Source organism: Sturnira hondurensis, unplaced genomic scaffold (genome assembly GCF_014824575.4).
Source record: "Sturnira hondurensis isolate 20B ecotype Veracruz unplaced genomic scaffold, ASM1482457v3 Scaffold0003874, whole genome shotgun sequence".
Taxonomy (NCBI): Eukaryota; Metazoa; Chordata; class Mammalia; order Chiroptera; family Phyllostomidae; genus Sturnira; species Sturnira hondurensis.
In genome coordinates, this window is record NW_028076505.1 from 3652378 (window position 1) to 3711124 (window position 58747).

The window sequence follows — 58747 nt, forward strand, 5'->3', positions numbered from 1 at the left end:
ACCGGGAGTCACTGGGGAGCTACTGCTCAAAGAGCTGGCTCCCTGGTGACTTCCAGGGGACGGGTGACACAGGGGAAAATCATGCAAGGTGTGGCTAAGGCTGTGGTTAGGACTGTGGTCCGTACCCATTGGCTGGTGCCAGGGTGGGTAGGGACGACGGTTAGTGCGTTGGGCCCTGATCAGCCAGCCGTTGCTACCAGCTGTTTCACTGCTTTTCTGGGCCTGCAGCTGATACGTTACCTCCAGTTTCACTGAAAGTCCCGTCAACCTCAAGGCCTTGCTCCTAAGACGATTTGATACTGATCAGAACCTCATTTTCCTGAGGGCTTCACGGTTAAGGGAGGAATCAGCATGTTGGAGGAGGCCAGTTTGAATCAAAAGGAAAGAAAGAAAAATCATATTAAAGAAACAAAGTTTCTATGTAACTACTAGACTAAATGTGTTAATGTGAGACATGTGTTTAGCACATAGTAAGTGCTCAATAAATATCAGCTACTATTAACCAACGATTATTAACTTTCTCTTCAAAACCTGAACACCTAGGGCAGCGCCCTGTTTCCTCACCGTCCCATCACTTCCGGTCCCTGCAGTCGCCTCCTTAGCAGGCTAGAGAGGTCTGAACCGCTGCCTTCAGTCACCATAAGGGACTTAAATCACTGTGTCTGGAGGGCTTTAGGTGGGTGGAGGGGCAAGGGAAGCCAGCGAGAGAGCCTCAGCTGTGGCAATAGTAGGAAGAAGGGGTCCTGAAGGTGGGGCTGGGCGCCCACCCCATGGAAGGCCGGTTTTGAAACTGGAGCCAGGGCATGGGTGGTGGAGTGGGCACAGGCCACATGGTCCAGCCTGGGCACCCCGAGGCAGAGATCCCCCTTGCTACCTGGCCAGGGGTGGGGGCTGGGTGCCTCAGTGTCCCCAGGTGTCTCATGGCGCTGTGGAGATGTCAGTCCCCACCAGGCCTGTTGAGAGAGGTTCGGTGCCCGCTGGCCTCACTTCGGTCAGCTCTGCAACCCATAGGCGAGTGTGCCCAGGAGAGTGAGGAGGTTGGGCCTGGGTCCTCGGTTCTCAGGAAGTACATGGGGTCCCTGAGTCCTCGTGCGGGTTCGCCCAGTGGTCCCAGGGACTGCTGTGAACCGACCGTCTCGGTTCTGGGCCCTGCGGGGGGTCTTGGCGGCCCTGTCATCCCTGGAGTGAGGACCAGCGTCGTGAGAAGGGCAGTCTAGTCACTTCCAGCCCCGCCCGCCTCCGCGGTCACCCTGTCCGCGTTCATTTTCGCGTCCCCGCGCCCTTGCATTTCCTTCCTGGCTGTTCCTAACAGACCGGCTGGTGGTCCCGCGACCCCGCGGGTATGGGGCCGGAGGTCGGAGGCGGGGCACAGCGCTGGCGGTCCTGATGCAGGAGTCAATGAATGAATCCATGACTCTAATGAATGAGCGCCGCTACAGTGCCTTTTCTTGGTAAAATTGAAAGTGCAAACCCAGCACTCAAGGGGAAGGGGTGGCTGGCGCCACCCACGTGGTAGGAGATCAAAATGCCGTGGGTAGCCGAAGCATGGAGGAAGGGTGGCGGTAGGGGACGGCGTGGGGACAGGGTGGGATGCCTATTCGACTTCTTTACTCCCGGAAGAGGGGCGGGTGGGCGTGACCTATCCGGAAGCCCCGCCCCTCCCCGCGCTCCGGCGCTGCGCGGGACTCGCGGGTTACCAGCCGCGCTGAGGTCACAGGGAGACGGCCTGGCGTCCGAGCCCAGCGCCTGCGCCAAGCGAGCGGAGCCCATGCAGTAACGGAGCCCGAGCCCAGCGAGCAGGGAGTCGCTGCGGTGCACGGCTCCACGTCGCCCTGGCAGGCCGGCATGGAGGAGTGCCGGGTGCTCTCCATCCAGAGCCACGTCGTCCGCGGCTACGTGGGGAACCGGGCGGCCACGTTCCCGCTGCAGGTACGCTTACGTAACGCGCGGTGTCCCCGCGCACCCCCGCGCCGACCCGCGGTGGAGTGGCCACAGCCGGCCCGCGTGACCTTGGCCGGGCCACCGAGGTAGCCGCAGGTGGAGCGTGGAGAGCCGGACGCGGGTTGGGAGCATCTAATGGGCTCCTGCGGGCGTCCCCGGGCGGGAGCACTGAGTTTGGATGAAGCTTGGGTGCAAGCCTTTCGCACCTGGCATTTCCCACCCCTTCCCGCTTACAGGCTCCAGCAGGCGGGGTTCTCTGGGGGCGAGAGGATGCTTTGGCCGGGACCCTGCCCGGACCGAAGGAGACAGAATGGACAGGTGTTTACAGTGCTCACCTGCTGGGCGTCGAATTCTGTCCTTGCCCGCTGTGGGTCAGGATGCTGGGAGGGAGGAGAAGGAAGCTCACGGACAGTGAGGCCCCTCCGGATAGAGTGGGCTCCTACCCTCCTTCTGACTGCTCCGGTAGGTGGTCGCCATAGGGAGATGGGGCAGAGAAGGTGTACTTGCAGATGCCGGTTCTGAAGAAGCCCACAGACCAGTACAGGCCCTTTCAGGGTTTCGCTTTAGAAGCTGCTCTTAAATGTGTTAATCTTTCCATCCTGGCCCCCTCTCGGGCTTCCCTCCCGCCTTCCCCAGCCTGTCCTTGGTGAGGGGCTCGCCATGTCCTCCTGGCTCGATGGCTGAGCATTTACCACTTCCTGTTGCAGCCATGAAGTGGGTGGCCTTTGGAGGGGCAGGAGGAGGCCTGAGTGCAATGGGGTGCAGTGGGATGTCGTGCTGGGCAAGAGGCAGTACCACAGTGCTGGGCACTTCCTTGCTTTGTGGCCCAGCAGGAGTACTGAGTGGTTCTGGCAAACAGTGGACTGCCACCTTTCGCTCTATATTTGAGCCAGGAGCAGGTGTGGCAGGCTCCAGGTCTGGGTCCCACAGGACAAAAGGGTCACCTGCAGGGTGCAGGCTGGGCAGAAAAACCATGGGAAGGACCAGGGCTTTGGTGTAGAATTTGAGGGCTGACCTGACACTGCCAAGGCCAAAGCCTAAAGAGGAAATATGAAACAGAGACTTGAAGGTGGAGAGGTACAAACGTTCAAGCTCAAAGTGACCAGCCACCCCTGACAGTGTGAGCAGCTCCACAGGTCTGGGCCTTGCCCCTCCTATTCTGGCCAGCAGAGGGCAGACCCATGGGAATAGTCAGGGTGCAAACCTGGGGCTGTCCCATGGTGCCCATTCTTGGCCTCTGCTCTGGAATACCTGCTGCCACAATGGTGGGAGCAGGCTCGGCCCAGCCTTGGCCAGGGGGCCATGGGAAGTGCCCTTGGCAGAAGGTGTGCAATTCCCTGCTGGCTTCCCCCTGCCCTCTGCTCTGTCCCTCCTCCGTGCCACCTGTGGTCATGCTCTTCCTTCTCTTTCCACTGGGAAAACTGTCCCCTTCCTCTGCTCACCAGGGTGCTGCAGCGATGCCCGTTGTTCCTGAACTCCCAGGCACGTACCCTCAGCTTCCATCCTTTTCCAATTATTCAGGGGAGGCACCTCTTCTAGACCACTTACCTGGGGAAGTGACTTTGAAGGACACGGCTGCAGTTTTTACCAGGGTTTCCCTAGGGTCCAGTGTCTTTACTTGTGGGCACATGTGCTGGCGTTTATGGGACACAGGCTGGGGGGTAGTGGGCAAGGGTCATGTCATATCATATCCTTCCTCCTGTCATGGGGGAGGATGATGCCTCTCTCTGTCATTTAACTCAGCCCTGCACTTCCTCCCATCAAAGTTTGTGAGGCCCAAGAGGAGCATGGCAGGGCAGGAGTCATGGAAAGCAGGAGCCATTCATCTGTTAGTGGCCTTGAAGAGGCCACCATCAACACTTAGCCCTCTGGTGCTCAGTTGCCTTATCTGTAGAATGGGTGTAATGCTGTTTCATAGGCGGTTTGAGGACCAGCAGAGATGGGGAGTGTGCACATGTCTCTGAGGTGTCCACTGTGGAACGAGGTGGGCCAGCAGCACCTGGAGGTGCTTTGCTCACCTCCCCATGCAGAAGGACTGGAAGCCAGGGGCACCTTCGGAGGCCGGAACCGGTCAGGAGTGGATGTCAGTTGGGTCCAATCTTGCTTCCCTGTGCTCTTTGCCCTGATTACTTCCTCCTCCTAATCTCAGAAATAAGATGTAGTATAGTTTTGAGGTGGAAGGTGGAGGGAGCTGAGCAGAGGGAGAAAGCCAGGAATGTTGGTCCTCAAAGCATGTTCCCCTAACAGCTGGATAGCTGGACCTCAAACAGAGCTGCGTTAGGTCGGGCGGGTGACCGGGTGACCTAGACAAATGCCCCAGCCTGGAGGGCTCAGACAATGATGTCTGTTCACTCCCAGCCCCGGAGGCAGGAAGCGAGGTGTGGGCAGGGCTGCTTTCTCTCGCGGCCTGTTTCCTTGGTGTGGAGGTCTGGCCTTCTTCCTATGTCCTCGCATGGTTGTCCCTCCGTGTGCCTGTGTCCTGGTCTCTTCCTTTTATGATGACAACAGTCATGTTGGATCAGGGCCCACCTGAGGGACTTTGTTGAACCTCAGTCATGTCTGTAAAGGCGCCCTCTCTGAATAATGTCCCATTCTGAGGTGCTGGGAGTCAGGGCTTCAACATACAGATCGCGGGGGGAGACACAGTTCAGCCCATGACAAGGACACTTTCCAGAAATTTCTTAGTTCACTGGAGTCTTTCTCCACTTGCCTTCTTATGTTTCTTTGGCCAGAGCCTGTGCAGGCCCCCTCGGCCTGGGTCCAGCTCCTGTGGCACGGTCTGTTAGCACTACAGGGTGCTCCCCTGGGGCCCGTGTGGGCAGTTTGCTCCCCAGCCCCACATCTGAGCACCGCTGGAGTAACGGAGATGGGTGGGGTCGGCCCTGATGGGACTCACACTGGCCTCTGCCACCACAGGGTGGAGGCATCCGCTAATACTGATGCCCTACAGCTAGAGGTTCCAGAGTCCAGCTCTTCTCCATGGCGGAGGGGTGGAAAGAGAATCTGGAAACGACTGGAGAAGGGGGGCCCTGGCTGGGCCACACAGGCCACACAGACTTGCCCTCATGTCCCTCAGAGAGAGACTGGAAACTGCATGTGGAGGGGGCTGGAGAGGCTGCCTGTGGGAACTGATTCCATGTTCCCTGGTCTTGGACTTGGAGTTTCAGTTCAGGGACTTGGTCCCGCCTTCCGAGCCTTCCTAAGCCTCCCTGCAAAGCAATGTCAATGAGAAGAAGGCTCAAACCTTTGTACCTCTAAGCAACAAGTTTTTTATTTGGGCCCTACTGAAGGCACGCCCATGAAAGGAGCTCTGAGAAGCTTGAAACAGTGTCCGACTTGAGGAAGGTGAGGGGACGCTTGCGTAGGCAGGGGGACAGAGAGGTTCAGCTGGATGCCGCAGGCTCAGTGAGTCACATGCATTCGAAGAAGTGTGACGTCAGGTGGGGAGAATGATCAGGTAAGGTAGGGGTCCCCAGCACCGGGAGCCTGCAGTCAGGGGAAGGGGTCTGGGAGCAATTATTTCTACATATTTGTCCGGATGTAGAAAGAATAGCCACTGCCTTCCACAATCTTCTTAATTGGAACTGTTGGACATATGCGTGGCCAGTTCCACAAAGACCTTGGTTAGGAATAGACTATGTCCCCTTGGTTACTGATCAAGCGGGAGCAGTCTGGACACCCTTCCCTTTCCCAGTGAGGACAGCCCTCCTGGAGGTCAGATGGTGCCTGGCCCCCAGGGCGCCGCTGCCTGGACAGAGCCCAGCTCGAGGCGCTCTGCGGTCAGCGTGGTGCAGGGTCTGGGAGTCAGTGCCCGGGTTCTCAAGCTGCTTCCGCCAGGTCCTGAAGCACACCGCACTCGGTCTCAGGCAGGTGGTAGCCCTTGGACTGCCGCCTTCCACAGGCAGAGAAAAACATTGTACCAGAGAGAAGGGAACAGAACCTTGACCTTGCTTTTAGAGTTGTTTCTGGGCTCACAGTCCATAGTACAGTTTAGTGGTTGAGAGGAATCTGTTAATGTGAGCAGGAGCAGAGGAGGTAGGCTTAGCTCTAAACCCATTGAAATACAGTGCCTTGGAAACAGGAGAGTGCTTTGGAGGGACGGCTCGGTTTAGGGCTGCAGAGATCAGCCTCATCGTCTGACTCTCCCGACCATCTGTCCATCCGTGCGGGAAGAGGTTGGCTGGTGGGCAGTGGTCGTTGAGAGGGCCCTGGCTGGGAGACCTGGATTCACAGTTCCTCAGCTACAGTGGCTTGGGCCCACGTGGAGGGTCCCGGGTGACAGCTGGAGCAGAACAGGAACTACAGAGCTGCAGGGGCCTGGGCGAGTGGGCGGCTCACTGGAGGTTTCCTGGAGACCCCACTGGGTCCCCAAGGGTCACTTTAGGGCTATAAGGAGCTATTCCCAACCTCTCACCTTTGAGAACCCCTGAGCCGCAAGGCAGCCTTCTTCAGAGGGTCTCTTGATCAGTCCCTTGGAAGATTTTTAGATCTGTTCCTTAGAATTCCCAGGATAGAAAGGGCCTTCTCCAGCAGAACTGCATTCAGTAGGTGCCAGAAGAATGGTACCCTGCCCTTTAAAAGCCTCAGTTTCTGTCCTAGCGGTTTTCATGGTGACGTGTCATTAACCGGCAGCACAAGAGCGACCACCAAAAAGCATGCCTCCCTCCTGCCCCCTGTGGCAGTCATGTATGTCCTTGGAGTGACCCAACAGTTTTGGGACACCCCTGAGTGTGCTCTGGAATGTGCCCTTGTGCGCTCCAGGCCACGCTGACCTGCTGCTTTCCTCCCAGCCCTATGTGACTCTCTGGTTTCCATCTGGAATTCTCCACTCTGACTCAGACTTGCTCCAGGCCTGGGACATTGGCATTGTTTTTGCTGTTTCTTCCAGCAAGTCTAGAATTGCTTAAAATCTTGATTTCTTAGTTTGGGACTTAAGTTTCTGTCTCTCTTTGCCTGTCATGGGGAAAAGCAAGAATTTAATTGGTCCTAATCTTTTCTTTCCGCCACATGCATGTGTGGGGTGTGTGTGTACATGGATGTGCTGTGGACATGGATGTGCATGTGTACATGTATGTGCATGTGTGTGTGGGCATGTGGGCATGCATGCACATGTGTGCCCGCGGGGGTGGATGTGTGCACAGGCATGTGGGTGCGCAGTTTTGTTGTGCAGCATTGCTCCGCTGTGTCTTCTGTTGAAGTGCCCACCCCCACAGGGCAGCACTGCTGGAAGGAGAGGGAGCATCTGCCAGCCTGCAGCTTCCACAGTGTGGGGGCTGATCGGCTCTGTGCTTCGTGCGCTTGGTGGTCCCCTGGTGCACACCCACACGGAGCTTTTGAACTCGAATCAGCCAGTTTCATTCACAAAGTGACACTGTGGAGCAGAATCAGGGGAGTTTCTCAAGGAGGAAGGAAGGAGGTGTGGGGACATGGGCCACCCAGAGCAGCCGCCTGGTTCCCCATTTTTACCCGGCTGCCACCGGGAGCTTGGGATGACACCCCCTCTCTTAGGGCTTTGCATGCAGCCCAGCACCCAGGAGAACCTGCCCAGGGCCTGGCAGGAGCCTAGTCCCGGCATTGGGTGCCGTGAAACTGGCAACTAGGGAGCAGGGTGCACTGCTCTGGTGTGTGTGCCAGGAGCAGCTCTGGGGCTGAGGTGATGGGGTCTATGGCTGTGACAGCTGAGGCAGGGACACACACATGGGACAAAAGTGGCCATGGGACCTGTAGCAGACCAGGGAGGCAGCTTCAGGGGAGAGAGGGCTGTTCCCAGTAGGAGTTCCCGCCCCAGGTCAGAGGATGCAGGGAGGGGTGAGCTGAATTGCAGGGGTGGTGGAAGGGATGGAAAGCACTCAGCCCTGAGGCTGATCAGGATGACAGCAGGCCAAGGACACGCTCACGTCCCCTCTTTCTAAATTCTGGTTTCCTATAAAAGTGGCTAAAAGTCTTGCAAAACAAGCCACAGTGAGCCCTCTGGAAGACTTGGGCCGCCTCTACTGCGCCCAGCGTGAGGAACCCTGTGGTCTGGGCAAGGGGGGGCGGGGGCGGGTAGCTGCACTGGAACATTCCAGCACTTCCCCACCGCTGCTGTGAAGAGGGTGGATTGCAGAGCTGGGTGTGCCTGGCTGTCAGCACAGTGGGTCGATGATTCAGCCTGGAGGTGGGCGTTCGGCCACTGGGGCCCGTCACCTGCTGGGGCTGACATTGGAGCACTCCCTGAGGTCTCCACCCAGCGTGTGCAGCCATTCAGGAGGGGCATCATGCCCAGAAAGGCTGGCCAAGGTCTGTGTCGGGCCAGAAGATGGGCGCCTGCTTGGACTGGAGACCCTGGTTACTCCCTTGTGTTCCTGTCATTGATCTTTGTGGCTCGGCGACTGTGGAGCATTGGGGAGCTGTCCCAGGTGCACGTGTGCTGGCAGGCGTAAGAAGCTGGAGCCACTGCTGGGCCATCGCAGCAACCTGGGCTTTGCAGTGAGGCAGTCTGGGGTGCACACCTCTCCACTCCCTTCCTCTGCCACGCACCGCGCGTGGATTAGCATTGCCAGGCAGCATGTCCCACCCAGGGACTTCCCCAGCAGTGCCTTGACTTTGCCTGGCTGTGAATCTCAGTGGCTCCACTCAGGTCTGAGTCCCCTGACGCCTCAGCTGAGTAGTGCTGACATGGTCATCGTGGAGCCAGCCTTTCTCAGCAGCCGGAGTGAAGCTGTCACCTGCCCAGGGTGGGCAGACTTCTCTGCTGAGGCTCCTAGTTCTTCTGAAGTGCGGTACGTTTGCTACTGGAGCCCGACGCTGGGCTTTCATTACCACCGGCCTTTATTCAGAGGCACATGGGATGGGGGGCTCATCATTGGCAGGGAGCCCCAGAGCCATAAAAACCCTACCAGGTGCAGAGGTTCTGGACGGGGGCCTGGAGGCTGAGAGAGTGATGTCCTAGATGGAGGAGAGGAGCTCACCCAGGTTTCGGGGGCATTCAGGGGTCAGAAAGTGACCAGCGACTCTGCAGCCACAGCATGGATTTCACGGAATGGGGTGTGGCGGCAGGACACGCAGCCCTGAGGCCTGGTTTCCTGCTGTGGGCAGTGGCAAGCCCTCAGAGGTCGGGGTTTAGGGGATACATCTGGGGTCAGGAGGGGATGAGGAGAATGGTGGTGTGGAGACTCACAGGGACGGGAGCGAGGTGCCGCTGAACAGGCCTGCACTGGGCCACCGCAGCAGGGAGAGGACGCTGGCTGGGGTGGAGTTCGGGAGCACCCAGCCCCTGCCTGGTTGCAGCCTGGTTGCACGGGGAAGGAGGGTGGTGCTGGGGGGTTCCTGCTGCAATGGGGTGCTCTCTCTCCTCCTGAAAGGCCTCCTTCTCCTGCCTGCTGACCTGGCTGAACTAGTCAGCTCTTCCTCTTTATTGTCTTAAAGTGACAGTCTATGTTTTTAATAGCGGTGTGTATGACACAGGCATGCACAGGTGGGTGGGTCCTTGTGGGGCCTTCCTTCGCCCTCAAAGCCCGGGACATGTGTTGGGTCCTCCCATCTAGCTGCTCTTGCCCATCAGCCGAGTGTGGTTAGACCAGAGTCACGGGAATACGCCACTTCTTGCCACAGCACATCATGCCCTTCACAGGTCCCACCCAAGTTCAGGTCATGCACCATGAGTCCTTACAGAGCTGCTTCCCCCAGGAGCCGTATAGGCTGTTTGAGCTTCAGGTCTGTTCTCACCCACGAGAACACAGGGACCGGTAATCTGTCCCATCAGCTGGTCTAATACGGGGCAGTCTTGTCAGTCAGTAGGATCCATGCGGCATCCCGGTCTGCTCCCCATGCCCTGTGATTTCTGTCAGGCTGTCAAGGGGTGGTAGCTGCAGTCCACCCCACATGCTGAAGCTGGATGCCAGCGGGGAGCCAGCTGCTCACTGTGTGTGTGTCATGTCTGTCTGTCTGCACTGACCCCTGGGCCAGGAGTCAGCTGTCTCTGGCTCACCTGGGGCTGGGGGAAGACAAGATGCAGCAGGCTGGGGCCAGACCAGAAACAGAGACTGTTGTTACTGGGAGAACAGAAAAGGGAGGCACAGAGTGAGTGTGGGGGCCCTTCCAGCGGCCCAGTGTTGCCTGAAGCATCTGGCACAGGATAGAAGAGAAGGGGCTGAAGTTAAAGCTGGGAGAAGGGGCATAGCAGGCGTGGGTGACGGGCGCACTGAGAGTGATGGGAAATCCACAGTGGGGATGTCACTGCCAGGGGAGGAGTGATAGCTGCTGGTACAGCCCTTCCCTCCCACCAGTCTCTCCCCCAGTTGGCAGTGCCCAGTAGGAGCCGCTGGCCAAGTAGGGCATGAGTTCCAGAGTCGCAGCCCCCACATACAGGGCCCAGTACAAAGGGCGGGCCAGAGCTGAAGCCTGGATGCGAACAACAGGAGGCCCTTTCTCTAGGGTCCCAGGGCTTCATCTTGCAGGTCAGCCCTCTGCTCTTTCTCCTGGGGTTGCTCAGCTCTGCACATGTGCTTTTTAAAAAATATTTATTTATTTATTTTAGAGGGAGGGGAGGGAAGGAGAAAGGGAGAGAAACATCCATTGGCTGCCTCTTCCACTCCCCTAACTGGGGACGTGTCCCACAACCCAGGCATGTGTCTTGACTGGGAATCGAACCAGCGACCCTTCAGTTGACAGGCCGAGGCTTAATCCCGAGCCACACCAGCCACCTGTGCTTTGGTGGGTGCCCTCAGAGAGCATGTGGTCCTGACTAACTCGCCACGTCACTGGTGGCATTTGAAGTGGAAATGGCAGCTGGGGGGCTTAGTGCTCACTGTCATTTCAAAGCAGAAAATGGCGACTTCAAGATTGCCAGCTCCTACGGATTAATTATCCAAATCCAGAAGCAAGGGAGAGAATATTTTTGGTAGGAAGTTCAGGCTTGGTGTCGTCGTCGCGCCAAATCTGTGTCTTTAGAGTTGACTAGAGCTTTGAAGGGTTTGAAATGCTGCAAACTGTGTCCAGGAGGCCGGAAAATCAGGCAAGGAAATTTGCAAAGGGCCAATTTTAACTTTTTACTTTAATGACTCCTGATTTTTTATTGCTTTAAGTTCTGACAGTGCCAGCTTAAAATGTTTAAAAAAGCAAATTCTAAGTGTGTAGCTCGATGATTCAGAGTGAACGCGCCCATGTAACCGCCACCCCCATGAAGAGATGGACAGTGAGCAGCGCGCCAGCGTCCTCTCCCCCTCCCGCTACCACCTTCCCAGAGGCAGCTGCTCTCCCAATAGCTGGCGCCAGCGATCGTTTTGCCTGTTTTGAACGTTAAGATGAGACTTGGAGGTTGGTTAGGTGGTGGTGTGCAGGTGAGGAGGGAGAAGAGGGTGTGGAAGTTGTTGGCAGAAAGCAAGGCGGCTGGGCCCCTGGGGCCAGCCACAGCCCTGCCTTCCTGTCCTCTGTTGCTGTCCTTCTTCCATACCCACTCTGTCCTTCCGTGTCTCACTGTCCCTCCGTCTCTTACGCTGTCTCTCTCATACTCACTCTCTCTTGCCCTGTCTCTCCGGGAGGGTATACAGGGGCTCGGCCCGCTTCTTACCTGTGCCCCCTGGAGTCTCTGGTGTTTTAATCAGTGGCGTGTGAAGTGTCGGTTGCAGCTGCTCCACAGTTTGCTGAACTCCCGCCTCCTCCGCCGCCTGCCCTCTGCTCCCTTTCTTTGTCTAGCGATTGGTGCTAGAAAAGATAAAAGCATCCTTTGTCCTCCTGTGGGGCACTTGTGGGAGGCAGAGGTGGACAGGGCAGTGGGCCAGATCAACCAGAAGTCCTGCAGTCGACTTCGAGGGCTCTGCCGCTCCTTGGGCTCTTCGCCCTTATGCACGGCCCTGGTCAGTTCTGTGATCAGAGCCCCGCTCTTTCCTGCATCAGAGCCCAGCCCACAGGTGTGTCCCCGACCGCTCACCCTGCACAGGATCACTGTTCTCACAGTTCCCTAGGGGGCTTTGGGCTTCCCACTGCTTGTAGGTGGCTCAGCGGGATGAGCCTCGGGCAGTGGCTCTCAGTGGCCTTAGCTGTGAGCTGCCCCTGGGGCAGGCTGGGGGCCAGGTCTGGGGGCCAGGTCTGGGGTCTAGAGCAGGGCAGGAGGGAGCCGGGCGTGAGGAAGTGCACTCGGTGTGTGGGTCAGATCAGCACATCCTCTTCTAGCCCTGCACTGAGTCACGCTTTGCAGAAGGAAAGATTAACTCCAGGGCTCCCCCTGTCACCAGCGAGCAAGCAGTTGAGGTTGGCTTGTGTGGACTTCCGGGCCACTTAGAGATACCTTTCTCTTCCCTTTCATTGAAAAAGGGCTCCTACCTTTTGTGAACTTAGCTTTGAATGTGGTGGTAGCTTAACTTTTCTGCAGTCACCTGCCTCATGTGCTATATAAATAAACCAACTTGCAAAAGTTGTGTTGCGGTTCCCGTGGCATCAGAGCCCTTTCTCCTTCACCCTGCCCCTTCAGAAACGCTCCTCTTGGCCCCTGAAGCAGCCCAGCCAAGGGGGCCAGAGGACCCCATGCCAGGATCAGGGTCAGGGTCAGAGCCCGTGTCAGGTCCCTCCATTGTCAGTGAGCAGGTGTGTGGCTGGGACTGTTCCCAGGGGACCCTCAGCCCCAGTCTGGAGCCTTCTTCCTCCCCAGCTAACACGGGCTGATGCACAGCTGCACACCAGGCTCTTGGGAGGGAGTGGGAGCTTTGGCCTAGCTTTGGGGGCTTTAGCCTCTCATGCAGGGGACCTGGACAGACCGGTGCCTCCAGGTTTCTTTGTGAGCTCCGTCAGGTGGGGTTTCCAGAAGCGATCTGAAAGCACCGAGTTCCACTGGTGGCGAATGGACTCTGAGTGTCAGCCCCTCGGGCTGGCTGCTTCCCAACACGTTTCCTACACAGAGGGGTGAACAGAGCGGTCACTGACACAGACACCACCTAGAGTGGGGACGTGGAGCCCAACTCGGGAAGAGCCTCCTGGTCCCTGCACCCAGAGCCTGGCACGTATTGGCCCTCCTCCTCCAGGCTGGCCTCAGGCTGAGGCCTGACACCGGCTGTGGGTCCCTGCAGGCCCTGCGGCTCTCTCACAGCTGGTTCATCTCTGTCTTGCAGGTGTTGGGGTTTGAGATCGATGCTGTGAACTCTGTCCAGTTTTCAAACCACACAGGTAAGAAAGGCACAGGCTCAGTGGAGTGTGGGGGTGAGAAACGGCCCTTTAGAAATCTGGGTCCTTGTCCGCCCATCTGATGGATGGGGAAACAGCCCGAGGGATCACCCCCCGCAGAGGGTGCTGTGTGTGAGGGCGGAGGGCTGGAGTCTCCGGTCTGCAGGGGTGGCCTGCCCATCTGAGTCTCAGCTTGGCAGCTTTGGACTGGCTTGCCAGTGCAGGCACGTGTAACCAGGAGGAGTTTGCTCCTCCGAACAACAAGGACGGTATCCTGGCACCCCCTCTAACGCTCATGCCCCGCTATGATGCCACGGCCTCGGGGATGGTACTCTATGCTGTAGGCAGACATGTGGGTGGGGGTGGGCCCTGATTTTCTCTATTAGAAACGGGAGCCTGGGAGAATGCGGTGCCTGGGGCCTCGAGGATTTCTGGACACAGACCTGGAAGCAGAATGGCTGGCAGAAGGGCAGTGAGGGTCGGTGCCCTTTGGAGGTCCTGCTGTCACTGTGAGCCCCTGGCTCCCGATCTCCCCAAACCTGCTGACCCCGTGGTTCCCGTGGCTGCAGAGGCAGGAGGACAAAGCCTCCTTGGTCCTTGGAAATGCCCCGACGTTGCCTCTTTGACATTGCTCTGACCCTGGACATGGAACGTCCCGGAAGCACCTGGCAGGATGCCTTTGCCTCAGCCCTCAGGAACGATTTTCTGTAATTCTCTGGGGGGCAGTTCTTGGAAGGGAAGGGGGCTATGATCAGTTTTGAATGGGGCCGGAAGAATTCCACGCGGGTTTGGAGGAAGAGGCTGCAATTCTCACTCAAAGTCCTGTTCTGCCTTCTCTTTGCCGAGTGTGCCAGGCGCTGTGAAATTTGCGGAAATCCCAAAAAGTTTGAGTCGGTTCAGCAAACTCCCTTGAATCCCGCATGTTTTTACTGCCTGTTTTCACTGCCCCCTCCCTTGTTTATCTTAGTGGTTTGGACACCAAATGTTGGGGTTAAGCTTACTGGTGAATATCACATTGTGGCGTAATGACGTTAGCTCACCATAAGCAAAGACCCGGCTCAGAAACTCCAGCTGTCCTTCCTTCTGGATTCCAGGATGAGAGGAGGGGCTTCCGGGGGCTTCTGTGGTGATTGGCAGCTTCTGTAGACGTTCTCAGGGGATGGTGGACTGGCCATCCTGAAGGGTCTGAGGCAGCGGGAGCCTCTGCCTGCCCTGGGAGGGATGGAGGAAGAACAGACCACCGTGTGTCTGGGAGCTCTTACAGGTGTGGGCACTGTTAGGGCCACGGTGAGGACTTCCTTCCTAGTGCCCTCCCACCATCCCCCCATGGTTCCTGGGAGGGTCTCCCCACTCAGAGAGCAGAGCCCCCACGCCATCCTTCTCAGGCAGCTCCCACTGTGGGTGGCTTGGAGCAGCCTGTGTTCGGGCCCACAGGGGCGGCTGTCTGCGCAGCCTCATCAGAGGGCCTGCAGGAGGTGGTCTCCCCAGGGCCATCTCTGTGGCTCAGGTGCCAACCCCCTGACTTGGGGAGCCAGGTGAGGCCTCACTGTGCCCCTGAGTTTGTGCACCCCTTTTCACCGGTTCTGTCCCCCTCACCCCTGCCCACCCCTGCCCACCCCTGCCCACACCCTGCTACTCAGGAGCAAGGCTGGCCAGTTTCTCAAACCCACTCCCTGTGGCAGTGTGGCCGCTGGCACCTGAGGAGCCACACAGCGCCTCCTCGGGAGCAGGGTCATATTGCCCACTGTGAGTATAGCACACCCATGCTACCTGCCGGTTCTGTCCTGGACTTGGGACATGAACATTCTTGATATTTTTACCTTTTTCTTTCAAGAACTGGAGGCACTTTATTGATTTATTTTTACCACGTTTCGCTGCAGCAAGCGTCTCTCGAGGAATGACTTGCTGCAGGGTTGTATGGCCTCGGCTGGCTCACCCCACCCATGCCTGTCCTTGTCCAGCTCGGGGCTTTGCAGGCTGTGTGGCAACAGGTTTGCTGATTTGTTGTTTCCACCACGTGGTCCTACTGTGTGCTGAGCATGCAGTGGACGCCCACCTTGAGAGTTTGACCACACACTATTTATACCTTGCTCAACAAGCCGCCCCATGGATTCTGTGCTGGGACGCCTGAGCAGTGCCCCCTGCTGGCCCCCACAGTTCTGCTAGCTGCGATCTGCCGGCTCCTCCGGGTCAGAAATCCCTTCTGTTTTTGCTTTTAAAACACATCTTTATTAAGACATTTTCACACCGTAGCATTAGTTTAGTCATGTATAGGTACAATTCAATGTTCTTTAGTGTAGCCACAGTTACACAGCTCTCACCACTATATTTTCATGCCCCAGTGGAGGTCACTGTACCTGGTAGCCATCCCCCCCATCCCTCCCATTCCCCCCTCTCCCCAACCATCAATCTGCTTTCTGTATACGGACCTGCCCATTAGACTGGAATGTAAATGGAACCGGATGATAGGGGCCTTTAGGGACTGGCTTCTTTCACTGAGCCTGATGATTTCACAGTTCATCCATGTCATAACACACATCACAGCTGCATTCTTTTTATGGCTGAGTAACATTGCACGCTGTGTGTTGGCCACGGTGCTATGTGCCCGTCTGTCGATGGACATTCGGGTATATGAGTCAGGTTGCTATGATCTTCTGTCTTCCCTTGCTTTTGTGGAAGCATTTTCTGTTTTCTCCAGTGTGTGCCTAGGAGCAGGATTGATGGGTCACGTAGGGACTCTGTGTTCAGCCATTTCGAGACTGTTTTCCAGTCAGTCTGGCTGCGTCGTTTTGCACCCCCACCAGTGGTGTGGGGGGGGGGCCAGCTTCTCTGCACCCTTACCAGCAACACCTGTTATCATGTGTCTCTCTTATTCTCACCGTCCTAGGGGGTGTGACACGGGAGTTCACTGTGACTTGAGTCTGAAATCTCTCTTAAGAGTGGGAACAGAAGGCCTGCCTGCCTGGGTGAGGGGTATCCTGGGGCAGGGCTGGCACCTTCCCTACACACGGCCGGGTAGTAATAATTGAGGCTTTGCAGCTGCTGTGCCATTTCAGCACGGATCACCCAGAGACAGGGTGTTCCAGTAAATCTTCAACTTTACTTACCGAAGCTAACAGCTCTGGCTGGTCTGGCTCAGTTGGTTGGAGCAATGTCCCCTAAACCAAAGGTCGCAGGTTTGGTTCCTGGGCAGGGCACGTGTCTGGATTGCAGGTTCTGTCCCAGTGAGGGCAAGTGGGAGAGGCAACCAATTGATGTTTCTCTCCTTCTTTCTCCCTCCCTTCCCTTCCCTCTAAGGTCACTAAGCATGTTCTCAGGCGAGAATATAAAGAGAAAAGGAAAAATAAACTGAACATGGAATTTCATGTAATTTTTACAAGTCACTAAGTCTTTTTTTGGCAACCATTTAAAAATGTGCGCTCTGCCCTTGGCTGGTGTGGCCGAGTGGATTGAGTGCCGGCCTGCGAACTGCAGGGTCACCAGTTCAATTCCCAGTCAGGACACATGCCTGGGTTTTGGGCTGGGTCCCCAGTAGGGGGCATATGAGAGGCAACCACATATTGATATTTCTCTCCCTCTCTTTCTCCTTCCCTTCCCTTCTCTCTAAAAATAAGTAAATAAAATTAAAAAAAAGAAGAGAAGACAAACTTAAAAAAAGAAAAGTGATCTCTGCTCTTAGCTTGCAGGCTGTATACACAAACATGGGGCTGACTGGACTTGGCCTGAGGGCCAGTTTGCTGACCTCTGTTCTAGGTCAGTGGTTCTTGGATTTGTGGGTGTCTAGGAGTCTCCTGAGGCCTTGTTAAAACTGAGCGCTGCCGCATTCTGAGATTTGGACTTGGCAGGTCTGGGTAGGGCCTGAGCTTCTCTCCCTTGGGCCAGCCCCGGCGGTGCCCCGGTGGTGGGACAGAGGGCTGTGGACAGAACTTGCTGTGGGTGGGGTGCTGGGGGGTCTGTGTTCATCGTGAAAGATGGGTGGGTTTGGGGTGGGGAGGCTTTGGAGACAGAAAGGAGCTGGGGGCAGGCCTCCCTGTGCCCGGGGCCCAGCTCTCTCTGAGCCAACACGTGCTCAGGACACCGCCAGAGCTGCCGGCCCCTAGTGGACACCTGAGTGGGAAAGGGAAGCCCTGCAGCTGGGCAGCTCATCCTGGACTCACTGCCTGGCCCTCCTGACCCTGAGTGGACCCAGTTAATGGGCTCAGTCAGATTGTTTGTGCAACAGACTCACCCACCTGTGTTAGTTCATGCTGGTGCCTCCCACAGAGAGGGCAGCCTCGTGTGTGCCCCTGGCTGCATGTCCCAGGGACCTCAACGCCCCTGTAGAATTGCCTTGGCAGTTGAAATTGTTCCAGTCAGGATGGCTCCTGTTCATGCACACAAGCTGCCAGCAGAGGGCGACGTTGCCCTTCTCCAGACCATGCTGCCTGGCTATGCTGGGATCCCCACTCTGTGGTCCATAGGGGGGTTGTAGGGGTCAGCTCTCCCCTGGTTTTTACTTATGAGCCTGGAAGCATATACTTTGGAGGGCCTCCCATGGCGTAGAGGACACCAAGAGGAATTCTTGAGGGTGAAATGCAGGGTGTCCGTGATCGGGCCCTGGCCCTGGTGAATGGGGAGCCATTGGCCTGCCCTACCTGAGCCTCTGTGGGCCGGGGTTCCACATGGCCTCCCCCAAGATGTTTACACGTCTGTCTGCCTGCAGTGAACGCTTCACCTGAGTACCCGTTGGGCTGAAAGGTCAAGTACCCAGGCCCATTTCTTTCTCTCTTTTTAAAAAAATTTTATTTTTAGATAGAGGGGAAGAGGGAGAAGAAAGAGAGAAACATCAATGTGTGGTTGCCTCTGGAGTGCCCCCTTGTGGGAACCTGGCCCACAACCCAGGCATGTGCCCCGACTGGGAATCGAACTGATGGCCTTCTGGTTTACAGGATGGTGCTCAGCCCACTGAGCCGCACCAGGGCTGGGCCCATTCCTAACTCACTTTTGGCTCTTGGTCAGGATTTGATTCACTGCTTGCTTTGGCCACATCTCAGTCTTGTGGGGGAGGTGGGTGGGGCTGGGACCTGACGAGCCCCTACCTGCCGGGATGCCAGGTGCAGTGATCAAGCCTGGACAGGGCAACATGCACAAGCGGAAGCTGGCAAAGCAGGTGACTGCGGCTTGTGGGATCACACCCCCAGTGCCACTGCTAAAGGCAGGGAGCAGTTACACGGTTGTGCAGGCCTGGCGTGGCCCTTCCAGTGTGTCCCTCCCCACATCTGTCATGTGACACGGGTCCCACAGGTGTCTCAGGGCCGGCCTGGAGAGCTGACGCCCTCCAAGCCTTGGATTAATTCCAGAGAGAACTAGCAGGGGGCAGTGTGACCCTAATGCCAGTAATGACACCATAGGCAAGTGTCAGAGCCAGCTGTGCTGTTGGGGCGACTTGAGGCTGCCCGGGGCCCAAAGGGATCGGGGCGCCCACTGAGATACCATGCCTGATTGGTCTCCGTCAGTCCCTGCATCAGCCCCTGGGGAGGGGACCACCCAGTGGCGTCATTGAGACGGCCTGGGCTGTGCTGGGCCCATCGGGTGCAGCTGTGTCGCCCTCGTGCCCCGGCCCTGAGTGCCCTGCTCTCCCCCAGGCTATGCTCACTGGAAGGGTCAAGTGCTGAACTCGGATGAGCTCCACGAGGTGTACGAAGGTCTGAAGCTGAACAACGTGAATAAATATGACTACGTGCTCACGGGTAGGAGCCCTGGGGGAGAGGGTGCTGGTACCCGTGAGCCCCACTCCAGCAGTGGGGGGCTCGGGAAGCCCCAGAGCAGCCCCTGCCCCAGGCTCGTCTCCGGTCCCTCCCTCCTCCAAGGAGAACTCGGTTTTGTCCAAGCCAAGTCACACCTCTGGGACCACACTGGGGTTGCAGTGTCCATTGGGTGGGGTGGGGGCCAGTGGGCTGTTTGGAAGTGGTTGGCCCCTCCCCACGTGAGCGACACACTCCCACCTGGCGCATTGGTCTGTTTATAGACACTCTTGGTTTAAAATTAAAAAAGTAACTTTGTATTTGTATACATGGTTAAAAGGGAGCGTGCTTACTGTTGAAATGAACAGGACAGAAGAACATCCCGTGTACACCTGTCACCCATGGCTTCTGCCTTTCACTTAAAACTCAGAATGTCTTTTGGGAAGTACCCGGTGACCCTCGTGGACTGCACATGTAGGGGACACTTGGTCTTTGCCGTGGCTGCAGCAGGGCCTTGATGGCACCTCTGTTTCCCTTTGCTGGGCTCGGCGGCTGTGAACCTTGTGTTTTATAAGGGTGGCCGGATCTCCCTCCCACAGGGTACACGAGGGACAAGTCCTTTCTGGCCATGGTGGTGGACATCGTGCGGGAGCTGAAGCAGCAGAACTCTCAACTTGTGTATGGTAGGCTCTGGGCTCGAGCTGGGCTGTCCCCTGCTGGAGTGGGGCCCCTTGGGGACCTGTGCACAGGTGCTCAGCCTCCCTCTTGCTGGGCATCCTAACTTCATGGTCCACCTCCCAGTCTGTGAGCCCCAAATCCACCAGGTCTCCAGGGATGTGAGCCTTTAGAACTTGGGTTAGAAACGTCTTGACTGTGAACCTGGCATCTATGTGGGGTATGTGAGGCAAATGAACTGTATGCATGTGCATGTCTGTGTATGAAGGTCAGGCCGCTGGTCACTGCAGCTGGGGGTGTGTGGTGCCCCAACCCTGGAGGGATGGGGTGGGATGGACGCCTGGGGTAGGCTGGATGACAGAATGGGAAACACCAGGTAATGAGAGAAATAAGAGCGGGAGGCCATGCTTTCCTAAGCTTCGAGGTGCAGTTGAAGTTGAACGACCAAAATCATGTGAGAGTTGCAGCTTTTGCTGATAAATTGCCCTTTGTGTTCCCACAGTGTGTGACCCGGTGATGGGGGACAAGTGGGACGGCGAAGGCTCTATGGTTAGTCATTTCTTTCATGCATGTACAGCTGTGGCACATACTGCTGTTGCTGCCAGTCCAAGGGCAGGTGGGACACCTGGCTCTGCCTGGGCAGGGTGCTGTTCTGGGGGGGGCGGGGCCTGGGCAGGATGGGGCGGGGCCAGCAGAGGAGGTTTCTACAGAGAGCCAGAGTCAGTCTCTTGGGGCCCCGCATCCCTGCTGCAGCCAAAAGCAGCCACTTCGCAAACCATCGGACAGAGCCGTTTCCTAATGAAACTTAACAGACAGACAGATTTGAATTTCCTGCCATTTCTGTGTCACCAAGCGTCACTCTTCTTTTGACTCGTCCCCCAATGTTTAAAAAGTGTGTTAGAATGGCTCTCAGCCTGTGAGCCAGGCACAGGCAGGTACTGGGACAGGCGGTGGGACGTAGCCTGCTGTCCCTCAGTGGGTAGAGTGGGCAACGGTGTGCAGCAAAGAAGGCAGGATGCCCTAGAGTGACCACTCTGTGCCCCTCATGGTGGCCAAGGGTGTTGGCGGTGGAAGGAGGGCGCTTGACCTTCCCCCAGGATCCCTTGGAGCCCTTGGGGTCACCACACACTACCCGTGTCCGTGGTCAGGTGCCCGGTCTCTTGTGGGGGCCCCAAGCCTGGACCCATTCTGGGTCTCGTCTCCTCCTCCTCTGTGTGTGTCAACCTGTGTCCTGTGTCCTTTCTCTGCAGTACGTTCCGGAGGACCTCCTTCCCGTGTACAAAGAAAAGGTCGTGCCAGTTGCAGACATTATAACCCCTAACCAGTTCGAGGCCGAGTAAGTGACTAGAAACGGCTGAAGCTTTCAGACCTCCCCACGGAAGAGTGACAGAGACAGTGTGGGAAGTGTGCCCAGACCCCCCCACCCCGGGGCTTGCGTTCAGCTCCTTGAAAGGTCCCACCCCAGGGTGGGAAGATGCCACAGCTGGCCTTGCTTCCAATCATCAGTGGTAACATGCACTTACTTCACTCTGACTCCCTGTGCCGGTTACGCTGACCCCAGTGGTGTTCTTGAACAGCAGGACCCTTGGGGACACCAAGGGGGGAGTGGCGCTCTGGCATATGGCTGCCACAGGCCACAAGGTAGAGAGTCCATGCCAGCCAGCACAGGCGGTCCCACCAGAGCTCTGAAACCCACATCCCCAATCACCCTTGCTGGCCCCGTGTGCCGTGACATAATCATAAAGGGGGGGCAGCGCAGTTCTTCACGTTGTTACGTGTGCACATAAGCTGCAGTCTGGAACTTCCATATGCCCTATGATGTACAGTCCCCATTGAAAACTAAAGTTTACTTTTGACTGGTCCTTAGACATGCCACAGCGACCACTTAGACCGTGATGCCCTGTGATGGCCAGCTGCCCCTGAGTTAGTTCCCTGTGACAGTTGGGGGTGGGTACGAGTCCCGCTGTAGTTCTACAAGCCTGACAGGCAGGACCAAGCTGGTGAGCAGTGCCTCCCTGTCCTTCAGGTTACTGAGCGGCAGGAAGATCCACAGCCAGGATGAAGCCTTAGAGGTAAGGAGACCTTCCAGGCTGTGGTCTGGGACAGGAGGCACTGATCACAGTGGGGAAGGGACAGCCACATGCCCATGGAGGTGGGAGACAGGCAACCTGAGCGGCCAGCATACCAGCTTCTGGTGTCGGCTACCCGGAGGGCCAGGGGCATGCATTGCAAATTTCCTTCTGGCCGCTTGGTCGGTCACTTGCAGCTTAGTACTTTGTCAGGTCTGGATAACCCACTGCCTGCTCTGCTTGTCCAGCAGCCCCTGTCTGAGCTAAGTGGGGTGGCCGGGACAGAGTTGCAGGGTAGGGAGCCCTCATGCTCAGAGGGCCTCCAGGCCAGATGACTCTGGGGCAGGAAAGAAACAGTCCATGGGGACAGGCAACCCTGGTTATGAGAAGCACAGGAGACTCTCGTCTCGCACCCCCACAGTGCCAGGCCTAGAGTTGGTGCTGGGCAGCTGGCCTGCCCGCGTGTGCATGCGTGTCCTTGTGTGTGTGCACGAGCATGGTGAGGAACCCACCTCTCAGAGCCCACACTCAGCTCCAGAGTAGAGGGCACCCACGTGCAGCATCACAGGCACCACTCAACCCAGCCCACAAGGAAAGTGGGTCCCCCTGCAGCCCTTACAGTAGGTCGGGCCCTTGTTGCTGCATGACTCCCAGCCTGAAGCCCTGGGCTGACAGGGCAGGGACAAGGCTTCCACACTGGGACTTGGCCAAGCAGGCTCCTAGGCCAAAGGTCTGAGATTGGGAATCCACGTTAGTGCTCTGGCACCCAAAATTTTGAATGTGTATGCACAATTCAGGGCCAGTGTAGGAGCCTTCCCTATGACAGTGGGGGCCCTGCGTGGCTTGGGCCACTGGCCCTAGCCCTGTGGGAGGCTGGCAATGTCCCCGCTGCCTGCCACTGGCCCCTTCCACTTCCTGTCCCAGCTGTGTCCAGGATTGGCCCCCTGCTCTGGTTCAGCTGGCACTTTCCCAAGGCCTGAGCTGACCTCAGTGGGTATTCTGTCACAAGGCATTGTGGTCTGGAGGGCAAGAAGCCCCAGCTCCCAGCAAGTTACTGGGCACATGGCAGCAGGTGTTTGTTGAGTGAATAAATGAGTGAGTGAGTGGCTTCCCAGAGTGGACCTGTGCTGGGAGCTGTTGTTGCCTGGTGTTTGTTCTGTGTGGGGCCCAGATGAGGAAGGACAGTAGGCCGAGCCAGGTTGGCACTTCTATCCAGAAGATGGGCATCCATAGGGTACAGATGGGGGCGGTGGGTGTGTACCCTCAGCCTTCAAGCCAGAGGGAATGGGGAGAGTGGCTTCTACCTGGCAAAAGTGTCACTCAGCAAAGCTGTCGCTGAATAGGCAAGGGCAGGCCTAGGGAGGCTCCCAGGTTCTCTGTTCCCTCTGTCCCCATTAGGCCAGACCCAGTGAGAGTGCGTGAGGGGTGTGAGTGCTGGCCCTGCCTGGTTATTCTGGCTCACAGGGTGAGGGGCAAGAGTGATGGCTCTCATAGTCACAGGCGACTCAGAAGTGGCTGACATGGTCCCTGTGCCTGGCAGGTGATGGACATGCTACATTCAATGGGCCCGGAAACTGTGGTCATCACCAGCTCCAACCTGCCCTCCCCAAGAGGCAGTGACTACCTGATCGCCCTGGGGAGCCAGAGGATCAGTGAGTCCCATGCCCTCCCCGCCCTGGCACTGAGCTCCCTCCTGCCCTTCCTCTGTGTGCCCTGCAGGTTCTGAGAAGGCTTGGGGATCAAGAGGAAGAAAAGCATGCCTTACTCAGCAGGGAGTCACTTGCCTTACCTTCTGTCACTCCCTGCCCTGCCCTGTCCTGAGAAAGGGGAGGTGGAAAGCAGGATGGGGGAGGGTTTCCATCAGGAAGCCACAGTGGAACTGTGGGGTGCTGACACCTCCCCCACAGCAACCAGCCCTGGCTGGGACCAGTCCTCCAGGGAACCAGGTGTCCACACTCCTGACCCCCACAGAAGTGGGACTGGTGCTGACCTGATGGCGCGAGGTGGGGGGGGATCGGGTGGGAGGCCCATGGAGCCCACTGTGTTCTCATCTCACCCAGCATCACTGCCTGGGTTGGTCTCTGTGCCCCTCCTCAGAGTGACTCAGGAGGCCAGGGTCACACTCTTGCCTTGGGGAGCATCTCTACAGGCACCTTCTCAGTGGTCCCTCTCATCTTTGTGCAGGAACACTCATGCACACCCACCCTCACACACTCACATACACATGCTCATCCACACCACCAGTTCACCTGCCGATGCACACACACACACCCTGGAGTCCTTGCTCACTCACATACACTCCCTTCAGTGAGTTCACACAGCCCCTCCATCTCTAGGCACAGTGGTCGCCCATGCTCCCTCTGAGGACCACAAGAGCTGGCCCCTTGTCAGCCAACAGTGTCTCCCCAGGCCATCCTGACTACAGCCACCTAGGACACTCCTTATCTTTCCCTTTCTGCCCTGGGACAGTGAAGCCACTGTGAGGCATTGGGAGCAGCAGGCAGGCCCTGAGACCTGGGTTCTGTACAGGCCAGCCACCATGGGTGACATTACCCACCACACACAGTGCAGGGGATGACTGGGGAGGAGGGCAGGCTGGGGCCCCGGCCTGGACTGGCCCTCTGGTAGCCAGGGTCTGGGGTCCTAAGTGTGCCATGCTATCTCCAGGGCACACTGATGGGTCCGTGGTGACCGAGCGCATCCGCATGGACATTCAGAAGGTAGATGCTGTCTTCGTGGGCACCGGGGACCTCTTCGCTGCCATGCTCCTGGCATGGACACACAAGCACCCCAACAACCTCAAGGTCAGCAGGGCGCGCCGCCCCTGCCCCTGCAGCAGTTGATATGTTAATCTCTGCAAGGAGTGGTTCTCATGCCCAAAGGGCTAGAGGGGGACAGGGGTGACCATGAGCTTAGAGGGGGGCAGCCCTGGGCAGGCAGTGGATCTGTGTCATGTCCCACATCTGGGTGGAGTTCTAGTCCTACCCCTGCTCACCATCCCTGTCATTCATGAGCAGGGGGCCTTGCCTGGCCCAGGGAGTCCAGCACTGAAATCCGGGGCTCTCCCTCAGGACCGAGTTGCTGTAGCCTAGGTTACGGGAGCCTCTTGCAGCAGAGCAGTTTCTGTGAGAGCATCCTTGAATGTAGTCACTGAGCTGAGGAGTAAATCAGGGTGCCAGGTCCCTCCTATGTGTCCTGCAGTCCATCTCCAGACTAGGGGCTGGTTCTTTGAGCGTCTGTGCCACGTGCAGCTTCCCGGTGTCTTATGAAGTTGTTCTGTCTGATGCCTGGTCAGCTCATAGCCTTGTCTATCCTCCGTGAACCTGGAAGACATGTTGGGCAGGAGGGCCTGCCATCCCTGAATGTGGGAAGGGCAGTTGCGGGTGCAGGGGGCTGGTAGGAGAGAGGAGCCAGGACTCTGTCTGGTTGGGTCCCCTCAAGGAAGGGAGAATTTGGTGGTCGGGACCTGGAAATGGATTCCCCCAAAGCTGTTGTTGCGAAGCACCTGGGGCGGGGGTGCGTGCCTCCACAGAACATCAGAGTGTGGGCTCTGCGTTTGTGCAATGCAAAGCTCGCCCTGGGTGCCCCCTTTGTCACCTGCCAGTGGAAGCAAAAATGCACAGTCATCTGGCCAGCATCACCCCCTCCTCCCTCCCCTGAGGGCCAGCCTGTTGTGAGCGCAGACCTGCCAGTTTAATTGGCAGCAGCAGGAGCTCCATCTGGTCCAGGCAGGGGCACTGTTGTGCCCAGAGGAAGCCTTGCTGCTGGGCATCTGAAGGCCGAGTTTGAGTTGGGAGTGGTTTGAGAAGGACCTGGGCCCAAGGTTCCGAGACAGAGTTCTGTTGGACTCCCTAGTGCCTGCTGAGCTCCAGGTCTGACTGCCTGACTGTGAGACTCAGAGCCATGGCTTTGGCTGACCTTAGGGCGGGAGGTCTTTCCATGTTGATTTTTTGTACTTTATTCATCCCAGAAACACTTATCTGCCCTTACAACGCTTACAAGCACCCAGTACCTGCCCAGCAGTATGGTTGGTCCTGAGTCACAGCCCCTCCCCAGGGTTGTCTGTGGTCCAGAGGGGGCAGTTAATTGTGTTAAGCAGGCATCTGCTCATCTCTTTTCTGGGGGGGAAGGCCCAGCCAGGTGGAGGGTGATGGCCAAGCCAGCATCCTCGTGACTCGGCGCAGACGGCACTCTCGCAGGCAGCTGTGGGCAGCACAGGGGGCAGACGGGCCTGAGTGTGGCGGTCCCCCTCCCTGCAGGTGGCCTGTGAGAAGACGGTGTCAGCCATGCACCACGTTCTGCAGCGGACAATCAAATGTGCGCAAGGTACTGCTGAAGGGCCCCTGAGCGCCTTTGTGCTCCCGAGAGCCTCTTACATCTGGGGCCGTGGGTGGAGAGGGGGAAGGAGGCAGACCCAGCTCCACTGAGGTGATGTGTGATTGATTCTGTTGTGACTAGAGTCCCTCTGGCTCCCTCTGTCCCCCTGACCTTGACTGTTAGGCGTGGGGTCCATGGTTCTGCTCTGCCTGTGACACTAATCCTTCATTTGCTCCATAGCCCAGGCTGGTGAGGGACGGAAGCCCAGCCCGGCCCAGCTGGAGCTGAGAATGGTCCAGAGCAAAAGGGACATCGAGAACCCAGAGATCGTCGTCCAGGCCACGGTGCTGTGAGGGCCACGTGTGACCGCCTCCTGACCCACAGCATATCGGAGTATCTGTTTTCATCTGGTGAAAAATGTGATGTCTGCCTTAGAGCTCTGACTGAGAATTGATAGATCTTTTTTCTTGTGAGTGTCCAGCATCACTGGTCTTAATGGTGAAATCGTGCCAGTCATACTTTTTAAAAATAACAAAGTGATCACAGAAATTCATGATTTGGAAAACCAGCTGCCCTTCCCCACAAGGCTCCTGGATCTCTCTGGAAAACCAGCTCTGTGGCCACCGTTTTTGGGGCATCCTCCCCAGCTGGAGGGTGGCACTTGGTGGGAGGGGATGCTGCCCCCAGAGAGTTGCATCGGCTCCCACCATTAAATGATCCCCTGACCAATGTGGGCCTGGGTAGTGAGGGCAATTGCCTGTGTGGTGGGGGCTCTGTCTGTGTGTCTCTGGGAATGAGTTCTGTGTTAACCATTCACGTCCTGACCAATTCTGCCAAATACCTTTATTGTCATTCTGGCCTTTTCCTCTCGGCTCCTGCTTCCGGACTTTTGTTCCTTTGCTGCTTAGGAGGTCGCTGGGCATTTCAGGTATTCCTCTTCTGTTTCCACATCTGCACAGGTTAATGCCAGCTGCTGGCCCAGAGACACACAGGCCTGCATAGTCACTTACGCAGGGACATTTCCAGGACCCCTAAAATTCAAGTCAGTGCACAAATCTCACAAGTATCAGTGGGACCACTCTGTAACGCACAAGTGACTCTAGGGACCCGCCGAATGTAAAGCTGCAGAGACACCAGCAGGAGGAGGGTGGGCCAGTGCCAGGGTGTCAGGTTAGGTCCCATGCTGGGCTCCTTCTGGAAGGCAGTATAGTTTGTGACAAGAGCTTAGGACCTTCGTGTCTGCTACGTGCTGCTGGTGACATGCCTTGTGCTACAGAGTGGGTGTACAGACAGGTACGGGGACGGAGGTGGGCTCCTGCTCCCACTGGTGGCCCATTTCACCCCCAGGCCCTGACAGCAGTGTAGTTGTCTGCTTCCTGGGTGACCTCCTTGGTTGGCTCCATTTGCCCAGAATTTTGGGGTGCCTGAGGCATGGCTGCAGGCAGGAGCACCCATCCTGAAGACTCAGCCTGCTTGGTCTCAGCACCCTGCCCCCACTCTGGGGATGCAGAGGTTTGCCCCTCCTAGGAGCCCGCACATCTGAGCGGTGTGTTCTGCACTTTGTATAAAATGCCCTGAAAAGAAGAGCTGCCACTCCCCGATGACTTCCCGACCCCGGGCCCTGCCACTGACTCACGGATGTCCACCCTCGGAGCTGAGGTGCTCCCAGGGGCCTGCGCACAGGTCAGGCCATCTGTGATGCCCAGGCCCTGCTGGGCCCCAGGGCAGAGCCTGGCCCCTTGGTGGCCGCAGGGCCCAATGGACCAGGAGGAGGGAAAAGTGGCCCACAGTACAGCAGGGAGCCAGGTTCCCAACTGTGTGCACACAGGAACCAGACAAAGTGCCCCAGGGCCCTCAGCTGGGCAGCACCTGGAATGCAAATTATCACCACTGCCCAGTAGAGCTGGGGGCTGGCCAAAGAGAAAAGGTTTCTCATTCTTGTTTTATTTTACTTTTCACTTGGAGAGGATGTTTATTCAAGCTGGGACAGTGAAACAAGCAAGGGCTTAGTAGAGAAGAAGCAACAGGCAAGAGCATAGGCCAGGCTGCTTGGGCTCCCTGGAGAGGTGTGGACAGGCAGTGCGCCGAGATGGCACCACTGAGGCTCACTGGAAAGTCAGTGAGAAGGGCGTGTCTTGGGCCAGTTCAAGGGGAAGCCTGGGTTGAGCTGACGCTGCCTGTTGCTCCCTTGGTTGTGAGTATTGTGGGGCTCCTTAGAGTTTGCGAGCTGCATCTCGTGGGGCTCCTTAGAGTTTGGGAGCTGCACGCCTGTTGGCGAAGAAGATGGGGAAGGAAAAGGCACTGGGGTGCTCCTGGAGGAAGCACCTTCGCTTTTAATTTTAATAGCAAGAGCCAGTATAGGACTGGGGAGAGGACCCAAATGTATCTGTCTTCTGTGAGATGGTGAAAACCCACCCGGAAAACACGGTTTGGGTGTTGGACTCATTCCCTGTGGACAGCGAATTTGAAGGGGGACATACTCTGCAAACACTATGAGATTCTTGGCTCTTTAGTTTTATTTCAGAGGCGTGGCCCCCATGAGCTTCCATTCTTTTACTTCCCTGTATTTACACACAGAAGGGGGAGGTTTTTTCCAACCACAAAGCTTCAGTGTGAACTAGGGACTCGGGCTGCACCTGGACTTTTACCTGCCCTTTGGTTATAAAGGTTGGACATGTGGAGACAGGGCTCCTGTGGGAGGCCGAGCTCCGTGTCCCCACGCCCCTGTTGCCGAGCCTGTGCTCTCTCGGCTGGTCTCTACAGCTCCGTGTCAGCTCCCAGGAACAGCCGAGGCTGTGGAGGCCCCAGAGCCTTCTCCCTGTGGAATTTCCCACCCAGAAGTAAGCACGGCCCCTGGCAGGTATTGCCACAGGTTGGGTCCAACTCAGAATTGATCTTTACTGTTTTTACTTACGTGGCTTAGTGACACGCAAACGACCTTCTGTGTTAGCTGGGAGGTGGTGGTCGGAGGGCAGAGTTCACTGTCGCCCACTGTACCAAACTTCCTGTGGACCTGCAGGACGCACTACCCAGCAGGTCCTGTGTTTTCTAACCCGTCTTCATCGCCACCAAGTCCCCTATGGTAACTGTATCAGTGCCTCATCTTTGTCAAATGCGTCAGTGACGCTGAAAACCGTGCTTGTCCTGCTCTCCCACTTGTAGGAAACAGTCTTCAGGACGTTTAATTTCCCCATGAGTGCGCCTGGCTCTGCACACCTGCCTGGAGGTGGGGAGGGTGTCCGAGTGTTGTCTCAGGCCAGAGCGCATGGGCTGTACCCTGATGCCAGAGTCCTGATGGAACGTTCACCCCTCCACCACCTTCATCTGTGTGACAAACGTGTGGGAGCTGGGGGTTCCTGTGCCGACTGGCCACTGGCCTCCGCCGCACGCACACCTGCTCAGTGTCTTTCCTGCCCTTGGATGGGACCACCTGCTGCCTGGGGCGTGAGGGTCCCATCTGGGTGAATCAGAGACACCATGTGACTGGACTGTGTTCAGAGCTGGAATGGCCAGGAATCCCTGTCTTCCTTCTCTGGCCCCCACTGGGGTCGCGTCCACATGTGTCTCACCCGGGAGCCTCCCGGGACCTACCTGAGCCAAAAGGAGGGGAAAGGAAGGGAGCTTGTGAGTGGGCAGGGCGGGTTATGTGCAGCCGGGGTGTTGTGAGTGTGGTTTGGTTGTCTGTGTCTTTGTGGAATCCACATTGTCCCCAAACTGGATTTTGCCCACCAATGGTACTGCTGCTGAGTCCGAGGGTTTCTCCCCCACGCCACCTCCCAAAGCTGGTTTAAGATGTACAGGAGCGGGGACCCAGCTGGTGTCCTGTAGCCCGCTGCTCCAGAGCCTCCTCCTGGCATCAGTCGTCACTGCTCTCTGGGAGACCCAGGGACGAGCCCTGCTGGGGGTGGGGGCTCACAGTTCTCCTAGTGCATGTGTCTTCTTGTGGACGTCTGCAGTTTATTCTCAGTGCAAAATGTCTTCTGTTTAACTGATTAAAAAACAATGTCCTACAAACCACATTGCCGCCTTTCATTAGGGGTCTGGGCTCCCCACACGAGGGGTCCGTTGTGTTGGAATGACAGACCAGTGAGTGACTGAGGTCTGGCTTAGAGGGTAATTTGAAACTATACTGATGGGAGGCTTCTAGAGTTTTCTTTTTAAATGCGGGCAGTGTAAGCAGGTGTTTAAGAAGCTTTCTCTTGGTTGGGTGTTGTCCACAAAGCAAAGGGTCGGTGGTTTGACTCCCAGTCAGGGCACTTGCCTGGGTTGTGGGTTCGGTCCCCAGTCAGTGTGTGTGTGAGGGGCAAGCAGTCAGTGTTTCTCACATTGATGATTCTTTCCATCCCTTCCCCCTGTCTCTAAAAAATAAACAAAATCTTTCAAAGATAAAAAATAAAAGCTTTCCCACTGTGTGAGCCAGGAAGAGCCCCACACTCAGAGTGAGGCTTCCCACCCCCCTCTGAGCCCTGCTTCCAGTGATCATGGAGAGTGGAATCCCCAACCTGCAGCCTCCCCTTCTCCCTGGCCCCGCACCACAAGGGGCAGGTTCCAATCTTTGTGAGACAGGAAGCCCATTCTGTAGGAGACGCCTTCCTGAGGCCTTGGGTCACTTGCCCTGCCTGGGACATTGCCCTGTAAGTCAGCTGGACAGAGAGGGCCAGCCCTTCAAGGTGGGGCCACCCTGGGCTGATGCTGCGACCCTGGTCTTGGTGATGGAAGGTGTAGACGTCAATATGTGAGGAACCGGCGAAGACTCCCTAACCTCCACGTCTGCCTGGTGGTGTTTTCAATGCTAATTGAGAACCTGAGTTGGCATTTCAAACAATGATTGCAGACCAGGACCAGCAGGTGGACTGAGGTGCTGGCCTGGAGCCTGACCAACACAATCCTGGCACTTCTGGGGGAGGAACTTGGGGTCTGAGGCTTCCTGGGGTATAATGCAGCCTGGGAACAAAGCCTGTGTCCCCAGAGTCCGGGCTGTCAGGGACTCAGTCTCTGTGAACTTAAGGTGATGTTTCTGCTGGACCCCTGGCAACCAGCCCTGTGCACTGTGAGCCTAGGGACGTGTTTGTAAATGTGAGATGCTGGTCCACCTGTCAGCATTGCAAAGGTCCGACTGTGCTGCCCGGTTCCCATACAGTCCTCCACAAATGGATATCTCCATGCGGTTGTGGTGAAGTGTGAGGATTTCTTTCCTCCCCAGGATCTTCTGTGTGGTACCTACACCACATTGACCAAGCTGCAGTTGCTGCTGTCCCTTCAGTGTCCCCTCTTAAAGAAAGGGCCTGCCCGGCTCTCTGTGGCCCGAGTTCCCTCTCCCCTGACTCACGCCAGTCTCCATCCTGGATGCTGCCCTGGATGTCCCAGGCAGAGGGCTCCCCGGCCCTCGGGGCTCCTGCAAGACCCTACCAGTGGTCAGGGTTGAGGGGCCTCCTTTCCTGGCCCATCCCTGTCAGATTCTGAGGACCAGCTCTAGTCACAGATCACGTGTCACTGCCCCTTCTGGGTTCTACTTCCTTCACACCAGGGTGGGGACAGCTCTGGCTCTCCTGGCCCAGTAGGTCCTATCCACCCTCCCACTCTTGTACATCAATCCTCAGGTCATCCCCATGGGACCAGGGCAGCTGGAAGCATACAGCCTCTGACTCTTGGGGGCGAGGGCCCCTTGACCACTGCCTTCCTGCTGCTGGGGAAAGAGATGGCACTGACCAGTGACTTGAGGAGTGCCTAGTAAAGGGCCATGTAGAAGCATGCAGAAAGGGGGAGTCAGCACCCCCAGGGGCACACAGAGGCAAAGGGAGCTGGCACCATTGTAGCATGAGGCAGTAACTGGCAGCCAGTTCAGTTGTCAGAACCTGGGGGCACCGAGCCTCTGAGGTGGTCCCTGCAGCTGCCGGCTGGAGGGCCAAGGGTGAGGGCATCCCCACAGGTCAGCGCCTGGGCCCTGGGCAGGCAGAGGAAGGGCCTGGTGGGCCTGGAGGACAGATGGAAGAGCTGCGGCCCAGCGTTGGTCCCCCAAACTGGCTCTGGTCTGCCGTCCTGGGCTGTGTTCTCGGTGGGGTGAAATTCACATGATGAACACCTCACCATCTTCAAGTGCCTGCCCAGTGGCAGTGGCACATCGCAGCATTGTGTGACTGTCACCACCAAGGCCTCATCCCCAGGGGAACACGTTGTGCACCTGTGGGGAGTTCTGCCTCTGTGGGATCTCCCTGCCTGCAGGGCCTGGGCTTGGGCCAGCCAGCCCCTCAGTGCTGCCTCCCTCTGGCCCACCCTGCAGGACCCCAGGTGGGAACTGTGCTGGGTCTTCACTGCCCAACTGCTCTACTGTTGGCCAAATCAAAGAGCGTGTTGTAACAGGGTTTTATTGTTGCCCTGGCTGGTGAGGCTCAGTGCGTTGGTTGACATCCTGCAAACTGAGGTCACTGCTTGGATGCCCTGTCAGGGAGCATGCCTGGATTGCCAGCCAGGTCCTGGGTCAGGGGCATGCCATGGGCGACCAGTCCACATTCCTCTGTCACAGCAATGTTTCTCTCCCTCTCTTTGTCCCTCCTTTCCCCTCTCTAAAAATGAGTAAGATGATGAATGACCCTGAGCCCAACAAACAAACACTTCACCAGTCCTTACTCTTAATTCAGGGGTACCTCTCTAATTCTATTTTACACAAACACACAGGGCAAACCCACCAGTGGGCTGACATCACAGACAGGCCCTGCCCCCTGCTGAATGGAGAGCACTGCTAAAACACGTGCTCTTGCAGATGCTCTGGCTTCAAGCACCTGCAGCTCAGCTCCAGATGACCTGGACAGTCTTCTAGGCTGACAGTGCTTGGGGCAGCTGCCAGCTTGTTTGCAAGAAGACACTTTGGTACCTGCAATGTCCTTGCACCTGTGGACTGCCATGGAAACGTTAAGTGTGTGACTGAGAGCACATCTAGAACTAATGGTCTAGAATTGGCTTCTCTCAAATTCTTTTGTTTATTGGGGAAACCACGCCCTAGAGACCAGACCCCAAGTCTAGGCCACACTGTGCAGAGCTGTGGTGGGAACAGACTCCCAGAATCCAGGGCCTTTCCCCCACTGGCTGTGACCTGGAGCGATGTCCCTGGGCTCTCTGCTTCAGGTAGAGGGCATCTCCAGCTGGCTCAGGCCAGTGTGTGGCCATGAAATAACTTTCTAACATATGTGAACACTTCTATATGGTGACTGTAGTTCCAGATGAAAAAAAAAAACCCACCCAAACAAAGGAGGAAATTTGCAAAGACTTAAAAATACATGTATTTAGAGCCAACTTAAGCCATTCTGGAAAGCATTTTATTTAAGACTGCTGATTGGAGAAAAATCACACTATTTTAAAGCCAGAAGCAGAGACACCAGCTTGGTGCAGGGCAGCGCCTCCATGAAAAGGGCACAGCATAGTGACATCGATCATTTATGTCTACAGACACATAACCAAGGAGGGCAGAAGACCACATGGACAATGGGCTCAGTCCAGAATCCAGAACTAGAAATAGTCCAGCTTGTCGTGCCTGGTCTTGTTGGTCTGGTAGTTGTGCAAGGCCAAGGGCTTGTTTTCATGTGGGAGACTTTCATACACTCGAAGGTGTACGAAGTCGTTGTCTCCAACTTGAACCTGCAGAGAGTCGAGTGAGGAAGAGAGGTAGGTGCTGCCTGTGACCTCAAGTCCCCAGACTCGCCTGGACTGACTGTGTGAGAAAGCCCCTGGGTGCATGCAAGAGAAGTCCCTTATGGCATCTGCACCTCAGGTGGTGACACTCCCATCTGCCTGCCTCGGACATAGGAGATACCCATCGCCCCAACAAGCACCCTTGGCACCCCACGTTTGCCACTTCAGAGCCCTTAGTTGCCTGAAGGCTCAGTCTCCTCCTCCACGTGGTGTGCGTGGGTGCACACACATCATCACTTTAGAGAGGACAGATGCCCTGAAGCTGGGGACTGCCACAGGACCCCCTTTAACACCCATGTCCTAGCACCTACAAGTCCCCCGCCACTCACGTGTTGCAGGTGCACCCATGTAGCTGGTACTCTACCTTGATGAAGTAGTTCGTCCCTGCGACCACCTGGCTCTGGTACTCCACAGCCTTGAACATAGTGTACTTCTTGTTTTCCTTCTCCTCCAGCTGGGACTTGACCTAGGGAATGGGCCAGATGGGAAACTCAGCAGCTGCCTTCCTGCAAGAGTAAGTGCCTGATGCCTGAGCTTCTGTCTATCTCACCCTCAATGTTACAAATCGACCTCTAAGGCCCTCCCTTACAGATTTTCTCTTTTTGAAACAATCTTTGAAAGATTTTGTTTCTTTTTAGACAAAGGAAGGGAGAAAGAGAGGGAGACAAACATCAATGTGTGGTTGCCTGTCACGCACCCCCTACTGGAGACCTGGCCTGCAACCCAGGCCTGTGCCCTGACTGGGAGTAGAACTGGCAATCCTTTGGTTCCCACGCTGGCACTCAGTCCCCTGAGCCACGCCAGGCAGGGCCCGTTACAGATTTTCTACACTGGACAATGCTCCATGCGGGGGAGACCAGTTGAAGTTGAGAGCTATCAAGTGGAGACAATAACTGAGAACAACCAATGTTCTACCACTTGGGAGATAGCCAATATACTGAAAGTATCCAAATCAATAAAGTCATTGGTGAAAATGAAAAATGTCTCTTTTATTTTACAGAAAAAAAGCAGGCCTTTTAATCAACCCATACAAGTTTATACCCTGTTTTTCTTTTTTTAACTTAACATGCCAATAGTTACTTTTTTAAAATTAAAAACCTGAAGCATTTACAATGCTTAACTGAGGTTGATTTTAATTTTAGATTTAATCTGTCATCTTCCAGATGTGCTTTCATTCCCTTAACTTCCCCCTGCTGGGCACTTAGCTGTTGCCAAATCCCCCGGGACAGAGAGGGCAACAGAGAAAGTGCTTTGCAGGTGCGGGCGCCGTCCTGCATTTGTAGATGACAGCTGAGGGTGCCACGCCTGTGGGCAGAGGCTGATGCTAATCCCAAACCTCAAACAGGAATCAGTCATATGTTTGGTTCAGTCCCGACTCCCAGGATCTTGCCCTCTTACTGACTGAGCATCTTTATGAAGGAAGGAGAAAGCAGGTTTGTTTTTTAAATTTACTTTTTCTTCATTTAAAATCTAAACTGCTATCTGAATTAACTAGTAGGCACAGGAGTAGGTTCACCTTGGCGGTAGGGACTGGACTAGTTCTCGAAGGTTAGAGGTTTAGTCAAGGCAACCGCAGGAAGCAAGTTAGCTGGTGAGAGGCAGGAGACATCACCCTCATCAGAAGCTAATGGGTCACTGTGGCCATTCTGCACCTTCAGAGAGGGGTCCACCCCAGGGATGAGAATGGGAAGGCAAATGCACTCCGGGCAGCTCGGGTCTTGATGAAGAGTCAGGTAGGAACAGAGCAGGCCTGTCCCATCGTTCCTAAGCCTTGGGAAGCCAGAACAGCAAGGAAGAGCTAGGCTCTGTGAGTAGTGTGAGGAAGACACCTCCATGCAAGCTCTCTGTCTCATCATGCAGTCCCTTCAAATTCCTGTTTGTTGAAGTCTCATGGGACTGACTCACCAGCATGTGCTATGGTCAGATGGTCTAAACCACCAGGGGAAAGAGGTTTGTTTTGCTTTTCATCTTCTCCCCAAGCCTTCCTGTGCCCCTACCATTCCCCCTTCCCCAGAACCTTCTGTGGAAGCACCTTAGTGATGCCCACTTTACAGATAAGGAAACTGAGGCACAGGAATCAAGCAGTGCCTGGTTTCTGTTTTGTGTGAAAATGTTTATTTGGAGTTAGTCTGAAACGTACATGAGGAGTGTAAGTTAGGATACCCTTCCCCAGGTTCACTGACTGTTAACTTCCACCCCACCGGCTCTATCTCCTGGTTTCTGGTTTTCTCCTTAACCACCTGAGGTCCAACATGCCCGGCCCCTCCCTCTGAGCGCTTTATAACATGGTCCCCAGAAGCCCAGGCCCTTCTGTCCCTGTGCCAGCCTTGCCCCACTGGCCACTTCCAAAGTGCGCACATTTCAGCCAGGATCTCCGGGTCCAGGCGGGTGCTGCCCTGCTGCGGACAGGGCCATACCGATCCCGGGCTTGGTAGGACCCACCCTGCCTACCTGGTCGGCGACAGCCTGGATCTCAGCCGTGGAGGGCTTGGTGGCGGAGCACCCACCGCACAGCGTCCCTCTACCGCTCATGGTGGGGCAGCGGGCACGAGTGAGGAACAGACTAGGAACAGAGCAGCGCAGGTGTGGCTGGAATTCCGTACAAACCTCTTCCCTAATTCCGCGAGGTCACATGATGCGAGGGCGGGACCACACGAGGGCGGGACCATCCGAAGGCGCTTCCTGGTGAGAGGTGTCGAGCTGGGAGGGATTGGTGAGGGGCGTGGACATTGAAGAGCGAGGTGGGGGCACTTTCACTACTCCCTTAATTACCTGAAAGCATTTAGTTAGGGAGCCTGGTTCAGAGAGAGAACAATATATGTATATAAACACACACACACACACGCACACACGCACACACACACACACACATATTTTTTCAACCTGAGACTCACCTGCAGCACCGGGTAGACACATCCGAGTATCAAACACTCACTCTTCCCATCTTCCATTGATTGGCCTTCCTCTTACCAGACCTGAATCCGGCCCTCAGCTCTGGAAGGTTACACACCTGAGCTGCCAGACAGCCTTTGGATCTCATATCTTTATGGGCTCCATATGCATGAAATTAAATTTGGTTTTCTCTTGTTAATCNTTAAATTTGGTTTTTTCCCGTTATCTGACCCACTCAAGTTACTTATTAGACCAGCCAAAGAAGCTAGAAGGGAAGAAGGGGGGATTTCCCCTCCCCCATAGGCCCTGCAGGGAGAGGGGAGGTAGCCCTGCTTGAGTGGGCGTGGCCCTGCAGGGGCCTCGCTGACTCTCCTGTACCCACCAATGTAAAAGGAGTGTGTGTTTCTCCACTTTGCTCCCTAGGCCCCAGGAGGGGCAGGAATGGGCTGTGCAGAGGCTGGGGCCGGGAGCGGTCTGTTCTGGTGCCAGGATGGGCATGGCCCTGCAGGGGAAATTGGGGATCATAGCTTTAAGCAGGGGTGATGGGCTTTTAGAGGAGATCAGGGGTTGCCCCACAGGTGGAGTGGGTAGGGATGGGGATGGGGGTGGGCCCTGGAGGAGCCCTTGAGTGGCTCTCGCCCTATGGGGAACAGATTACCCGGGTCGGTGGACTCAGAGACAAGTGGGAGCTGAACTGGAGAGCCACAGAGGACAGAGGCAGAGAAGCCTGTGCCCAGAGGGCACCAGGAGTAGCTGAGGGAAAGGGGCAGGAGCTGCCAGGGCATCCTAGAGTCTAGTAGGGGGTTCTGCCTGATCTTATTCCCAAGTGTATTGGTCGACTTTGTACCCCTCATCTGCAAGGCCCAACCAGCAACCCCCCTTGTGCCAGCCACTCTGCATGTCACCACTAAGTGACCCAGGGGCATAGCAAAGGGCTGACATGGGTGAACAGAGGAGGCACCATGGAGTCCAGTGGTGAGATGACTCTGAGTGCCTCAGGCTGGGGTGGGAGTGGCACTCCAGCTGCACCCTCTTTCCCGACTCCAGGGCCTCACCCCAGGGGAGGCTGCGCATCTCCCCACTCCAGGTGCTGGCTGCCAGACAGGCCCAGTCTTGCCATCTGGGGGCTCCAGTGCAGAGCCCCAGTGGGAGTGGCCCATGAGCAGGTATGTGGGGGAGGCAAGGCTTTCAGAAGAGCCTGCCACAGAAGAGCCTGGTCTGTAACTTTATGGATGGATGGGAGGCCAGATGTGGTTGAAGCCTGGGGAGAAGGGAAGGGAAGCCCCCCCCCAATTCATGTATAAGTAAATGAATGAATGTGTGAACAGAAAAGGGACTACATAGCAGACTCGACAAGCTCATGGGACTACACGTTAGGCCTGAAAGCTTAATTTCTGAAAGGAACCACACAGGGTGATCTGACATAAATTCCCAGCTGGGCAGGTGGTGGTGAGTAATTGCATTGGGGGCATATAGCTTCGTTAGCAAAAGGTCAATCTTTACCTTCAGTAAGCCCTGCCCATTGTTCTTATGCATCCAGGTTAACATCTCTTCAAAAAGTCAGAGTAGCTTTCTTTTCCAGGCCCTTTGTAGGCATGATCACACTGGCACTGGTGGATGACCTGGAAGCCCTGTTACCTTGCTGCCCACACACCGTCTCTATTTACTGTACATGTTCAGTGTTAACTATCCTGTACCCACTGATGTACAAGAAGTATGTCTCTCCATTCTGTTCCCTCACATGTGTTGTCACAGGTCCTTGCTGGCGAGTTCAGCATGGCCTGTGACTCCACCTGGAGAAGGTGATGGAAGCTTCCTCCTGGTGTCCTCTGGGATCTCTCCCTGTGCCTTTGTCCTGTGCTGATTGTGCTGTGTATCCTTTTGCCCTAATAACTCATAGCCCTGCATCCTCTTAGCCTAGCAGGTCATCGAGCCTGGGCTTGGAGTTCCTTGACATGTGGTCCTTTACAGAAAAAGTCTGCTGAGTCCGTTCTGTGTAAACATAAACACCACATGGACACACCTAAGAAAATAAGCAAGTATTCTTCCCTGTAATCTAACATCTACTTTATATGCAAGCTTTCCCAGTTGCCCCCAAATGATGTTTATAGCTTTTACTTTGTACCAGAGTCTAATCAAGATGTGTATATGCGCTTGTACATCCTCTTTTATATACACATTCATTCTTTCATCTACGACATTAACTCTCTGAAGACATCAGGACAGTAGTCTTCTGGAGTATCCCAGAACGAGTGGGGTAGTGATGGTCTTCTTGTGCACCTCTGCGACCTTCCTTTGTCCTGAAAGCTGAATGAAGGTCATCCTAGAGGGCCCCTAAGTGATGCTGCTGCGTGGGAGGGAGCGCCCGTGCCAGCGGTGGCAGGCCATTTGAGGAGGGACGGAGAGAGGGTTGATATTCCTGTAAACCCTGTCCCCGACCACCTTTTCAGCCCTTTTGCCATTTTCGTCTGAAAATGGGTTTTGTCTAATTCTACCATTCCTCTGCCTGTGCTCGCTGGTAGTTTTTGCTAAGAAAGAGCCTCTGTCAACAATAAGGTTAAACCACCACACCCCCTAGAAGGGGGTGCACACGCTTAGTGTCCTCTCTTTAATTCCAACTGTCTAGCGCTGTCGTTGCCGGTCTGCCCCGTGTGCGGTAAGAGCGTAAGGTCCCTTCAAGGCCGGCGCGAACGTATGACGTCAGATAATGCGCCGGCGAGACCGTCGCGGTGAGGTGACGTCACACAGCGCGCTAGGCGAACCTGCGCCGTCGCGGTTCCTAGGAATTGTGGGGACGTTCGCAATGGTTCCACGGGTGCGTCTTCCTCCTGAGATCCAGCTGGCTCAGCGCCTGGCAGGGAACGAGCAGGTGACCCGGGACCGGGCGGTGAGGAAGCTCCGGAAATACATCGTCGCCAGGACTCAGCGGACTGCAGGTTGGCGCGTGGCTTGCCAGGGCTGGGTGGCCTCGGATCCGCGTGTAGCCTCCACGTGGTCCGGCATCCCTGCATGCGGTGCTGTACAGTGACCCCGGCGGCATTTGTCCCTTTAGTTCTCCTTGTGTAGTTATTGGATTGCCACGTGAGTTTCACTGTGGTAATAGTCTCCGCGAGGGCAGGGACATGGTTGTTAACTGGTCTGTAACAGTGATTCTCGAGGGAGGTGCGTCATCATCAGCCTCAGCATCACCTGGACGCTTGGTAGGAATGCCAGCTCTTGGTCTCATCGCAGCCCTGCTCAGTCAGAAACTGGCGGTGGCCTCAGCGGTCTGCGTTAAGACCTCTGCCAGTGATTCCAATGCTAGTGCTGAAATCTGAGAACCCTTGCTCATGGAATAGGGTGCCAGACTCAGTGAGGAACACAGTAAATATTTTGAGCGATTTTATATATTTCCCTCCCTTACTAGCCTTTTAAGTCAACGTTTTGTTTTAAAATTTAAAGTGCAATAACACAGAAAAGTGCGCAGACTCTCACGTGTAGTGCCAGACGATTTATCACTGGCATATTCACGTGTATGGCCTGCCACCATCCAGCTCAGGAGATGGTGACTCTCAATTTTGAATCCCCCAGAGTGGAGTATGGTGCCCGATGCTTGTCGATTCTCTGTTCTTATTGAAAGAATGGAATGGCAGTTACCATTCCATGGGATGGGGTGTCCCTTCAGCCACAGGCCCAGTGGGTTAGGAATTAGGAGTGGAGTAGTGAGTTAGGAGGATGGCTTGGAAGGTTACCTTTGGAGCAACAGGACTTTGGTCTGCTTCATGCCGTCACATTTCTCTGGCTTTGTTCCTGGCACTGAAAGTTTGGGCTCACTTAGTCTGTTGCTGTTTCCGGTGCAGGTGGTTTCACTCATGATGAGCTGCTGAAGGTGTGGAAGGGACTGTTTTACTGCATGTGGATGCAGGACAAGCCGCTCCTCCAGGTGAGTGTGTGGAAAGGCAGAGGGAGCCGGAGCAGCAGCCTTGGTAGGAGGACAGATGGGCCCGCGGTTGACCCTGGGCGAAGCTTTAGAGCTCGGATGCTCTTTTTCCTTTAGTTGGGTGGAGGGCCAAAGCCTTGGTTAGAGGGAGTCCTGCGTGTGCCGTGAGCACCACAGCCACACAGGGGATCGTCAGGGCAGGACCTCGAGTGGGCGAAGCCTGGGTTCTGTCTGTTGTTTGGGAAACGTCACAAACTGAGCCCCAAAATGATGGAAACCAAAGGAGAGGGTCCAAGTCTTCTGGGACACAGAGTTCTCTTGTAGCTTTTTGTTAAATTGTATTTAAGAAACAAACCTTATTTTTTAGAGCAGTTTTAATTCACAGCAAAATTGAGCGGTGGGTATAGATACTCGCCATTACCTTCTGCTCCCCTTTCTCCTCCCGCCTCCGCACTCACGTGCATGCATAGCTGCCTCTGGTATTAACATCCCCTGCCAGATGGCACGTTTGTGACAGTTGGTGAGCCAACATGGACACGTCATCATCTCCCAGAGTCCATAGTTCACCTGAGGGTCACCCTGGTGACTTATGTCTGTCACTGTGGCATCTCACAGAGCAGCTTTACTGCCCTGGGATGCCAGCCTTTTTAGAACAGTGCTTCTCAGCGTGGCTCGTTAACTCTTCTTCAGGATTCCCTGGGTGGTGGGGGAGGTGCTTAAAATGCAGACACCTGTACTACAGCCTCCTATAGTGGAGCCTCTGGAGTTGCCTGTTTAGCGAGTGCAGTAGGTGGTGTGGAGACAGTGAGTGACTTACAGGGGTCTAGTTGGCCCTCTCCTTCTGCTGGTCAGGTGGCTGACATCCTGAGGCTCCCTGTTCTGACCTCTTTTGTCCCCTTCTTTCACGGTCAGGCTGTTGCTCAGGGTCAGCCTTGATCATGAGGACAGTTCCTGCCCATTGCAAGGTTCTGCCAGCCCGGCGGGGGGGGGGGGGGGGTCTTTCCCAGCAGGGGTGTAGCTTGCAAACCTCACCTGCAACTAGGCTGAAGAAGCCCGTGGAGCCTGTTCTTGTGATGAGTGGACAGTTGAGCGTGTTTGTCTTTCTGTTGTTGCTCGTTGTTGTAAAACCACGTTTCTTCAGGGGCTGAGGGAGTTTTTTTACTGTTTCCTGCACAGGAGGAACTAGGAAGGACCATTTCGCAGCTCCTCCACGCTTTTCAGACCACAGAGGCACGTGAGTACCCATGCTCCTCGGTAAGGCCAGACTTGCTGGGAGTCAGGCAGCTCCCACGCTCAGGAGGCTGCTCTAGGGTCTAGAGCAAGAGAAGCCCCCGCTGAAGCTGGTATCTGCTGGCGCTTCTGTGAGAAACGCTTCAACATGGGTTAACTCACTGACCTAAAATACACCAGCTCAAAAGTGTAAAGGGCTGGTATCTGACATTTTAAAAGTAAAACAGCAAGCTAACACAGTGTTGCCAAGCTGCTTGATTGAGTCTCACCTGGTAGTTGTGAAGTTCCTCGGGGCGCTCTCCTAACTCATTTCCGTTCTGACCAAGGTCAGTGGTTTGCAACCCTGCTCCCTGCCCATTGGGGTCACTTGCTAGTCTTTACAAATCTTGGTGTCCAGACCCTGGTCTCCTTAAGTCCAGCACTGAGAGTGGGGCCTGGGCACCAGCATTTTTGACCCTCCCACACTGCCCTGAGGGTAGCCAGGGCCAGGCAGTGTCACTGGCATGGGCTCTAGGGCCAGTGCTGGTGAGGCTTAAACTGTGTGGGCAGGTCTAGTTCAGTGGGACTTAAGCAGGCAGAGGACCGAAGTTGGGGGGTGTACAGATAGTCACAGCTGCTGCTCTCTGAACTTGGGGCGTCTCTGGCTGCAATAGAGTGATTAGTGGAGGTGGGTGGCTCTGCTCCATATTTTTTTTTAAATCCTCACCCTGGTTATCCTCCATACTTTCTGCCTTCTAAGAACGTGCAGAGGAGTTTCTGTGTTCAGCAAGAGGCCAGTCTAGAGTGTCACCCGCTGGTGCTTGAGTGAGTGAGTGAGTGAGCGCAGGCCCATCCGTACGAAACCCTCTGACCATCTGCCGCCAGAGAAGCCTGTGACAGGAGGTTAGAGGTGCCGCGTCGTGTCTGAGGTCAAGGTGTGGGCAGGGCTGGTTCCTCCTGAGGCCTCTCATCTTGGCACGTAGGTGCCATCTTCTCCTTGTGTCCTCACGAAGTCGTTCTCCTGCATTTTGAGAGTACATTTATTAAAGCTGGTGGCAATGAAGCAGGGAAGAGCTTACAACAGGAGAAGCAGTGAGAGAGAGCCTGGGTGGGCGCCTTTGGGTCACTAAAAAGTCAGAGAAAGGGGGGCCTTGGAGCAGGTTTGGGGGTGAGCCCAGGATGAGCTGCTGCTGCCCATTTTTCTTTTTTAAAGTATGTATGTATGTATGTATGTATTTATTTATTTTTAGAGCGAGGGGGAAGGTGAGAAAGAAACATCTTTGTGTGAGAGAAACATTGATCAGTTACATCTTATACAGCCCCATCTGGGGACCCGGCCTACAACCCAGGCATGCGCTCTGACTGGGAATTGAACTGGCGACCTTTTGGTTCGAAGGCCACAGCTCAGTCCATTGAGCCACACCAGCCAGGGCTGCCCCTTTCTTAATCATCTCTTTAAAGACTGTATGTTCGAATCAAGTCATTCCAAGGTCTGGGAGTTAGGGCTTCAGTATGGGAGTCTGGGGAGCACAGCTCAGCCCCCGGCACTCAGGCGTAGCTCTTGTTAGTAGGGTTTTGTGTTTGACTGGTTAGTTCAGCCAGTGGGGCAGGCTTGGTGTTGGGCAGGGCCTCAGCCCCAGCCACCCGGGAGCCGAGGACCTGGGGAGGAAGTGTCCTGAACAGCCTCCTTTCTTGCCTGTGGCTTTGCCCGCTCTTTGCACCTGTTCTTCAGAGAATGTGGCTGCCAGTCAGGGTCACAGTGAACTCTGCTTGTCTCTCTGAGGTCTCTCATAGCCCCATCATGAAGGCATATTGGTGGCACTACTTCACAGCCCTGCAAACTCGGACCGAGGACCCCAGGGTTTGGTGGCACCTGCCATCCTGACCAGGTCTCTTCGTATTCTCTCGCCTCACTCCCCAAAGCGGCTCCCGTGTTTCTCTGTGATTCTCTTCTGGCTGTTTTCCCTTCCAGAGCACCTGTTCATTCAGACCTTCTGGCAGACCATGAACCGAGAGTGGACGGGCATAGACAGACTGCGCCTGGACAAGTTCTACATGGTGAGGAGCCGCCTGCGCCCTTGGCTGGGGTCCTGAATGGTGGTGCTGGCGGTGGCGGGTATGGGAGACAGATCTCCCAGCCACCCCATCGTACTGTCCTGCAGTGTGGGGGGACCGGGCGTGTGGTGTAGCGGGGTCTGGCCTCTGAGCCTCCCTCCCCAACTGGGCAGAGGTGAAGGCTCCTGGGTGGTGTGGCTGCTGGGACCCATAAGATGGTGACCCTGGTGGCTTGTTCAGGGAGTCTAGGTCTTGTTCGGGGTGCACGTGCCCAGGACTGTGCAGCATTCGTCCCGTTCCTGAGGGCTGACGCGTGGGCCAGGGCTTCAGGCCCTGAGACGCCATGCAGACTTCCAGCTCCATGGAGGAGGGTTAAGCTTGCCACCTGGGGAATTTGCGGGGAAGCCCGTGCATGGCAGTGGAGGCCCATGCGCCGTTTGGGCTGCCGGCCTCTGAGGGCAGCCTCTTCTGGGCAAGGACAATAACATACTTGTCATATGCAGACCCCCCTTTTTCGTCCTCCTCCTGGTGCTGCATTTCTGTGGATTTCAGTTACTGGTTTTCCTCAGAAATGCCTGTCTCCATCTGCCCGGTTGAACTGCAGTCCTGTTCCATAGTGTGTTCCCTGGGACTTGGGACAGTCTCCAGATGAAGAGACGGTATTGCTGTGTGGGAGCAGGTGACCCATTGGACACGCTGAACAAGGCAGCGGGTCTCCTCGGGGCTGCAGTGACTTGTGACTGTCAGTCAGGTCAGCCACCGGCTCGGGCTTGAGCCGAGGTTATGTGGACACTGTATGCTGTAGCATTTAAAGTGTGGGCTGGCTGGTGGGCCAGGCAGAGAGCAGAGGAGGGAAGGGGGTGGATGCCAAGGCAGGGGGCCAGGAAGCAGGGCGCAGGGCCAGGCTTTGCAAGTCCACAGACCTCAAGTTTACAGACAAAGGATCTCTGATGGGAGTCAGGTGTCAGCGCACTGTTGCCGTTCGGTGTGTGCACTGGGCCTAGGCCTTACGTGGGATGGATTCTGTTGCTTTTGGAGGCCTATTTCCCCGTGTAGGACAGTTCTCCACTGTCCTGGGCACGGGAGTCCTGGCTGCCGGGTGTGCTCTGTCCTGTCTTCCTTTGCCTTTCACTACTACTGGACCTTCTGCAGGCACGCTTGGTTAACACACAGAGGGCAGGAAAGCCGGGCAAGGAATGCTGTGAACCGCTGTACTGGGGGTTGCAGGGCAGGCGTTGGGGCCGGGTTTACTGTGTGGAGATCAGAGAGAGCTCTGTTGTGGAGGGGGATGTCCTCAGTTGTCAGACCTTGTTTTTCTGGGATTTGTGCCTCTGGTGGGGAACCTGTGTGTCACTCCCTGTTCTCACTGCTGAAACTCGGACCACTCCATTGTAGTTCTTGTTCGAGGTACTGCCGTCACTGCCTGAGTGTCCTCCATAAGCCTGACTTCCGGTGCTCTTGGGGATTTGGGGCAGCTCAGCCCTGGGCAAGCAAGCGCAGTGTCCGGGCCCAGGGTCCTGAGGTTTTTGTGTCCTGTCCACCAACAGCTCCGGGGGCCCTGCTTGTGTTTGGGGCATGCAGACGGCCACGGGGCAGAGGGGCTGTCTGGGGGAGGCTGGGTCGTGCTCCCCCTAACAGGTCTCCTTTTGTGCCACAGCTCATGCGGCTGGTCCTGAAGGAGTCCTTGACGGCCCTGAGGACGAGGGGATGGGAAGAGAGGTCAGTGCTCCCAGCGCGTTCTGAGACTGTTGCTCAGCAGTCTCTCTGAATTACTTGTTGTGGGAAGATGTCGGTCTTCATGTTAAAGGGTGGCTCGGTGGTGCTTAAAAATTACAGTTTGCGTGTGTTCATAGAAATGTTTATTTCCAATCTCGATGGTAGGTTCTGTGGGTTAGAGTGAGTCTTATTGTAACGTGTACTGTGTTAGTATGTTTGGCTCTGTTATCACTGGTCATTGTTTCCAGTTCTAGAAATAGAAGTCTGGACCATTGAATTCCTCCAGACCTCTTTTGACAGTGGTGCTTGTGGTGGGGTAACCTGTGTCCCCAAACTGCAAGGGCCTGTGTTCCTGCGGCCACCAGCAGAGCAGCTCTGCTGCCAGGGTGAGGGCGGGGCTCTGCTGGGTGTTACTCCTCTCCCGACCCCTCCCGAAGGCCCCAGGGACCGAGCAGGGGGTGGGGGGGCGCTCCCCTGACAGACGGCCATTTCTAGACCTCCCAGGGCTGGGGTAGTCTGAGATCCACAGCACTAAATGGATTTCTGAATGTTCCCATTTAAATTTTTTTTAATTCATTTAAAATTTGGCTTCTTTATAATTTTGAGAGTGGTATATATTCTATGTAAAGAATTCAGGAAATTTGTAAGACGTTAAAAGGCAATTTCAACTTAACACGTAATCTTTAAGGTGATGCCTTGTTCTGTGCACACAAGTGGCACCACACCAGACCTGGCGTGTGCGAGGCTACTTTCCGTTGGACTAGTGACGCGTGGGAAACGTCCTGTGCCAGGCAGGGTTCTGTGTGGCTTGGGGGGAGGGGCAGGAGGAAGGGGCTTAGAAACCATGTGTTTTGAATTGACTGAAGAGTTTCATAGTGAACAAAGAAGGAGTTTACTTGAAGAGCATGGACACTCAACCCCGCCCCTTATGTTGGGACGGCTGCCGCGCCAGACAGTGCCGCTTACTGCATCTGTGTGGCAGGGCTTTCTGTCTCCAGAAAGAGAGGTAGCAAGGTTTTGGCCCTGGCCCACTTATTTTTTTTAAAGATTTTATTTATTTACTTTTGGAGAGGGTGAGGGAGGGAGAAAGGGACGGAGAGAAACATCGATTGGCTGCCTCCTGCACGTGCCCCAACCGGGGACTGGGCCTGCAACCCAGACATGTGCCTCTTGCTTTTCGGGATGGTGCCCAAACCAGCTGAGCTTCACTGGCCAGGGCCCGACTCACTTTTTCCTCCATCAGTCGGGATCAGTCGGGATCGGTCGGGATTGGACTATAGTTACCTGAATTTTTCTCAGTTTAGAATCCTTGTTGGGTGACTTTTTGTTGGGGCAGGAGTGCCTCTGGTTTTGAGGGGTTTTTTATTTTTTAAATATTTTATTTATATACTTTTAGAGGTATAAAAGTATATAAATTTCTCCCTAGGAAAGGTGGGAGAAAGAGAGAGAAGAATCAGAGTGTGGTTGCCTCTTGTGTACCCCCTATTGGGGACCCTGCTGTAACCCAGGCGTGTGCCTAGAATGGGAATCGAAGTAGCAACCCTTTGTTTCTCAGACTGGCACTCAGTCCACTAAGCTATACCAGCTGGGGCTGGTTTTGAGTGGTTTTCATTCTTAAGTCCCCATGAAGACCTTGAGGCCAGCGGGTACACTCATTTTCAGGACCTTGGGCTACGTTACTGAAGCGGAATAAAATGATACAGGGATGATTATATTTTACCTAACTTTTCATTGGTTTGTTATTTATTATGGAGGTAGTTTTGCGCTCGCTGTTACTAGTAGTTCAGCACAGAGATCGTTTTGAAGCACTTGGCCCCTCCAGTTGCCCTGCAGTGACCAGGGCTACGGCGCGGTGCTTCTCGCCTTCCTCCGTCCCGATGTAGCACCTAGGACCAGGTTGTCTTTTAGTGAGTGTTCATCAGCGTTAGCAGCAGCCCCAGAGGGCTCATGCACCTGCTCTGACCTGTGCTCATTTCTCCCGAGCATCACTTTTCCTTCCCTAGCCGGTGCATCCCCACTGTTGCTGTGCCCATGTCACCCAGGCAGCATCTTAACACCCACTTTCCAGCCCAGGTGCAGGGGCCTGTGTGTCGTTAGGAGCCCAGGAGTTCAGATGCACCTAGACCATGGGTCTCAGAGCTCTCTGGACCTGGAAGCCCGGGCCTCCGAAACCATGGAAACCCATACGCCAGGGGGAGGTCTGTCCTGACCTCCAGGGATCACGCATTCAGTGCAGCAGAATCCTGGGGGCAAGCTCATCCGCCTCCTGTGGCTTCCTCCTTTCTTGGTGTTCACTGTGTCCGGTTGCCTTCCCTTGCAGTCCCCAACGAGGACAGCAGGGAGGGGCATGACATGTGGTAGTGGTAGCCCCCGACCCTCCTGCTGCACCAGGCCTCTCCCCTGCATTCGTTTGGAGGCCAGGCGGAAGGCCTGTGAGTGCTTACACATCTCGTGTTTCTAGCTGAGCTTCAGCCATGCCACACACTCTGGTCAGCACCAGAGGCAAGGCCACATTAAATCGGTGATTGCAAGGGGTCCTTTGTGCTGGATGGACCTGTGCATGGTCGAAAGCTGGCCTGTTGGAGGGCAGGGCATCTGTGGCGTCTGTGCTATGCAGGCTGAGCATACCTGTGCCCTGGTGCCTGTCGTGGCTGCCGCCATACCTGCCTGTTTCCTCCTTCAGACAGACCAAGCAGCTCTTGGAGCTGCTGACCACTGAGATCCTGCACCCTGACAGCCAGGCCCCCAATGGGGTGAAGAGCCACTTCATCGAGATCTTCCTGGAGGAGCTGGCCAGAGTGGGCGCCGCTGAGGTGAGGGGCTGGGGCGTGGGCAGCAGGTTGGGCAGGGTTGGTGGTGGAGCCCCTCCCTGGGTGTTTGTGACTGAGGGTCTGAGGCAGCTCCTCTCTGACTTCTCCTGTAGCTGACGGCGGACCAGAACCTCAAGTTCATCGATCCCTTCTGCAGAATTGCTGCCCAGACAAAGGAGTAAGTGGCAGGGGCTCCTCCTGGCTGGCCTCTCCTTTTCCAATGAGCTCTTCAGGGGACTGCTTTTGGGGAGTGGCTGGCCTCTTCTGCGGAGGGGGTGAGTGGGGCCCTGTGACAGCACTTCCACAGGGGCGTGTGGCAGCAGATGGGGAGAGGCGGTCATAGGAGTCGGCGTCTCTTCCCCTCGCGGGTCCTGCCTCACTGCCTGCCTTCGTGCCTGCCCGCCCTCAGCTCCCTGGTTTTGCACAACATCACTCGGGGCATCTTTGAAACGATTGTGGAACAGGCCCCATTTGCCATCGAAGACCTAATGGACGAAATGGAGGAGGAGGAGGAGGAAGAGGGTGATGAGGAGGAAGAGGACGTGTCATCCAAGAAGCTGTTCAGGAAGCCACCTAAAGGTGAGGATGGCAGTGCATTCGATGGGACACGCCCACCACCTCTACGCCAGCCTGCCCTGGTTCCAGCCAGCTGTGCGTCTTCTGGGATCCCTGCCCTCATCTTCTGTCTGATCTTGTTTCTGCCCTTTCCCCCAAAGTCTGTGTTTGGCCCGGCAGCCAGGACGCCCTTTAGAAAAGCTCGCTTTCCCAACCCTCCCTTTGGTCACCATCCTGACTCTCCTGGCTTCTCTAGTCTTGCTGGTCTCTGCCCTCTGTCATTCCGGGGGTCCTACCCTGACCACCCTGTTGAATGTGTAGCTTCCCAGCCCCCACCCCGCCTCACTGGCTCGCCATTGCCCTTCCTGGCACAGGTCACTTACAGTTACAGAAGTTGCTTGCTCGTTGATCTGAGCCCATCTTCCCCACTGCGTGTCGGCTTCCCCAGTCAGGGAGCTCTGTCGATCACAGCTGTACCCGCAGGCCAGGAGCATCAGTTGGTTCAGAGGCCAGGGGTCTGGACAGAGTGGATGACTGAATGAATGAACTAAGGGAACGTACCTGGAGTGGGTGGCCCACTGCAAGCTTGGGGGCAGTGGCAGCCAGTCTGGCCAGTCTTGATACTGATGGGGGTCCTTGTGGGACCTCAGCTGCTCTTCGGTGGCCTGTGTCTTGTGTGTGCACTGTGTATTGTGTCCTGTGGCTGTGGCAGGAGTGTCATTGTTCACCAGCTTCAGGACCCTTACCCACCTCCAACTCTTTGGCAGTGAAGACACATAGCAGAGTTTGCCGTTTTAACCACTTTTAAGTGCACAGTTCGTTGGTGCCAAGTACGTTCCCATTGTTGTGCAGCCATCCCCACTGTCCGTCTCAGAACATCTCCACCTTCCCGAACAGACCGTCCCCGTGAAACTGCCCACACCCCTTCCCAGCCCCTGGCACCCCCTCCTCCTCTCTGCCTTCATGAATTTTACTGCTTTATGGGCCTCATGTTCATGGGTCATACAGTACTTGTCTTTTGTGCCTTATCCCACTCAGCCTAGTGTCCTCAAGGCTCACCCACGTGGAAACCCCTGTGGCAGGTTTTAAGGCTTGGTGTCCGTCGTGTGTGTGGGCCATGTGTTGCTTGCCTGTTCATCTGCTGACGGGCACTCGAGTTCTTTCCACATTTCCTCTGTGTGAGTAATGATGCTGTGAAGGCGGGTATACGGCCCAGCTGTGTACTTCTTTACTGAACAAGCGGAATGTTTTGTGAAACATTTTTGTTGCAAGATTGTTGCCTCACTGTATGAAAATAACACAGCCAAACTCAGGACTTGTAGAATTGAGATAGTATTGCTCATCGTCTGACACAGTAACGACTAACAAAAGCTTCAGTGCCGGTGCTTTCCAGTGGAAAGGTCACTGAGTGACCCAGTCCGGGAGACGAATGCAAGCAAGTTCCGGTATTGTGTAAGGCTTGAGGTAGCCGTGCTATCCTTGAATCACATAAACTTTTTAAGTTAAATCATTTTTTCCTATTTAATTTTTATTATATATTTTCCTATTACCATTTAGTCCCCTGATACCCCCTCCTCCCAGCAATCCCCACACTGTTGTTCATGCCCATGAGTCCTTTTTCCTTTTTGCTCAGTCCCTCCCCGCCACTAGCTGTCACCTGCTGTTCTCTATGAGTCTGCCTCTGAATCACTTTTTGAAATTATTTATTTTTTAAGATTTATTTATTTTTAGAGAGAGAGCAAAGGAGGGAGAAAGAGAGGGAGATAAACATCAGTGTGTGAAAAATACATCAATCAATTGCCTCTTGTACATCCCCAAATGGGGGACCTGGCCTGTAACCCAGGCATGTGCCCTGACTGGCAGTCAAATCTGCGACCTTTTGGTTTGAAGGCTGGCACTCAGTCCACTGAGCCACACCACCCAGGGCTGAATCACATTTTTATAACTATATTTTAGCACAGAATTTCAGGGATTCTGCATATTATAACGGTAGCCAAGCCTAAAAATTACAGGGTGCTGTGAAAAAATGCATGGTGTGTTAGAAAGTTAATCGGCAGTTATTAGAAAGTTAAAGGGTGTTTCCTTCCAGTAGTATAATTGTTTCTTTTTTGCTAATGTTACTAAAAGTTGCTATTTTTTAAACCTTTTATCCACTATTAATTTAAAACAACTATGCTAGATTGTTTCCTACTTTATGTAGGGGGTTCCATTGTCACCCCTCAGCGGGGAGTTTGTGCATTTCCCCCACATTCTTCACTCCAAAGCTCTCTAGTTCTGCAGGGCTACATGGGGGCACCTGGTCAGCCAACCATCCTCACAACAAGATTTGCTGACAAGTCCCGGGTTTTCTGCATGAGCTTCATTAAGTTCAGTTGCTCCTCCTGACAGAGGAGAGCAGGGCTCACCAGCAGCTTTCACACTTCCCGAGGTGCCTGACTCACCTTGTTTGTTCTTGTTTGTTCGGTGCCGCCCCAGCCTCAAGCAGACCTCGGTAAACACCTTCCCCAGAGTCCCTGTGCTGAGTCGCTGATCGGCACTGTTCCAACTCCGCTTCCTGTCGTCGCCCATTATGTTTCTCTGAAGTTACACCCTGACATCGGATTCGTGCAGGGGCTTGCAGTGTTTTTCTCTGAGACCCTGCCTTGAGTCATTCTGGGCGGATTGCCAGAAGTGGGACCACTGGCTCGTTTGGTAATTCTGTTGGCAGTGTTTTGAGGAACCACTGTCCTTCCACAGTGCTGCCCTACTTGACATTCCCACCAGCAATGCACGAGGGTTCGTGTTCTCCACGTCCTCGCCACACTTGTCCTTACCTGTTTACTTTCATGGCGGCCGCCCTGTGGGGCTGACCAGATGTCTGGTGTGGTTCTGAGCAGCATTTCCCTGATGACTGCTATGTGCTCATTGGCACTCGCATGTCTTCTGTGGGAAAAGGCGTGTTCAGGCCCTTTGTCTTCCAGCTGGTAGTCTTGTTGAAGTTAGGGGTCCTCACTGTGTTCTGGATGCTGGCCCTGTACCACAGGTGTGATTTACGGGGGATTCTCCCATCTGAGTTGTGTGTCACTCTATTGGTAGTCTCTTTCAGTGCACAGCATTTAAGAATTTTCATTAAGCTTATTTTGTTTGTTGTGGTCTCTTGTTACCTGTGCCTTTTGTCTCATGTCTAAGAAACCATTGTCCCATCCAATGGCACAAAACTTTTGTCTTGTTTTCTCCTAAAAGTTTGATTGGCTTAGGTTTATATTTAGGTTGTTGATCCAGTTTTCTTTTAAATCCCACCCAAAGATTATTTATTGATTCTGGAGAGAAAGGAAGCAAGAGAAACATTGGTTGACTCCCGTGTGCACTGTGACTGCAGAGGGGATTGAACCTGCAACCTGAGTCTGCCCTGACCGGGAGTCGAACCTCAAGCCTTTGGTGTACAGGATGAGGCTTCAACCAACTGAGCCGCCTGGCCAGGGCTCGTGGGTCTGTCTGGCATTAATTTTTGCATGTGGTGTTAGGGAAGGATCCAACTTCACTCTTTTATCTCTCATACATGTCCCACAGGGGATTGAACCCAGAACCCAGTCATGTGCCCTGACCAAGAATCGAACCAGTGACCTTTCACTTTGCAGAATGATGCCCAGCCCACTGAGCCACACCAGTCAGAGCTCTCCTCCAACTCTTTTTTTTTTAAGATTTTATTTATGTATCTTTAGAGGGGAAGGGAAGGAGAGAGGGAGAGAAACATCAATGTATGGCTGCCTCTCGTGCGTCCCCCGCCAGGAAGCAGGAACTGGCCTGGCCTGGCCTGCAACCCAGGCATGTGCCCTTAACCGGGAATTGAACCGCGATTGTATGGTTTGCAGGCCCATGCTCAATCCACTGAGCTACACCAGCCAGGGCTCTCCTCCAACTCTTAATGCCCTCACGGGACTGCTTCTCTGCTTTATTAGTTGGCCCCCCTCCCACACCCCCAGCATGTTCTCTGGCTGTCCTGTGTCCCACCTGCCTCTCTCTCTCACTCTCAGCAGCTGAGTCACTCTGTCCTCATTCTCTGCCACACACACCTGGCCCTTGTGGCCACCTGTGGTACAGAAGTTTCCTTCTGTAGGCAGTGACATCAGAGCCCCAAGCGATCTGGAACATTGTCTCCGACGGGCTCACTTTGGGAACTTCTGATACCGCATTCGCCTAAGAGGCCCCTCATAATTTCCTCTTCATTCCAGTCCTTAAGGGCTGACTGGTCAGGCCTTGCATCGTCTGGGAGGTCTCCCTTGTTTCCAGGTCTGTGGTGGCCCAGCTTCCCTCAGCATAAGGCCCTCGGGGTCCCCCACAGGGTGCCTGGTGTCCCGTGCTGTGGGCCCCCAGACTATACCGGCACGCTCTGCTCAGGTAGTGGGCCCTGGCAGGTGGGGCTGGGTCCCAGGGGCATGTGTCAGGGCCTTTGACACTGGGGTATGTCCTTGAGTTCACGGAGCCCTTTCGTTCTAGGTGCCTTCTGTGGGACGGACTCGGACGTGGGTGAGGAGTGGCCCGAAGATGACGAGGATGGCACTGGCACTGTCCTTCAGGTGGGTGGCCTGGGCTCGTGGGCTGGGCTCCTGGCCTCTGCCCTCTGCCACACTGTTGACTCGGGAGCTGGGGGAGCTGGAAGGGAGGAGGTGCTGTGAGTGGGGGTGGCAGCCGTTGGCTGAGACGCGGGGTTCCCCCGTCTGCAGGAGCACGATCCTTGAGCACGGGGCTGGGGGGACGGGAGGCTGGGGTCAGAGAATTCGTCATTGGTCGGCCGCCCTAGGACTGCCCCTGCTGCTGCCCGGGGTGCTGAGCAGGTGAGGTGGTGCGGCCCAGGGGCTGGCGGCGGCTCCCCGCTGCAGTCAGGTCATCAGGCAGGACCTGTGACTTCAGAACAGGGAGTGTGGGATACTTACAAGTTTAAAGCACTGATGACTTGTGGATTAGATAGATTTTGGATCTCTCGGGTTAAATAAAATTTTTTTTTTTTTTTTAAAGAATGGGTTTTTTTTTTTTTAAGATTTTATTTATTTATTTATATTTAGAGGGGAAGGAGAGAGGGAGAGAAACATCAATGTATGGTTGCCTTTTGTGCATCCCCTGCTGGGAGTTGGCCTGCAAGGAACCGGCCTGCAACCTGGGCATGTGCCCTGACTGGGAATCAAACCGCGATCAGCTGGTTCGCAGGCCCGCGCTCAATCCACTGAGCTACGCCAGCCAGGGCTTAAATAAAATTTTTTAAGAGTCATTTTACGTGTTCTCACATGGCTACCAGAGGATTTAAGTTTGCAGAGAGGCTCACTCCCACCACATTTCCATGTTGCGGCTCTGCCCTGGAGTAGGCTACCGAGGGGACAGCAGGAGGACATTGGGGAGTGTCCTTGTGGTCCAGGGGTTTGTCCCTGCTCGGTTTGCATCCTGGCAGCCCCTGGGCGGTAGCTGACTCTTCGCCTCTGTGGTTTCTCTGAAACAGTTTGACTATGAGGCTGTTGCCAACAGACTGTTTGAAGTGGCCAGCCAGCAGGGCACCCCCTCTCTGAACAGGAAGCGTCTCTACAAGGTGATCAGAAAGTAAGTGGTTTTCCGAAGGGGGTGGCCTGTCCTTCCCCCTGCCCTGGGGGTGCCCCTTCCCTCTCAGGTGGCTTCAGCTGGGGGGAGGGGTCAGTCCTCAGCTTCAGAGCTCAGGCGGGGAGGGGCCCATGGGGGGCTACCATGCTGCTGGCCGGGAGGTGGTGGGGCTTTGGGGAAGCCTGCTCCTGTATGCCCTCATCCCTTCCCCGGGAGCCATGGCCATGGTGAGTGACTGTCTCTTGTTCTTGTAGGTTGCAGGACCTTGCTGAAGGTGAGCACTGGGCCTGGCCCGAGGAGAAGGCCTTTCTCCCCTTCTCTCAGGAGAGCACTAGACCGCGTGTTTGCCCGCGTACTCTGCGGAAACAGTCAGCAGAGGCCTCTGTTTCTTTGGGAGAGAGGCAGGCCAGGGCTTCTGCAGCTCGCCTTGGTTCGGTGCTGTGGTTCTTGGGCCTAAGCATGAGAACGCTCAGTGCTGGGTCCAGGGCAGGCTGGGGTTCCAGAGCCTGCACTTCCCAGGGAGTTCCTGGGCACACTAAGGCTGCTGGTCTGCAGCAGCCACGTCTCAGTGCGTGGCTGGCGGAACTGGCACAGTCTATCCTGAGGACAGTTTTCTGGAGGTTTACGATTGGAGACTCAGCAGTCTTTCCCTGACATTTCATTACCAACATTTTTGCACGTGTAGCAGAGTTGAAAGGACTTTACTGTGAAGACCTGCACATCCACCCCCTCAACTCTGACGTCGACATTTCACTGTCTTGTTTTATTGCCAATCTACCCATTGAGCTTCCCCTCCCTCTGTGAGGCCAGACCCCTAAATACTTTGTGCTCATCACGAACCGAAGTCCAGTGTTGAGATGAAATTCACGGATGGTGGAACGTATGGAGACTGAGCATTGGAGGGTTCTGACCGCTGCATCAGCCTTTGTGACTTGAACCCCATCCACTGCCCTAGAAAGTTCTTTTGAGCCCCTTCCCAGCATAAGCATTTTTAAGAAGTGGGCCACAGCGTGGCCTAAATGCTTCAGTAATAGGCTCTTCTGTGGTGTGCTGACTGTGGCTTTGAACTGAGTTGTGGGGGCGTCGGGACAATGCCTGCATGCGGCTTGGGGAGGGAGGGGCTGCTACTGGTGTCCAGTGGAGCAGTGAACACGGAACTGACCCAGGCCTGCCTTCGGCCCCTGACCATCTGTTTGCCTGGGTCCTTAGGTCTCTTCCCTGAGGATGACATTCCAGAAAAGGCCTACAGGAAACTGCTGGAAGGGAGGCGGGAGAGGAAGGCGAAGAAGCGTTTGCCCAAATCCCGGCTGCAGAGCAAGGCAGGTAGGACTCCTGCCTGCAGATGGTGTGGGGGCTCTCCCAGCCGTGGTCCCGGGGAGCACGCCTGCGTTGTCTCCCCGAGGCTGGCCTGCAGGTGTGATCCCTCCTTGCCTGGGGCCAGCCTCGGGCTTGTCTGGTTGCTCAGGCTGCTCGCCATCTTCCCCACTCCTGTCGGCAGTTTCAGTCCGGGCGGCTGCTTTCTGAACCTTTTCCACCTTTGGTCTCTGCGTACCTGGTGGGTTTTGACCCATCTGCTTGCCGTCCTGGGTGTCCTCTTGACATGGTTCACCTCACTGTGCTCCCCTCGATTTCCAAGGCTTTTCTCTGCCCCTCTTGCCCTTCCTTCCCTCCTCAGCTTGTCCGCACAAGTGCGGTGAGAATACGACAGCCCTCACACCCCAGGGCTGCTCCGTGCTCCTGTCGCCACAGGCCCTGTGCCCACTGCAGCCCACGGGGCTGCTTGCTGCAGTGGAAATGGACTGTGCCCCTGCATGGGCCCTCGACTCACCCCCTGCCCTGACCCAGGCCACCCTCCTTCATGTTATTTTACCCTTAGGCCTGTGGCAGGCACAGGCCAGTTGCACACCTTTTCCAGGCCAGCCCCCAAACGCCATCTCATAGCTCTGTTGCGCACCAAGTTGGCTCACAGCTCCTAGCCCTGCTTTCCAAGCCTGTCCCTTCTGACCACGTCACCTCCAGCCCCCAGCACACTGAGCCTGGGCCTGCCCCCTCTGTCATGTCTTTGCCCTGATCCTGGCCTCACGCTGCTCTGTCCGAGACCACGTTTCTTGTGTCAGGAGCCAGCACATCAGCACTGGTGCAAGGCCCTCAGCTGGCTATTGTGTGTCTGCTCCTGAGTCTGGCAGTGCTTCTGTGTCCTTGCTGCCATGTGCTCTGTGCTGCCCCAGGGCCGGCACCTTCAGTCGGTGTTGGTGTGAAGCAGCCCCGCCAGGCCTTCGCACCCCCCATTCAGGTGGCCTTGCTCTTTCAGGGAGAGGTGAACGGAAGGACCAAAATGCAGACCTGAGTTCCAGATCAGAGAGGATGAGGCAATGGCAGGGCACGGGGGCTGACCCTGCTGCAGCCCAGGAGCAGCGCAGGGGTCGTGACAGGAGAGGGGCATGCAAGAGGAGGCGGCGGCCTCAGGCAGCGGCCAGAGCGAAGGCACCCGGCTGCCAGGAGCCAGACACAAAAAAGAAGAGGACTCAGAAGAGTGAGAAATGATGCCACCAGGCCTGGCCTCGGCAGGACAGCGCTATCTTCGTGGCTCCTCCCAGTCTGAACCTTGCTGAGTGAGCGAACAGGTCAGGTGGGCTGTGTTCCCAAGACTCTGGACATGGTCAGAAGGTCAGCACTGAATGAGGTTGGCTGTCAGTCACTCAGTGGCTTTGTGCTGACCTTGGTTAGGCAGGAACCCTGGACTTGGAGCTCTCTGCAAACAGCTCTCCCTGGCAAGGCAGAGGACCTGCCACCGGGTGAGATGGCTGTGAATAAAGTGCCGCACAGTTCTTAGCGGTGGAGCCCTGGCCATCTGCGCCGACACGGGAGGGTGTCCGGGGGCAGATTCACAGGTGCTGGTTCCCAAATAGGGTTTACATTTTACACCCATCTGGGGGTGGGGGGCGGAATCTGTTTATACATTTCTTGAACCCTGGAAGAGGAGGTTAAGTACAAGTTGGTGGTGGGCCTTGGTGCTTTGGGTTGATGTGCCCAAGGTGGGAAGGGCAGCTGCTCTGCTCACCCTCCTCTTCTGTGACACAGGCAGAGCTGGATCCGTATCTAGTGGGCACACCCGCTGTTCCCCGCACCTCTCAGCGCCCTCGGATTTGGTTTCAGCCCCCAGTCATCCCTGGGGATCTGAGCAGCTGTGTGTCCAACCCTGGCCAGAGTGGTCACAGAGCACCTGCTGGGCGGGGTGCGCGGTAAGGAGCCCCGGCCCCCGAATCCCAGTCAGATGGGAAACGGGAAACAGGAAGACAGTGTGGTGTGGTGTGGGCTGCCAGTGGCCTCCAGGCACTGCTGCAGCTGCGGAGCCCCGGGGGCGACGGGGGGGGTGCACAGTCTCAGGCTTGGGCCACTCCTGGACGGAGGCCTGTGGGTGAGCCCAGCTTGGGGCCCTCCCTGAAGGGTCCACAGAGGCGTGACCTGGACCCCAGTTCCCAAGTCCCTGCTGCCTGAGCCATGGTCCCCTTTTAGTCCAGCTGCTGGATGGGTGGGGCTGGCTGGGTTAGGGGACAGGAAGAAGGGATTGTGGCAGCAGGGTCATCGGGAGTTCTAAGTGTGGCTCTTCACAAGCCCCCAAAGCGACTCACAGTTCTGTTGTTTTCTGGTGAGACTCCTTTGCTTGTGAAGGGAAGAGCCGCAATACAGAAATCTCAGGGTGCGGGAGCCACCAGGGCTGGTTGCAGTCCGTCACCAGAGCCCTCCCCTCAGGCTCTGAGCTGTAGCCTCTGGTGATCTCATGGTGCTCCTGGCACATGGACTAACCAGCTAGGATGGTGGACAGCAAGCGTCCGTCCAACTGGTGGCGTTTCTCTGGAACTGTGGGAGGACATCGAACATGACCACCAAGCCCTGTCCTTCAGGAAAGCCTGTGTTCAGAAATCGGCGTTGACTCCACTCCCCGTGGGTTCTTTTAAGAAGGCGTCACCAAGAACTGGCTCTCATGCCGTGCAGTCCGCCCACTTCGAGCCCACAAGGCGGTGCTCTCTGTGTGTTCAGAGCTGTGTGACCGCCACCAAAGTCGACTCAGAACATATTCACCCCAGGAGACGTCTGTAGCTGTTGCCCTCCCCCCACCCCCCGCCCCGGCGACCACTCATTTTTCAGTATCTGATTCTATGACTGTAGAATAATTGGGGTCCTGCAGGGAGTGGTGGTCACATCTGGCCGCTTTCCCTGAGCACGAATTCACCGTTCACGTTGCAGTGAGGGTCAGAATCTCACTCCTTTCACGCCTGGGTGACATTCCAACCTGGAGATGGGCCACGTGTTTATTGGTCCATGGGATTGTCCCCTCCTTCCTCCCCACCCCGGTTCCTGGGACTAGCACTGCTGTGAGCACAGGTTTCTGAGTGGGCTCGCCTCAAGTGGGCCAAGGATCTAGGAGTGGGGTCACTGGGCCAGGAGGTGGGAAGTGGCCATGGTTAAGTTCTGGTT

General features: G+C 55.7%; 3 protein-coding genes across 3 annotated transcripts; 2 read left to right on the forward strand and 1 right to left on the reverse strand.

Moving 5' to 3' along the window:
- Positions 1 to 1674: 1674 nt before the first annotated feature.
- Positions 1675 to 27437, forward strand: PDXK (pyridoxal kinase). Its single transcript, XM_037043066.1, has 11 exons — positions 1675 to 1929; positions 13026 to 13080; positions 18702 to 18806; positions 19400 to 19483; positions 19978 to 20024; positions 20726 to 20811; positions 21502 to 21547; positions 23085 to 23196; positions 24212 to 24348; positions 25804 to 25870; positions 26102 to 27437. Exons 1-11 carry the CDS (start codon positions 1846 to 1848, stop codon positions 26212 to 26214), a joined length of 936 nt encoding a protein of 311 aa, XP_036898961.1. The 5' UTR covers positions 1675 to 1845; the 3' UTR covers positions 26215 to 27437.
- Positions 27438 to 33225: 5788 nt separating this feature from the next.
- Positions 33226 to 36138, reverse strand: CSTB (cystatin B). Its single transcript, XM_037043068.1, has 3 exons — positions 35999 to 36138; positions 33912 to 34013; positions 33226 to 33493 (listed from the first exon to the last, which is right to left on the reverse strand). Exons 1-3 carry the CDS (start codon positions 36077 to 36079, stop codon positions 33365 to 33367), a joined length of 312 nt encoding a protein of 103 aa, XP_036898963.1. The 5' UTR covers positions 36080 to 36138; the 3' UTR covers positions 33226 to 33364.
- A 3042-nt stretch (positions 36139 to 39180) lies between these two features.
- Positions 39181 to 57100, forward strand: RRP1 (ribosomal RNA processing 1). The gene is made up of 13 exons (XM_037043065.1): positions 39181 to 39375; positions 40279 to 40361; positions 41535 to 41592; positions 43540 to 43625; positions 45280 to 45341; positions 48022 to 48151; positions 48262 to 48326; positions 48558 to 48727; positions 53180 to 53259; positions 54174 to 54271; positions 54523 to 54542; positions 55478 to 55591; positions 56580 to 57100. The coding sequence occupies exons 1-13, from the start codon at positions 39243 to 39245 to the stop codon at positions 56810 to 56812; spliced, it is 1332 nt and encodes a 443-aa protein (XP_036898960.1). The 5' UTR covers positions 39181 to 39242; the 3' UTR covers positions 56813 to 57100.
- The last annotated feature ends 1647 nt before the right edge of the window (positions 57101 to 58747 follow it).

Bases quoted from the DNA above. Each gene is read 5' to 3' on its own strand.
- RRP1 (XM_037043065.1), top strand. From the start codon at position 39,243: ATGGTTCCACGGGTGCGTCTTCCTCCTGAGATCCAGCTGGCTCAGCGC. The intron at 40,362-41,534 runs GTGAGTGTGTGG...TTTCCTGCACAG, and splicing joins AGGACAAGCCGCTCCTCCAG to GAGGAACTAGGAAGGACCAT. The intron at 54,272-54,522 runs GTAAGTGGTTTT...TTGTTCTTGTAG, and splicing joins CTCTACAAGGTGATCAGAAA to GTTGCAGGACCTTGCTGAAG.
- PDXK (XM_037043066.1), top strand. From the start codon at position 1,846: ATGGAGGAGTGCCGGGTGCTCTCCATCCAGAGCCACGTCGTCCGCGGC. The intron at 1,930-13,025 runs GTACGCTTACGT...TCTGTCTTGCAG, and splicing joins CGGCCACGTTCCCGCTGCAG to GTGTTGGGGTTTGAGATCGA. The intron at 19,484-19,977 runs GTAGGCTCTGGG...GTGTTCCCACAG, and splicing joins GAACTCTCAACTTGTGTATG to TGTGTGACCCGGTGATGGGG.
- CSTB (XM_037043068.1), bottom strand. From the start codon at position 36,079: ATGAGCGGTAGAGGGACGCTGTGCGGTGGGTGCTCCGCCACCAAGCCC. The intron at 34,014-35,998 runs GTAGGCAGGGTG...CCCATTCCCTAG, and splicing joins TCCAGGCTGTCGCCGACCAG to GTCAAGTCCCAGCTGGAGGA. The intron at 33,494-33,911 runs GTAGAGTACCAG...GACTCTCTGCAG, and splicing joins GGACGAACTACTTCATCAAG to GTTCAAGTTGGAGACAACGA.